The sequence below is a fragment of the Lolium perenne genome, chromosome 4 (assembly GCF_019359855.2).
Source record: "Lolium perenne isolate Kyuss_39 chromosome 4, Kyuss_2.0, whole genome shotgun sequence".
In the NCBI taxonomy this organism is placed as follows: Eukaryota; Viridiplantae; Streptophyta; class Magnoliopsida; order Poales; family Poaceae; genus Lolium; species Lolium perenne.
This window is the reverse complement of record NC_067247.2, coordinates 325,912,732-325,984,820: the sequence shown is the minus strand read 5'-3', so window position 1 is coordinate 325,984,820 and position 72,089 is coordinate 325,912,732. Positions and strand designations below refer to the sequence as shown.

Sequence of the window (72,089 nt, the reverse complement as noted above, 5' to 3'; positions counted from 1 at the left end):
TTCATGATCACGAAACCATGATCATCTATTAATCAGCAAGCTAGTTATACAAGAGGCTTACTAGGGACTCCTTGTTGTTTACATAACACACATGTATCAATGTTTCGGTTAATACAATTATAGCATGGTATGCTAACATTTATCATACACACAAAGATATATTATAATAACCATTTTATTATTGCCTCTTGGGCATATCTCTGACAGCAAGAGCATGGCTCAAGTTCTTTCTCAATTCAAGTCTAATCTCAGATCTGAGCCAACAATGCTATTTATAGTTGGTGGGGCGAAGGGATAAGTTACATGCTGAAACGTGCAGTTTTGGGCTGACAGCCGTGCAGGTGGAAGTTCCGGTCACTGGGGGGGGGGGAAGTTCCGGTCGGGCGGAAGTTCCGGTCTCAAGGGGCGGAAGTTCCGGTCGGGGTGGTACTTCCGGCCAACTTCCGGTATAGTTCCGAAAATGATCGTTTTCCTGGCAGAAACATCCCGGGGGCTCGGAGCTTGATTTTGGAAATAGTGCGGAACTTGGGCGGAAGTTCCGGTGGGCGGAAGTTCCGGCTGGATCCTCTTCACTGGGTGCTGGACGGCATCTGAAAGGTATCTGGGCGGAAGTTCCGGTCCTGGGGGGCGGAAGTTCCGGCTGGAGCGCTGGGTCTCCATCTTCTCCATCTTCAGCTCCCTCTTCCTTGGCTTGATCTCCATGACTTGCGTGTTGGTCGATGTACCTGATTGAACACATGGTATTTGCATGAAGTAGCATGTCATCCAGCGAGGTATCAAATGTATGCGTGGAACGGAGCGAATTCACCTCTTGGTGTATAGTTTTGGTCCGAGCTCGTGTCATTGGGCCACGAGAAGGGTTTGTTGGTCTTGAGCAGAAGGTGTCCAAAAGCCACCCCGTATCAAGACTTCTAGTTTACCTTGAGGGTTAAGATTCAGCTCATTCCTTCAAGCGAGTTGAACTGTTGACTGCAACTAATAAACACAGCCTCCATCACCCCATCACAGCAACTAATAAACACAGCCTCCATCACCCCATCACATATCCAGCTGCAGCATTGCTCTCAGAGGATGGATATCATACGGAAGTGGTTGTGCGTAGTGTGCTCTATGTCAGCATGCATGCGCATATCCTCTCAAGTCTACGCACGATACCGACTCGCTGAGAGCAACACGGCCTGTCGACCTGCCTGGCTGCCTCCACGGATGTTTGCAGTAAAACTGCATCGCACGCTCGCCTGGATAGGTACGTTGGACTCTTCTTCCTGCAGCACATCACGCCGCCACTGCGCCAACGCCCACACAATGTTCAGGAATTTGAGGCCTCGGCGCCTCGCTCGCCTGACGAATCAGGAATTCAGGTTCGACAACGAGAGCAAAGAAGAACACGAGGCCACCATTTCTCCCAAGGGATTTAGCCGGCAGATCCGTGACTTCAATTCGCCATTGTTCTTCACGTCGATCTGAAAGGGCAACTGGCACCCGGCCGGTGGTGCAGCAAGTATGGCTGATCAGCGTCTCGGCTTATGCCATGAATTAAATCGAATTGCTGTGCCGATGGAGACTATTTTGTTGCTCATGATGTTGGGGGTGTGATCGTCAATACTCAGTACTCACTACTCAGCATGTACGTAGGACTGTAGGAGTAGTTGTGGAAATTAGCTGTCGTCGTAGCCGTTGCTACCAGAGCTCGGAATAATTCAGGTCGCTACCAAGAGTTCAGAAAACATTCCAGAGCACACACGCCACGGAAGAACCGGTATTAGATGTGTGGTTGATTTGCTGAGCACGATGGATACGCTTCGAGGTTGTTTGAGAGATTAAGTTTTTTTTAAGAGAGTCTCCTCTCCGATTTCCATTAATAGAAACATTAAGTTTCCTATAAGGCCCAAAAAGGAAAAAGAAGAGAAAGAAACAAAAAAAAAAGGAGTAAACAGTTTTCTTAGAGCATGTCTAACAGACCCCCTAAAAGGCTCAACCCCGTAAAATAACCGCCGATATACGGGGTAGAGCTCTACCCGGCCGTCTAGCAGATCCCATAAATCAGCCCCCGTATCGAATTTTTTTATTTTTGGATACGGGGCGGCTCCTCCCCGTAGTACGGGGTGGGAGGCTGAATACAGGGCCAACCCCCCACTCGTGGCGCGCTGAACTTTCAGGAAATCGCAACTGCTTCCGCCTCGTTGACTCTCCTGCACGCACCCAATCGCGCCATGCCCTGCACTGGCCTTCGGCCGCGCCCTGCCTGCGGAGTCCCACGCCTGCGACACCGTCTGGGGCGCCCTCCGGTCCCGCATCCTGGTGCGCCACGCCGCTGTCGATCTGCAGTTCCGTGGGCGTGCTCCGCCAGGGAGCCCCGCTGGTGCTCCCATATGCGCGCGTGGTGGGTCTCCCCTGCCTTCGGCGACCGCGCCTGGGCGCAGCTGGTGTGCGCGTGCGGCCTGGGACCAAGCGACGCTGCTAGCGCTCGTATGTGCCTCGCGTCGGTCGCGGTAGGGGGGCGGAGCGGCGTCGCACGACGGGGGCTGGGGCGGGCGGGGGACGGCCGGCCCACGGCCGGTGGCGGTGGGCAGGGGCGGCGGCGGGCCGAGGGCGGGGCATGGCCTGGGGCCGGGGGAGGGGCAGTGGCTGGAGGAGGAGGAAGGAGAAGAGGAAGAAGAGGGAAAAAAAAGAAAAAATATTGATTTGGCATATTCTAGGAATATGTCCTTTTACAGTTTAGGGATACGGGGTCTGCTAGCTCGGACGAGTTTTCGGCCGATCGAAATCAAATACAGGGCCCTCTACTCGTGTTATACGGGGCAGCAATTTAGAAGGTCTGTTAGCCATGCTCTTACACATACTACGAGCGCCTCCTACCATGGCTACTCAGGTTAACATTCATCTTTTTTTATCGAGGCAGACATTCAAACTCTTATATTACAGATCAAGGAAACAACAGTAAGGACATCTTAAAGCTACAGGTCGAAACCAAAGGCATCAAACTTTTGCTGTAATTTCTCTCAGCTTCCTCATCATCAAATCTTCAACCATTCATCAGCCGTGGCACCCCAGGCATCCATCCTTCTGCACTCCTAAAGACTTCTTTCTACCCGCTCGAAGAGTTTTCCTCCCCACATCATTTCCAATCTGTTTTTCTGCTTTGTATGCAGAATCGACATGATGTTAACCAATGTCCAACAACATATATCAACACAATTGGATCCCTAACAATTTTGTTTTCAAAACATGGAAATTGTCCAAAACACAGCTGAAATTCCAACCATGACCAATTTCTTTTTTTTCACAGATTGGGTAGCCAGTATCCATCATATAAATCATTTATATTATCAGGAACCTCTCTAAGGTCAAAAGCACATCGAAGAATGCTCCACACTGGTCTGGCTACAAACCAATTCAACAACAAATGATTGACAGATTCTTTCATCCTACAGAAATGACAAGTATCATCCCCATGCCATCCTCTCTCCAGCAAATTATCCTTTGTGAGGATGCTGTTTCTCATTATCAACCACAGCAAAGAAACAGCAGCACAAGCATCGCCCTATCCAAACTTAGGCAGGACGGCTGAAGCGGAGTCTGGAATTTGCAGTCGTCGGAGGAGCCCGGAGCGGTGGGCAGGGGCGGCCATAAACATTGAAATGCTTGCAGGTCCCGCCGCTCCAATTGTGTCTTTTTCCCTTGTGAACAGGCGGCTGCTTTGCTTATAGCGCAACTGGACGAAGATGTGGACGTGGTGCAACAGTCGGCGTCCAAGCAAACGCCGACCCCGTTGGGTGAGGGAAACTTGGAATTCCATGGTAAACGCCAACATGGAAACGGTGACATGATTTTGTCAAATGAAGAAGCTGGGTGATCGATGAGGGTTAAGATTCAGATATCTCAAGTTAGATGAATTGTTGATTGCAACTAATCAACAGGACCTCCATATACATATCAGACTAGCAGCATTGCTTACACAGGATATTATAGGAACGGATGGAAAATTCTTCAAGGCTTGTTGGGATATCATCAAAGTTGATGTCATGGCGGTCGTCCAACGCTTCTCCGACCTTCGCACGAGAAACCTCCATTGGCTAAACACCGCGAACATTGTGCTAATCCCAAAGAAAGATGGGGCCGAAGAAATCACCGATTATAGGCCTATTAGCCTCATTCATGGATTTGCAAAGATTGTGGCCAAAGTCCTCTCCATGAGATTGGCCCCACGTATGAATGACATAGTCTCGCATGCGCAAAGTGCGTTCATCAAGTCCCGAAGCATCCATGAAAACTTTTTGTTTGTCCGCAACTACGCTAGATGGCTACATCGAAGAAAGAAGGCCTCCCTCCTCTTCAAGCTTGACATTAGGAAAGCCTTTGATCATGTAAGATGGGACTATATCCTCGAGCTTCTTCAACGCCTTGGTTTTCCGCCGCGGTTCCGGGATTGGATTGTGGCTCTCTTTGGCACCTCCTCCTCGAGAATTCTTCTCAATGGCGTTCTCGGGAACCCTATCATGCATGGCCGGGGGCTAAGACAAGGAGACCCTCTCTCGCCATTGCTCTTTGACATTGCCATCGACCCCCTCCAACGCATCCTCCATGTCGCCACCGACCTCGGCTTGCTTACCCGCCTTCCCGGAAGAGGGGCTATATTTCGGACTTCACTTTATGCCGATGACGCGGCCATCTTCATGGCCCCCGTCCGTTCGGAGATCTCCTCCCTCGCCCAAATCTTAAGCGACTTTGGCAAGGTCACCGGGCTTTCGACCAACTTCGATAAGAGCCTCATTGCACCTATTGGATGCAACAACATCAACCTTGTGCAAGTCCTCCAAGATCTACCGGCTACTATAACGTCATTCCCCATGCGTTACCTTGGCCTCCCCCTCGGGGTCACGAGACTTAAAAGATCACACTTTCAGTACATTGAAGACAAGGCAATGGCGCGCCTCGCTCCGTTGCATGGGCGATACTTCAACATGGCCGGTAGAAGGGCCATTGTTACATCGGTCCTCACCTCCCAAGCTATTTACCCTCTCACCTCCCTTGAGGTGCCCGCGGAACCTCTACAGGCCATCACCAAGATCATCCGTAGCTTCTTTTGGGCGGGCACCGAAAAGGCTACCGGTGGTAAATGCAAGGTCAACTGGACCGCAGTTTGTCGCCCCACATACCTTGGAGGGCTCGGCATCCTCAATATGGACAAATTTGGTAGGGCTTTGCGCCTACGTTGGCCTTGGCTTGCTTGGACTTCGCCGGATAAACCATGGGTCAGAATGGAAAACCCATGCAATGATGACGATATGGAGCTCTTCCACTCGTTGACAAAGGTCACCATTGGAGATGGCATGAAGGCGAGTTTTTGGTATGATCCTTGGGCTGATGGTCTAAGCCCTAAATGCATCGCCCCTTCCATCTTCGCTCTCTCGAGCAAGAAATCTTGGAATGTTCGGGATTCCATTACCGACGATGCTTGGGTCGATCACCTTGATACCTCGGAGGGGCTCTCGGTGCAAAATCTCATGGAGTTCACCAAGTTGTGGTCTCACACCTCGCAGCTTCACATTCGTGCAAACGCCCAGGACTCCATTGTTTGGAAGCTAACCACAAATGGGGCTTATTCGTGCTCTTCGGCGTACAAGGCGCAATTCGCTGGGACAATTCGATCATGTATGGATGCTATTGTTTGGAAGGCCTGGGCACCCCCTAAATGCAAGCTTTTCGCCTGGCTTATCATCCAAAACCGCGTGTGGACGGCGGACCGGCTAGCCAAACGGGGATGGCCCAATGGTCGGATCTGCCCCCTATGTCGATGCCATGATGAATCCGCCAACCACCTCCTCTTCAAGTGCCGCTTCACGATTCGTATTTGGAAGATGATCCAGGGTTGGCTACACATCCATGATTTCGACCCTTCCTCTTGGAGCGGTTTCGGTAGTGTCGAACTTTGGTGGACTTCTATTGCCTTCGCTCATGCTGGAAGAAGGAAAGCTATGGCTACTCTTCTCATGTTGGTCTCGTGGGAGATTTGGAAGGAGCGCAATGCAAGAACTTTCAAGAATGTGACCATGCCCACTATCATCTTTGAGAGAATCAAATCGGAGGCTAGGACTTGGGCTGTAGCCGATGCTAAACACTTGGGTCTTTTCATAGCGGGAGAGTAATCCTTTTTGCCCATGGCAGGGTTGTAACGCTAAAACCTTGACTGTCAAACTTTCTGCTCTTCTCTATTAATGAATTAAGGCAAACCTTTTGCCTTTCTTTCAAAAAAAAAATATTATAGGAACGGAAATGCTAAACCTACGGAAGCCATCTTACAGAAAAGCCCTACGGAATTATGTGGGTGCACCTGATTGGTTCAAATAATGCTAGTTATAGGAAAGTGGTTGCACGTAATGTGCATATCCTTGCAACTGCAAGTCTACGCACGATACTGTGCGTTACGGCCAACCTACAAGTCAGCAACGACTTGCTGAGACTGAGAGTAGCACAGCCTGTCTGTCGACCTGCCACCACGGATATTTGCAGTTACCATCCGCATCGCACGCTCCCCTGTTGCGGTACCTTGGACTCTTCCTCCTCCATCGCGTACCGCCACCGTGCCAACACCCACACAATGTAGTGCATCTCCTTTTCGTGGTAAGATTTTGGGGCCTCGCTCGCCTGACGAATCAGGAATTGATCAGGATCGAGAGCGAGAGCTAAGAAGAAGACGAGGCTGCCATTCCTCCGGCCGGAGGGATTATTTAGCCGGCAGATCAGCGACTTCTCCATTCTTCGATCGGCGTCCTCCCCCATGGTTTATGGCAGACATCAAATGAAATGAAGTCGCAGTGGTGTGCAGATGGAGACTATTTTGTATCTGTGCTGCTCTTGTTTTGCGGGCGTGATATCGTCACTACTCAGTACCACTACTACCAATTGGTTAGCGGTAGTTGTCGGAATTAGCTGCCGTCGCAGCCACATCCCACAGCAACTCCAGCTCAGAATAATCAAGGGGTCGCTAGCTAGAGTTGCTCAACACATTCTAGAGCACACGCCATGGAAGAACCGGTGTTCGGGTGTGTGTGGTTGGTTTGCTGAGCACGATAGATATGCTTCCAGATTGTTCGAGAGATTAACTATGTTTGGAAGCTTGGAACGGGCTGGAGGCTAATGATGGCCGCAAGGGTTGTTTACTCGGAGGAGGGGCTGGTTGCCTCGATTGATCTCGTCATTGCTGCAAAAGAATTACGCAAGTGGGGGAGCAGGAAATTTATGGAGCGCCGCCCGTTGAAGCTGTATCACTTGCATATGTTTTCTTCTTCGTGCGTGTGACATATGTTGCTGAATGCTGACTTATATATGCCCACTTGCAGAAACCTACATAATATCTAGTACTAGTAACTGACGAACAAGGCAACAAATTATACTGTATCATCTAAACTGTTGTCCTTCCTTATAGTACATTTCATTTTATCTAACTATTAGGTTGCTTCTTAGTTAGCTACTTCTAAATTTTACAAAGGCACGATTATGATGGAAAAATACTCTGCGCGAAATGTGATGGAATAAATAACTTAAATGGTTTGCTCATTAATTCCCAATCAGCATGAGAAATTTCTTATTGTACAGTCGAACGTCAAGAACCGGTTATCCATCATCGATATCCATGAAGATTCTGTGACTTTGTAAAATCTGAGGATGACGATGATGCGCTGAATATTTCTTGGCTATGTAGGGGCAATTTTAAGGAGCACCGCCCATTGAAGCCCGTAGGGACCTGCATATGTTTTCTTCTCTGTGTGAATGACATCCGCCGCTGAGTTACATATGCCCACTTGCATAAACCAAGAAAAGATATAACTGACCTTCTGTTTTTATAGGCCCCTGGTTTGCGCCATAAAAAACAACACGGCATACTCTCTGGCGGAAAATGTTCCTAGTCCTTACCGACCCTTCTCATTTAAATTTATCTGATTAAGTAACTGAGTGCTTCCTAATTAACTTCTTTTACAATATCACGAGCGCATAATTTAATCGCAAGAACACTATGAAATGTGAACGTAATATGTATTTAAGCACCTTTGTTAATTCTCAGTTGTCTTTTTTCGATAAAAGGAATATATTAGTATCAGAAGATATCAATTACACCCAGTTTCTGCAACAACGCACCGCACTAATAACAATACGGATGCACACAACCAAAAAAAAGGAAAAAGAAACTAAGAAATAAAAGTCCCGCCACATCATTCCAGCCCTAGCAACAACAATACAACCACCACCAGGACAACACCTGAACTTCAGGCTCTTCAAAAGCGACACCTCCAAGAAGAAAACGGTGCACCAACGCCGTCATCGCCCGATCAAAGATCTTAGGCTTCCACCCTAAAGATAGTTCGCGCTTTCAAAACAATGCCTTCAACAAGGTCATTGTCAGTCACAACCAATTAAGGCTAGACCTTTAATTTTCATCCTGAAAGGCAAGACTCTGAACTTCACTTGTGCTGTCGCCCCCACTTTCATACTACAGCTGCAAGCCCGGAAAACCAAGCAAGTTTCTCAACAACGCATAGACTTAGACCTCCATTGCTAGTACTCCAAGTCCGGCCATCATGATATTCTCCGTCTCTGACTTCACACTGGACCAAAATGTCGCTAGATGGCAAGAAAGAACAGAGCTTCGTGCCGCTCCCTCCGAAACCAAACGGTCGGAAAAAAACGCATGGGTGCGCACGACCGAATACCACCCTGTCCAGCAAACTCCAGGCAATGCATGCACTGTTATATTCGTCGGTGGTGCCTTCCGGAACTCAACACTCTGGTCAGATCGAGAAGGACAAGCCTTAGGCAGGTCTTCATCTTCGCACAAGAGCAACCCTAGGACCACCACCTTTATTCAGGTCGTGCCCCAGCGACATCGACCATCCCAGGCCAGCCGAAGCAACGCAGAGACACCAGGCATATATCACCCACTCCTAGGAAACGCACTGCAACCAGCCGGCCCTCCACCAGCGACAGATGGGATCACGGAGAGGGCAAAGGAGAAGCAACCTAGGGTTTTCACCCAATCGGCCCGTCCCTCCTGCACCTCTATCGCCGCCAGAGTCCGCCGCCAGAGGCAACCACCACTGCCACCATCAAGAAGTCTTCCACATCCAATGTAATAACCCAGAACATAGGATCATCGAAGGGTAGAATTAGAATTGGGATGTGCATTTCATCGCAAAACGGGGGAAATTTTCACGCCTTATTGCAAATAAACCTAAGAGGGATCGAGGTTCTCTCTCGTTGCAGTTAGGGTTAGGCAATATGAGCTTAAGAATTTCGACATGATCTCTTTTGTAACTTGTTTATTTGGGAGATGATTTTGAATTTCCAAGTCATATTGAATTTAAAACTAAAGGAGTAAAAGATAAACAATATAGAATATGAATTATGAATTCATAATTCAGTTACACTTCATAATTCAAATCATTTTGCATTTCAAATTGCAATATAGATATACAAATAATTTATAAGTAAATGATACAATCACAAATGAGCTCATAAGGAAATTTGAGCTTTATTGATATACACACACACATACAATATCTTTACATTATCCATTATACAAGAATTGGATGAATAAAAATCAAAATAAAAAGACAGGGGCTCAAACCTGAGCCACACACAGGGCTCAAGTTTCACAAAAGGGGATCACATAGCTCATGGAGCTGCTGTGCATCCAACAACACATGCTGGCGTGCGACAGGGATTGCAACGGCGCCAGAAAGTAGCTTCCTTGTGACGGTAAAGCACTCGTCCGTTGGGTACCCCAAGAGGAAGGTACGATGAGTACAGCAGCAAGTTTTCCCTCAGTAAGAAACCAAGGTTTATCGAACCAGTAGGAGATGAAGGCCACGTGAAGGTTGTTGGTGGCGGAGTGTAGTGCGGCGCAACACCATAGATTCCGGCGCCAACGTGGAACCTGCACAACACAATCAAGATACTTTGCCCCAACTTAACAGTGAGGTTGTCAATCTCACCGGCTTGCTGTAAACAAAGGATTAAACGTATGGTGTGGAGAAAGATGTTTGTTTGCAAAGAACAGTAGAGAACAATGATTGCAATAGATTGTATTTTGATGTAAAAGAATGGACCGGGATCCACAGTTCACTAGTGGTGTCTCTCCAATAAGATAAATAGCATGTTGGGTGAACAAATTACAGTTGGGCAATTAACAAATAGAGAGGGCATAACAATGCACATACATATCATGATGACTAATATGAGATTCACTTAGGGCATTACGACAAATTACATAGACCGCTATCCAGCATGCATCTATGCCTAAAAAGTCCACCTTCGGGTTAGCATCCGCACCCCTTCCAGTATTAAGTTGCAAACAATAGACAATTGCATTAAGTATGGTGCGTAATGTAATCAACACAAATATCCTTAGACAAAGCATTGATGTTTTATCCCTAGTGGCAACAGCACATCCACAACCTTAGAACTTTCTGTCACTGTCCCAGATTCAATGGAGGCATGAACCCACTATCGAGCATAAATACTCCCTCTTGGAGTTACAAGTATCAACTTGGCCAGAGCCTACACTAGCAACGGAGAGCATGCAAGATCATAAACAACACATATATGATAGATTGATAATCAACTTGACATAGTATTCCATATTCATTGGATCCCAACAAACACAACATGTAGCATTACAAATAGATGATCCTGATCATGATAGGCAGCTCACAAGATCTAACATGATAGCACAAGAGGAGAAGACAACCATCTAGCTACTGCTATGGACCCATAGTCCAAGGATGAACTACTCACACATCAGTCCGGAGGCGATCATGGTGATGTAGAATCCTCCGGGTGATGATTCCCCTCTCCGGCAGGGTGCCGGAGGCGATCTCCTGAATCCCCCGAGATGGGATTGGCGGTGGCGGCGTCTCTGGAACTTTTCTCGTATCGTAGCTCTCGGTGATAGGGTTTTCGCGACGGAGAGTATAAGTAGGCGGAAGGGCAGAGTCGGAGGAGGCACGGGGGCCCCACACCATAGGGCGGCGCGGGCCCCCCTTGGTCACGCGGCCTTGTGGTGTCGGCGCCCCGTGGCCCCACTTCGTATTCTCTTCGGTCTTCTAGAAGCTCCGTGGAAAAATAAGACCCTGGGCTTTCGTTTCGTCCAATTCTGAGAATATTTTCTGTGTAGGATTTCTGAAACCAAAAACAGTAGAAAACAGGAACTGGCGCTTCGGCATCTTGTTAATAGGTTAGTGCCGGAAAATGCGTATAAATGATGTAAAGTGTATATAAAACATGTGAGTATTGTCATAAAACTAGCATGCAACATAAGAAATTATAGATACGTTTGAGACGTATCAAGCATCCCCAAGCTTAGTTCCTACTCGCCCTCGAGTAGGTAAACGATAACAAGGATAATTTCTGAAGTGACATGCTACTATCATAATCTTGATCAATACTATTGTAAATCATATGAGATGAATGAAGTGATTCGAAGAAATGGTAAAGATAATGACTAAACAACTGAATCATATAGCAAAGACTTTTCATGAATAGTACTTTCAAGACAGGTATCAATAAGTCTTGCATAGAAGTTAACTCATAAAACAATAAATTCTTGGTAGAAAGTTTTGAAGCAACACAAAGGAAGATATAAGTTTCAGCAGTTGCTTTCAACTTCAACATGTATATCTCATGGATAATTGTCAACACAAAGTAATATGATGAATGCAAATAAGCAAGTATGTAGAAATCAATGCACACGGTTGACATAAGTGTTTGCTTCTAAGATAGAAATAAGTAGGTAAACTGACTCAACATAAAGTAAAAGAAAGGCCCTTCGCAGAGGGAAGCATGGATTGCTATTTTTGTGCTAGAGCTTTTATTTTGAAAACATAGAAACAATTTTGTCAACGGTAATAATAATTCATATGGGTTATGCATAAGACATCCTATAAGTTGCAAGCCTCATGCATAGAATACCAATAGTGTTCGCACCTTGTCCTAATTAGCTTGGATTTTCATGGATTCTCATTGCATTACATATGTTTCAACCAAGTGTCACAAAGGGGTACCTCTATATCGCCTGTACAAAGGTCCAAGGAGATAGATCACATTTGATTTCTTGTTTTTGATAGATCTCAACTTAGGACATCCATACCGGGACAACATAGAAAACAGATAATGGACTCCTCTTTAATGCATAAGCATTCAACAACAGATAATATTCTCATAAGAGATTGAGGATTAATGTCCAAACTGACAGCTTTGGTTAGCGGTCCAATGTTTTTCTCTAACAATATGCATACTCAAACCATTTAATCATGATAAATCACCCTTACTTCAGACAAGACAAACATGCATAGCAACTCACATGATATTCAACAAAGGTGTAATAGTTGATGGCATCCCCAGAAACATGGTTACCGCTCAACAAGCAACTTATAAGAAATAAGATACATAAGCTACATATTCTTTACCACAATAGTTTTTAAGGCTATTTTTCCATGAGCTATATATTGCAAAGACAAGGAATGAAGTTTTAAAGGTAGCACTCAAGCAATTTACTTTGGAATGGCAGAGAAATACCACATAGCATGTAGGTATGGTGGACACAAATGGCGTAGGTTTTGGCTCAAGGATTTGGATGCACAAGAAGTATTCCCTCTCAGTACAAGGCTTTGGCTAGCAAGGTTGTTTGAAGCAAACACAAGTATGAACCGGTACAGCAAAACTTACATAAGAACATATTGCAAGCATTATAAGACTCTACACTGTCTTCCTTGTTGTTCAAACACTTCACCAGAAAATATCTAGACTTTTAGAGAGACCAATCATGCAAACCAAATTTCAACAAGCTCTACAGTAGTTCTCCACAAATAGGTGCAATCTACATGATGCAAGAGCTTAAACATGATCTATTTGAGCAAAACAATTGCCAAGTATCAAATTATTCAAGACAATATACCAATTACCACATGAAGTATTTTCTGTTTCCAACCAAATAGAAATGAACGAAGCAGTTTTCAACCTTCGCCATGAACATTAAAAATAAAGCTAAGAACACCAGTGTTCATATGAACAAGCGGAGTGTGTCTCTCTCCCACACAAAGAATGCCAGGATCCGATTTTATTCAAGCATAAACAAAAATAAAAACATACAGACGCTCCAAGTAAAGCACATAAGATGTGACGGAATAAAAATATAGTTTCACTAGAGGTGACCTGATAAGTTGTCGATGAAGAAGGGGATGCCCAAGGCATCCCCAAGCTTAGATGCTTGAGTCTTCTTGAAATATGCAGGGATGAACCACGGTGGCATCCCCAAGCTTAGACTTTTCACTCTCCTTGATCATATTGTATCATCCTCCTCTCTTGATCCTTGAAAACTTCCTCCACACCAAACTCAAAACAACTCATTAGAGGGTTAGTGAATAATCAAAAATTCACATGTTCAGAGGTAACATAATCATTCTTAATACTTCTGGACATTGCCCAAAGCTACTGAAAGTTAATGTAACAAAAAAATCCATCCAACATAGCAAAAGAGGCAATGTGAAATAAAAGGCAGAATCTGTTAAAATAGAACAGTCCGTAAAGACGAATTTTTTAGAGGCACTTAACCTGCTCAGATGAAGAAGCTCAAATTGAATGAAAGTTGCGTAAATATCTGAGGATTACTCATGATTTTTCGCTGATTTTTCTGAGTTACCTACAGAGAGATATACTCAAATTCGTGACAGCAAGAAATCTGTTTCTGCGCAGAAATCCAAATCTAGTATCAACTCTACTATCAAAGACTTTAATTGGCACAACAATGCAATAAAATAAAGATAATGAGAGGTTGCTACAGTAGTAACAACTTACAAGACTCAAATATAAAACAAAAATTGCTGTAGTAAAATAATGGGTTGTCTCCCATAAGCGCTTTTCTTTAACGCCTTTCAGCTAGGCGCAGAAAGTGTAAATCAAGTATTATCAAGAGATGAAGCATCAACATCATAATTTGTTCTAATAATAGAATCAAAAGGTAACTTCATTCTCTTTCTAGGGAAGTGTTCCATACCTTTCTTAAGAGGAAATTGATACTTAATATTCCCTTCCTTCATATCAATAATAGCACCAATAGTTCGAAGAAAAGGTCTTCCCAAAATAATGGGACAAGATGCATTGCATTCAATATCCAAGTCAACAAAATCAACGGGGACAAGATTATTGTTAACCGTAATGCGAACATTATCAATCCTCCCCAAAGGTTTCTTTATAGAATTATCAGCAAGATTAACATCCAAATAACAATTTTTCAATGGTGGCAAGTCAAGCATATCATAGAGTTTCTTAGGCATAACAGAAATACTTGCACCAAGATCACATAAAGCATTACAATCAAAATCATTGACCTTCATCTTAATGATGGGCTCCCAACCATCTTCCAACTTCCTAGGAATAGAAGTTTCAAGTTTTAATTTCTCTTCTCTAGCTTTAATGAGAGCATTTGTAATATGTTTTATAAAGGCCAAATTTATAGCACTAGCATTAGGACTTCTAGCAAGTTTTTGCAAGAACTTTATAACTTCAGAGATGTGACAATCATCAAAATCTAAACCATTATGATCTAAAGCAATGGGATCATTGTTCCCAATATTCTGAAAAATTTCAGCAGTTTTATCACAAACAGTTTCAGCAGTTTTAGCAGTTTCAAGCAGTTTTGCACGCTTTGTATTAGGAGTAGAAACATTGCTAACACCAATTATTTTACCATTGATAGTAGGAGGTTTAGCATCATGTGAAGCATCAACATTACTAGTGGTGGTGATAGTCCAAACTTTAGCTACATTATTCTCGTTAGCTAGTTTTTCTTCTCTTTCCCACCTAGCATGCAATTCAGCCATCAATCTAATATTTTCATTAATTCGAACTTGGATTGCGTTTGCTGAATGACTTAATATCTTTAGTTTCATTAGGCATAACTTTCGATTTCAAAAGATCAACATCAGCAGCAAGACTATCAACCTTAGAAGCAAGAACATCAATTTTACCAAGCTTTTCTTCAACAGATTTGTTAAAAGCAGTTTGTGTACTAATAAATTCTTTAAGCATGACTTCAAGACCAGAGGGTACACTCCTGTTATTGTTGTAAGAATTACCATAAGAATTACCATAACCATTACTATTATTAGAAGGATATGGCCTATAGTTGTTACCAGAATTATTCCTATAAGCATTGTTGCTGAAATTATTATTTTTAATGAAGTTACATGTTCTTCTTGAGCAACCAATGAAGCTAAAGGAACATTATTAGGATCAATATTAGATCTACCATTAACAAGCATAGACATAATAACATCAATCTTATCACTCAAGGAGGAGGTTTCTCAACAGAATTTACCTTCTTACCTTGTGGAGTCCTTTCAGTGTGCCATTCAGAGTAATTGATCATCATATCATCAAGAAGCTTTGTTGCGGCGCCCAAGGTGATGGACATAAAAATACCTCCAGTAGCTGAATCCAATAGGTTCCGCGAAGAAAAATTCAATCCTGCATAAAAGGTTTGGATGATCATCCAAGTAGTCATTCCATGGGTAGGGCAATTCTTTACCAAAGATTTCATTCTTTCCCATGCTTGGGCAACATGTTCATTATCCAATTGCTTAAAATTCATTATGCTACTTCTCAAAGATATAATTTTAGCAGGAGGATAATATCTACCAATGAAAGCATCCTTACATTTAGTCCATGAATCAATACTATTTTTAGGCAAAGATAGCAACCAATCTTTAGCTCTTCCTCTTAGGGAGAAAGGAAACAATTTCAGTTTTATAATGTCACCATCTACATCCTTATACTTTTGCATTTCACAAAGTTCAACAAAATTATTAAGATGGGCAGCAGCAGCATCAGAACTAACACCAGGAAATTGCTCTCTCATAACAAGATTTAGTAAAGCAGGTTTAATTTCATAAAATTCTGCTGTAGTAGCAGGTGGAGCAATAGGTGTGCATATGAAATCATTATTATATGTGCTAGTAAAGTCACACAACTTGGTGTTCTCAGGAGTATTCATTTTAACAGTAGTAAATAAGTAAACTAAATAAAGTAAAGTAAAACAAGTAACTAATTTTTTTGTGTTTTTGATATAGAGAACGCAAACAAGACAGTAAATAAAGTAAAGTAAAGCAAGACAATAACAAAGTAAAGAGATTGGATGTGGGAGACTCCCCTTGCAGCGTGTCTTGATCTCCCCGGCAACGGCGCCAGAAAAAGAGCTGCTGGCGTGCGCCAGGGATTGCAACGGCGCCTGAAAGTAGCTTCCTTGTGACGGTAAAGCACTCGTCCGTTGGGAACCCCAAGAGGAAGGTATGATGAGTACATCAGCAAGTTTTCCCACAGTAAGAAACCAAGGTTTATCGAACCAGTAGGAGATGAAGGCCACGTGAAGGTTGTTGGTGGCGGAGTGTAGTGTGGCGCAACACCAGGGATTCCGGCGCCAACGTGGAACCTGCACAACACAATCAAGATACTTTGCCCCAACTTAACAGTGAGGTTGTCAATCTCACCGGCTTGTTGTAAACAAAGGATTAAACGTATGCTGTGGAGAATGATGTTTGTTTGCAAAGAACAGTAGAGAACAATGATTGCAATAGATTGTATTTCGATGTAAAAGAATGGACCGGGATCCACATTTCACTAGTGGTGTCTCTCCAATAAGATAAATAGCATGTTGGGTGAACAAATTACAGTTGGGCAATTGACAAATAGAGAGGGCATAACAATGCACATACATATCATGATGACTAATATGAGATTCACTTAGGGCATTACGACAAATTACATAGACCGCTATCCAGCATGCATCTATGCCTAAAAAGTCCACCTTCGGGTTAGCATCCGCACCCCTTCCAGTATTAAGTTGCAAACAACAGACAATTGCATTAAGTATGGTGCGTAATGTAATCAACACAAATATCCTTAGACAAAGCATTGATGTTTTATCCCTAGTGGCAACAGCACATCCACAACCTTAGAACTTTCTGTCACTGTCTCAGATTCAATGGAGGCATGAACCCACTATCGAGCATAAATACTCCCTCTTGGAGTTACAAGTATCAACTTGGCCAGAGCCTCTACTAGCAACGGAGAGCATGCAAGATCATAAACAACACATATATGATAGATTGATAATCAACTTGACATAGTATTCCATATTCATCGGATCCCAACAAACACAACATGTAGCATTACAAATAGATGATCCTGATCATGATAGGCAGCTCACAAGATCTAACATGATAGCACAAGAGGAGAAGACAACCATCTAGCTACTGCTATGGACCCATAGTCCAAGGATGAACTACTCACACATCAGTACGGAGGCGATCATGGTGATGTAGAGTCCTCCGGGTGATGATCTCCGGCAGGGTGCCGGAGGCGATCTCCTGAATCCCCCGAGATGGGATTGGCGGTGGCGGCGTCTCTGGAACTTTTCACGTATCGTGGCTCTCGGTGATAGGGTTTTCGCGACGGAGAGTATAAGTAGGCGGAAGGGCAGAGTCGGAGGAGGCACGGGGGCCCCACACCATAGGGCGGCGCGGGCCCCCCTTGGCCGCGCGGCCTTGTGGTGTCGGCGCCCCGTGGCCCCACTTCGTATCCTCTTCGGTCTTCTGGAAGCTCCGTGGAAAAATAAGACCCTGGGCTTTCGTTTCGTCCAATTCCGAGAATATTTCCTGTGTAGGATTTCTGAAACCAAAAACAGCAGAAAACAGGAACTGGCGCTTCGGCATCTTGTTAATAGGTTAGTGCCGGAAAATGCATATAAATGATGTAAAGTGTATATAAAACATGTGAGTATTGTCATAAAACTAGCATGGAACATATTGAGACGTATCAGCACACAAAGGCACATACTAGTCACCAAGCCATGCCAGGCTTGTGTGTCATAGCAAGAGGATAAACACAACATGTATAAAAGGGTATAAACCCTAGAAGCAATACACAGGTCGATAGATCACCATTCACCAAGCAACCAGCCATGAACAGTGAGAATTCATCTCTGTTCTTGATCAAGAACAACTCCAGCAGCCATTGAAACCATTTATCCATCCAAAAATCCAACCAACCAAAACCAGTAGAAAGATGGGAACTTAACCAAGATCATCAGGAACTAGGAGGAGAAGGACAAGTAACAAGATCATCAAGCAACTGCTCAACAGCAGTTGAGCTTAACCATCTAGGAGCTGGAACAAGGTATACTAAATACCTGGAGAGGATCCAGTGGATCCAATCCATAATTTCTGCATGACACAAGTCATGGAATGAGAAGATGCTCATGGGTGGTCATCACTTGGTGTTGACCAACGATCACTGGCAGAAAAGGGAGCAACTAGAGCCTAAAACCCTCTAGACACCATTTCTGTGCATATAAGCAAGAATAGATGCACAGATGTGCACACCAGCAAGCACACATGCACAGATAGCACCAGTAGAGGATTTACAAGTAATAGAAGCTACCAAGAACCACCTAGTGAAACCCTAGTCACTAACCATCAATAAACCCTAGATTTCTTCACAGGCAAGCATAATGGCTTTCATATGAAGTATGATTCCCTATTATGCAAGCAGAGATGGGTAGCCAACAAGATCTAGCCAACTGTGTGAGCAACCAAGCAGTAGCAATGCTACTGAGGTCACATCAAACACAAAACCATCCATTTAACAAAGATTATAATTCATCATCATCCAGAAATGGATTCAGATTTGGATTATTTCCAAATTGATCATGGAAATATCAAATCATGCACAGCAAGGCAATTAATCAACACTGCATAAGCAATTCATCAATAATTAATCCATCGAGACATGAATATATAACAAATCCATGCATGAAACATGCAATAGCATCGCTGAGAGGCAACAGCAGCATGCACCATTGCATCCTAGCCACCGGATCAAGTCCAATGGGCTATGGACAGCAACAGCAACACACACATAGATACATAAGCATCATGAGCATGCATGAGTGACACCAATAGCTAGTAATCCATCCATATAGCAAGGAATTAACCAGTAATTAGCCACTGGCATATAATTGATCAAATAAATCAAATAGATCAAGCACAAGGCATAACAGAGCATCACAGACAAGCAGTGATCCAAGAATTGGATCAACTGAAGTCTACACAGGGCATAGGTGAGCATCACTGACACCACAAGTGTCAGTAGTGCTAACCTAGGCCAATAACAAGTTCAGTAAGCATATGAATAAGCCAGTAAACATATGAACAAGTCCAGTAGGCATATGAACAAGGACCAGTAAGGAATTGCATAGCACATAGACATGAACACATCGGATAAGCACAACACAGTGAGCAGTAGGCATAGGAATAGCATCGGGAGGCTTAGGCGTAGAGCACAACAAGGATAGCATGCACAGCAGCATAGCAAGAACATCAAGAACAGCAGCATAGCAACAAGCATAGCAACACAGTAGCTTAGCAGCAGCATACGCAGGGGTGGAGTAGGCACATATCAAGAAGGAGTAGAGGAGGTAGCCGAAGAAGAAGGGGGTTACCTGGTGAAGAACGAGGCGGCAGCAATGGCAGCACGGTGGCACAGCCAACCACGGCGGCGCCACACCGCGGCCAAGCAGTGCAAGGCCACACACACCACTAGAGAGGGCGGCGAACACCGAGGGTTGGCGAGGAACCGCAGATCGACGGAGATCGCTACAAATCCGTCGGCGACTGCGGGCGTCACGCATGCGCACGCATAGTCGAGGACGAAATCGATGGATTTACACGGACGAACAGATGCGCCGTCGCGCTCTGAGTCGTTTGAGACCACGGCATGGCCTAGCTCGGCCGGAGTTGGCCGGAGCAAGGCGGCGGCCATGGTGGCGGCGAAGTCGCCACCGAATCCCCATGGTAGTTAGGGTTTCGCGAGAGAGAGGTGAGCGAGAGAGAGTGAGGTGGGCCAACGAGGTTCGGTTCCACTGAACCGTTTTGGGCAGGCCTTAGTGGGCTGTCCAAATGGGCCACGTTGGTGGGCTGGCCCAATTGGGCCAAGGGGTATTTTTGTCTTTTTCATTTTTTAAATAACTTGTGAAATCTACCAAATAACAAATAATGAAAAATACCTCTAAAAATCCAAGAAAAATAGGTTTAATGAATAAGAAATTATTCTTAACAAGAATAAAATAAGAAATGGAGCTTACTACAAAATTTCAAATTCTGAAATTTTTGAATTTAAATATGAACTTTAAATTTTAAATTGCAATTTTCATTGGATTTAAAAATCAATGAAAATTCTTAATGAATTCAAATAATTGTTATTCAAATATTTTCAAAAGGAATTCTATTATTCCAAGTAATTCTTTTAAAATTAAGATTTTCCAAAAGGGGAAATATCTTAATAATTCAAAATTCATTAATATTTCCAAAATGAGGACAACCCTATTTTCAAATTCTTTATCTAAAACCAATATTTTCCAAAGGAAAATATCAACTACTTTTCAATTCTTTTCTTGTTAGAAAAGAAAACAATGTTAAAGTACTTAAAGAATTTATAAATTACTGCCAAAGGCATAAATATTTAACTCAACCGTAAAATCTTAATAATCATGTCGGGGTAAGGGATTCAACATGAAATAATGCACCCATGCATGCATCATTTGGATCTTATAACATTTTCTTTACCGGACAATGATGCTTCTTTACAGAACCCGAGGTCTAGGTTCCATCCAACACATCGAACTGCATTATCTCGCAGTCACTAGGCAAGTTCACCCTTGCTCATGTCATCTTGATTATTTTATATCAATTTACCAGCAAAGTAATATATTTATCATTCTTCATTGAAAAAGCAAATGTTACTTCTCCAATTATAAATATGACTATGTGGTGGGCAATGGAACCATGGTATGTGTTGATATGGTGGAGGTTCCATTGCAAGGGTTCTATTAATCTAGGACTAATCACCAATGTCGTCTAGTGATTCTAGCGCCGTACAATTCGTGTTAGCCATGAGATTTATAGTGGCTCTTGGGAAGTCAGCTGTATCTTTTCCTTCTTGCAGATCAACAGATTGATAGGGCCTGGCTGGGTGTTGGGGATAACACTGCAGTAGGTTGGGAAATCCTTAAAAATCCCCATCCGTGTGGATGAGAGGCTCTATCGTCTATGAGGGATTGTCCATAGTGCACCGGGGTAAAGCCGTATGATCGAGAGATGTCTACCGAGGGTGTACGGATGGACAAAAGGGTGGGTATGCAAGGTCGCGGAGAAGGCAGTGATTGGCTTGGATCTTACACCTGACCCCACACCAAGGAAGTGTGAACGAGAAACGCGTCTCGGTTGGTATCGAGGATAAGTTCTCCTATGGGTAAAGTAACGCAGCTCTACAAAGTGTATCAAATTTGTGGTTGTCACTCCCTGTTCCGGGAAGGGAACTACGAACACGGTAGGAAATGAACTCCGTTAAGTTCTGTTCAACCTGTGAAGACTAGCGATAGTTTTCAGAATAAAATCAACCTTTTGAAGAAATGTTTTCGAAACATGCATTGACCTGAGATTTTCTGATCAATGGTGGTAGCTAGTGCATCAAACACATTTTCTCTTTTGAGCTTGCTGAGTACCTCTATACTCACTTTCTTTCGACACCCTTTGCTAGACTGTGACAATGAAATGGATGCCACCGACGGAGCACCGGAAGGAGATTACGAGCTGGTCTACGAGGAACCTGATCTGTCCGGAGGAGTGGAAGGCATGGACTATGGGATAGTCTACGGGCCCGACAACAATGAGACGGAGGAGTAGCGTCTTACCTTAGTTATCATAGAGCCGAGCAGCGTAGTAGCTTACCTAAATAAGTTGCTGGGCTCAGTTTACTATTTATGTTGGGTTGTAATAAACTTCAGTAGTATCTTAGGGTGTTCTCATCGGACCTGTGAGAATACCAACTTGTTAAGACTGTGATTGTAATATAATCTCGAGTGTTATGACCTGCAATGTTTCTGTTGTCCCACTCTGAGGGATGTGATATTTGTGAAGAAGTCCCTTCATGAAGATCATATCAACGACTTGTATAGTACAACATGCAGTGGTATGCTGGGTCACCGCAGCCAAGCCCGGGATCGCTCGAACCCATAGTCCTGGCTGAACCCATCTGAGACGGGGTGGCGAGAGTTAGAGTTGAGCCGCCGCCGGCGCTCACTACGGCTGTCACGGGAAGCCACGTCGGGCCAGACCTCTCGATGATGCCCCACCACCATGGAGTAAGAAGGGCCCCGACACCTCCTCTGTGACGTGGGTGAGGACGATTCGTCACCGCCGGCGTCGCCCGGGCTTCGCCCGACGACCCTGCCGACGGCGGCGATGGAGGGAAGGGTCGGAGGAGGGCTGAGGCGGCCGGCGGCTGGGGCGCCCCGTCGCCCTCGGGGGGGGTGGTGATCGGGGGGAGGGTTAGGGTGCATACTCAATTCTCAGTTGTGAGAGAATTATCCAATCGATATCCAGATCCATACAAGGTTCATAACTTATTACCTTAAGAAAAAAATACATATATTTGGCATCATATGAGCAAATTGTCATGACAAGGTTATCTTATTTAGAAAATGTATGAGGAAATTTGTAAAGATTCTCTCGGTCCACACACACAATATTGCTTTTTTGCACTCCGTGAGTACCACATGCAAGTACTTATTTTTTATTTTTGTATGAACAAATTCGTAAAATCGACCATGGACCCGTATTTAAAACATTTGGGTTTGTTGATTTATGTGCTGCGTGGATACATGGGTTGTGCCTAACGACAAGTCTACAATAGATAGCTACGGTAGATTTCTGAACACACCTTCATGAGTAGCCTACCATAATCATTACCGTGGTGAGATGAAGGCACGTTAATTGCTAACTAAGGGGCTTACTTTCTTTTCATAATGTGGTAGGCTTAGCCTATTTGGTCATACCTAATTATTATACTTTACCTTAAATTTCCAGTTGCACTTTCCAGATCGACCTAAACACATCTTTAAAGCTTTATATTAAGCTTTCCCTTACCTTTAACAGAAGTTCAAATGCGAAGAAATTGAACTAAAAAGTCAATTAAATGCTATGTTGGTGAGTCTCCGTTGGAAGAGGAACTCAAATGGTATCAACGATCTAAAGCTCAGTTCCTGTTAGAAGCAGATACGAATACGAGATATTTTCATAGTGTTGCGAATGGCAGACACAGGAAGAAGCCCATTCCTTCTCTTACATAGGATGAGGGAACGACTGAAAGACATGAGCGCCTTAAGTCATACATTATGAGTTATTACAAAGCATTGTTTGGGGTCCCCTGGAGAGTAATCTGTCGCTAGATGAATCTAGGATTGATGAGATTCCTCATGTTTCGCATGAATAGAACGCATTTCTTATTGCTCCCTACTCTGAGGATGAGGTTAAGAAGGCTTCCAAATGGAACATAATAAGGCATCGGGTTCTGATGGTTTCCTGGCGGAGTTTTACAAAACTTTTTGGAAGATCATCAAAGCGGATTTGATGGAACTTTTTCTGATTTACACACGGGTCAGTTGGAACTTTTTCGTATTAAATTTGGTGAAATAATCTTGTTGCTCAAGGTTAATGAAGCGGAAAGGATTCAGCAGTTTCGACCCATCTATCTTCTAAATGTTTGTTTTAAGATTTTTACAAAAGCTGCTACAATTAGGCTGAATTCGGTCGCTGATCACGTGGTTCGCCCAACTCAGACGGCTTTTATGGAAGGAAGATATATCTTAGATGGAGTTGTTACCTTGCATGAAACGGTTCATGAGTTACATCGTAAAAAGATGAATGGTGTTATACTTAAAATGGACTTTGAAAAAGCTTATGACAAAGTTAAATTGTCCTTCGTTCAGTAAACACTCCGGATGAAAAGTTTTTCAACTGAGTGGTGCATTCTAATCAATAACTTTATTTTCGGAGAAAGTTTTGCCATCAAAGTTAATGATGACATTGACAAATACTTTCAAACGTAAAAAGCTTTAAGGCAAGGCGACCCATTATCACCGATGTTATTTAACATCGTGGTTGATATGCTAGCTATCATGATAGAGCGCGCAAAATCTGATGGGCAAAATGAAGGGGTGGTCCCCCATCTGGTTGATGTTGGATTATCTATTCTACCATTGATGATATGATTATTTTTGTGGAACATGATCTGGAGAAAGCAAGAAATCTGAAAAATTAATCTTATCAGCTTTTGAGCAATTATCGGAATTGAAAATTAAGTTCCATAAAAGTGAACTGTTTCGTTTTGGCGAGACCCGGGAGGATGCCACCCTATATGCTGAGCTCTTCGGCTGTGGGATTGGTCATTTTCCAATAAGCTATCTAGGCATCCCAGTTCATTTTCGGAGACTTGCGATTGCTGAATGGAAACACATCGAGAAAATACTTCAGAAGAGACTTAGCAGATATAAGGGAAAAAATTATCTCTAGGTGGAAGATTGGTACTCATTAACTCAGTACTAACGAACATGGTGTTGTATATGATATCCTTCTTCTAGTTGCCTAAAGGAGTCTTGCATCGGTTGGACTACTTCCAATCCAGGTTCTTTTGGCAAGGAGATAGTGAGAAGCGGAAATATCGAATTACCAAATGTAGTGTTGTCTACCGTCCAAAGGACCAAGGAGGGCTTGGTGTTCATGACCTAGAGGTTAAAAACAAAGCCCTTCTAGGTAAATGTTTAGCTAAGTTGCTATCTGAAGACGGGGTTTGGCAGACAATACTTAGGAGGAAGTATGTAGGTTCGAAGGTTATATGGAAGTCTCTGGATTCTCACTTATGGGCTAGCATTATAGCGACTAAGAATCACTTCTTCCCTTTTGGCTCTTTTTCTATTAAGGATGGGTCCAAGATTAGATTCTGGGAGGAAAAATGGTTAGGTAATACCACCCTTCGGGAACGGTATCCAGCTCTCTATCGTATCGTGCATCATAAAGGGCCGGGACACCTTAGCTAAGGTGATGCAATCTTCTCTACCCACCGTGATGTTCAGAAGAGATCTTGTTGGACCTAGAGTGTTGGCTTGGAATGCAATGCTAAATCGCTTGGCTTCCATCCAACTGTCACAGGGGGCGGACGAGTTTCGTTGGAATCTAACAGCAAATAGAAAGTTCACTGTTGATTCTATGTATGGAGCGTTGATCCAACCTTTAACCAATAGCTAATATCAATAAAGTCTGAAAGATGAAGATACCATTGAAAACGAAGGTTTTCGCTTGGTATCTTTGTCGCGGGGTTATTCTAACCAAAGATAATCTTGACGTAATTGGCAGGGAAGTAAGAAGTGTGTTTTTTATCATCATGATGAGACAATTAAACATTTATTATTCTAATGCCATTTCGCTAGGTCTATATGGTCAATCATCCAAATAGGTTCTACCTTATATCCGCCACAAAGTGTTGCTAATATTTTCGACAATTGGCTTAATGGGGTGGATCATAGGTTCAAAGTACTTATTAGGTGGCAGCTCTTGCCATGATTTGGTCGCTATGGCTATGTCGGAATGATAAAGTGTTTGATGATAAAAAAAAAACTATTCTCTTATGCAGGTTATCTACCGGTGCAGTACTTTGCTCCATACATGGTCATCTCTTCAGCGCAGGGAGAACCACAACATCTTTATGGAGGTCTCTACACGGTTGGAGGACATGTGGAAGGACTTTATTATCCAACATGGGTGGCATCATAATCTCAAGATTGGTCCTTAGCGATCTTTGGGGTTCTTGCGCATACACACCATGTTTTTCGTTTTGATTGTTCTTTTTTTAGTCTTTTGATGGATGGTTGGTCTGCACCTGTGTGCATCATAGTTATGCAGAGGCCAGGTGTATTGCTTATCTTTTAAGTAATAAAGCGTCCATTATCACAAAAATAAAAGTTCAAAGTCCAACTGCCCAATTCACATAATTTTCCACATTTGTGCTCTAAATCTTTATTTCCTCATATATGCTAGACTCGCACTTCACATTAATTTAACAACATTTACATTATATAACAAGCATAAATATGGCTGCTTCTTTTTCGTCGTTGGAATTTATCCTTTTTTCACTTGAACCTGGTCGGTGCTTAACAATTATTCAAGGCCTCTATCCAAGAATAAGATTGAGAAGAGAGATTCAGAGTCCACGTGCTTCCCAGGATGCAAAGATAGATCTTCCCCAAAAGGGAACATCACATGACCATCTAGTCGTCACTTTTGCAAAAGGAACATACTTTTTTTCGAAATAAAGCTGGCGTGTGAGATGTTTGGACCTTAAACTTAGTGCATAAATTCCAATATCCCTTTCTTTTTGGTTAAATAACCTCATTCTTACTTGATAAGCATGCTTATCTTTTAAGTACTTAATAAGCATGCATTTGGCACTTGTAACACGGTTGAGCTATTCTATTCTCAATTCAAATTTCATTCTCCATAAATTTATAGTTATGTGGCATAGGCTTTTCAAATATACTATATAAGAGGATGGATCTCCTTGGAACAAAATATATGATATAAATTCTTGTCATTCCTTCTCGTACATTTCATTTTATCTGATTAAGTTGTTTCCTAGTTAAGTACTTCTAAATTTTATAAGGGCATGATTATGTTGGAAAAATACTCTATGGAATGTGATGGAATATATAATTTAAATGGCTTGCTAATTCCAACTCGCATAAAAAAATTCTTATTGTACAGTCCAACTCCAAGAACTGGCTATCCAACACCGATATACATCAAGATTCTATGACTTCATAAACTCTGAGAATGAATATTTTATTTTTGCAAACAAATTATGTCAAGAACCGGCTATCCAACAACGATATCCACCCTTCAAGCCATATGACCTACATATGTTTTCTTCTTATGTGGGTGGCATATGTTGCTGAGTTATATATATCCACTTGCGCAAAACAAGCAAAGATCGAACTTGTATTGCATTATAAATATGAGTCCATAGGACGAAGGAGCCCTTGAGGTAATATATTAAGGTAGGAGAAGCTCTATGCACAACCTTGCAGAGCCATGGCTAGAATGCAGGTCGCGGGAACGGACTTGGAAATGATCGTAGGCTGCAACCAACTGGTCGATGCCCACTTCCTTTACATTATGTTATTGCAGGAGCTGATTTGCTCCACAAAAATCAAGACAACATAATCTCTGATGTAATATGTTGTTCTACTCCTCACTGATTGGCGTGGGGTCTACACAGCAATGCCCATGATTGATGGACTTGAGTTTTGGAGAAGAAGGTATGCTAGCGAATTCGTCGGCTGACAAGCAAAGGGGAGGCACGATTTACCCATGTTCAGCCGTTCAGGCCCCTGGAGGGTAAAAAACCTAATTCTTGCTTGTTTGTTCTTGATTGATGATGATGATTACAAAGTCGCCGTGATGGCTATGATGTTCTATATTCTAGATTGATTTTCCTCCCTGCGATCCCTTCTAGCCTTTATATAGGAGGCTGGATCTCAGGTATCGTGTTTGGGTCGGTTACAAGTTGGAGATGAACTCTAGGGTTCCTTGCCTTGGGCATGTTCTTGTTCTGCATGCCAGGAACCTACGCCTTCAATCCCCTTCATAGATGCCCAAATCATCTTGGACTTATTGGTCCTTAGCAGGTCATTAGGTAAGCCTCCGGTTATGTCGCACCAGGTATGCCAATGATGGGCACCTGAAGGCACGTGTCCATGTCTCTGATCTTTTCATTTCACTTCATCTGATTAAATTGCTTGCGAATTAACTATTTCCAAAATATGACGAGTACCTGATTAAGTGGCAAGAAAACTATGAAATGTGAATAGAATATCTATTTAAACGGTTTTGTTAACTCTCGGTTGTCTGAGAATTTAAATTTGCCGGTAGACGTCAAGATCCATGCAAGATTCCCAATTCATAAACCCTAAGAACAAACAAAGAAATATAATTTTGCAATAGATGAGCAAATTATCACGACATAGTGAACTTCTTTTTAGATATATTCTCAACGGACCGACACAGTATTTTTTTTCCACACTACAGGAACGAAAGCAAGTGAGTATTTTTTTACATTTGTATGAGCACACTTTCGTAAAGTCGACGGAGGACCCATATTTAAAACATAATTACATGGCTACATGGGTTGTGCCTAACTACAATAGTTAGCTATATAGTGTGAGCCTGGTAAATCAACGATCTACGGTATGATTCAAAACAGAGCTCCACGAGTAGTCTAACAATAATCATTACCGTGGTGAGGGGAAGGCACGTCAACCATTAATCAGGAGCCTTACTTTCTTTTCATAATCAGGTATGCTTAGTCTAATTGGTCATACATAATTATGATACTTTACCTGAGTTTTCCACCTGCACTTTCCAGGTTAATGTAAAACCATCTTTTAAGCTTCGTATTGAGCTTTCCCTTTAACAAAAGTTCAAAGGCCAACTGCCCAACTCAAGTAATTTTTCAGCTTCATTATGCTCTAGATCTTTTATTGACTCGTGACATCTGTATTGCTCTAGTACAATATATAGCCAACAAATACGGCTGCTTCTTCCCCTAATTTTTATTTTCGTCATTGGAATATATCCTTTTCACTTAAACCTGGTCGGTGCTTAAGAATTATTCAACCCCTCTATCAAAGAATAAAATTGAGAAGAGAGATTCACCTCACTGTGAGCCCACGTGGTTCTCAGGATGCAAAGATAGATCTTCCCCAAAGGGGAACATCACATGACCATCTAGTCATCACTTTTGCAAAGGGAGATATCTTTTTTTCAAAATAAAGCTGGCGTGTGAGATGTTTGGCCCTTAACTTAGTGCATAAATTCCAATATCCTTTTTTTCCTTTAGGGTAAGTAACCGCATCCTTGCGTGCTAAGCATGCAGGTGACACTTATAACACGGTTTTGAGGCATCTTATATTGTTCTATTCTCAATACAAATTCCATTCTCCTGAAACGTTATAGTTATGCGGCACAGGCTTCTTTTCATATTTTGGAAATGCATTTGTACTCGCACATATTTATTACACTATAAAAGAGAAGAGATCTCCTCGGACATGCATCCATTGATGAATGATACACATCATTTAGATTAATTTTAAATGATGCTAGAGGTACACCAAAGATGAATAAATCATCTCACAAGAAAAAAAATGGTCTCTTGATAAAACGTGTGAACCAACTTATATAGGCCTTATCAGTAATTGGACAACATCGGCATATATGAGTCTTATTTTTGTTGATTGGCTCAAAGATTAGTTTCAGGCACAAAAACTCTAAGGCCATGTAATAAGACAAGTTTTTTTTAAGCACCACTACTTATTTGTACAGAAGAGGTGTCTAGTTAGACATCTGCATTATGTAAATAAGCACCAGTGCTTAAATAAAAACCGATTTATTTTTAAAGCATCTCTTAAAGCATTGTGAGGCACATTTGATTTTTTTGGTGTAACTAAATTTATTTATTTTTGACAAAAATAACACATATTTGATTGCACTTCAAAAATGGCACGCTTTGTGTCTCGCCCTGGACCTCGCATGCATTCGGCACAACGTTGGTGGTGGTGTTTTGGCTCGTATGTGCATACAAACCTATTATGAAAAATGCATTAGAAACAAATTTTAAAATATCAAAGAACTCCAGAAAGATATTTGCATGTACATCTAGACATTCTATGTTCACACATAAATTTGCGGCAAAAAAAAAAGAACTCGAACCTTTTTTGTCATTTTTACAAGGGACACCAAAAGTGTTTCCTTTTCCCGAAACTTGTGCGCGTGACATAGAATATCCGGATTAGGAGACGTATATTTTCTGAATTTTCTTAACGTTTTAAAATATGTTTTCAAACAGTGGGTTCATATGCAGCCGGGGCCGAACTGGGTTTCCGTACAATGTTTCCTTATTTTGACAAAGGCAAAAAGGAATGTAGTGCCGACAAAACAACAACACGTGGTGCTTTCATCTAAGCAAGGTGAAAGACCTCACGATCACGAGGTGACGCTTTACAACTGTCCATCAGGATCCAGGAACCACCACTGTGCAGATGATCGATCTACTCATCGGCCATTAGTTTCCGCACCCGGCGGTGCGGTAGCCGGTAGCGTGCCGATACGCGAACGCCGGTTAGGCGAAAAGTCGGCCGGCTGGCCATTGACGTGCACAAGTCTTTGAGGAAGAACCAGGCAAGCTACAGAGGAAAACTCCGTGGCGGCGAAGGCGCCGGACGGCCGGCCGGTGGACCCGATCAAAAGGTGGAAAGGAAAGCAGGCCGGCGTCGCTTTCCGCTCGTCGTCGTCGTGCCCGGATCAGGACGTACGGCCCGATGCGCCCCCATCGGACGGCCGGCGGCGGTTTTGCGGTTGCCGGCCTAGCCGCAGTTGGTCCCTGTCCATCCGGATTCGCGCTACAGCAAAGCCAGAAAGGCAGCAGATCTTTTCATGGGTGGCGTGGTGGTGGGTTCGCGCGTACTACTACCGTCCTGCGTCGCCGTCGTCGCTGCGCCGTGGGCCCAGGGTTTCGGAGGAGACTTTAGGGGCCCACGGTCATTGACGCCCCGTTGTTTTCGTAATCTAGCGCTGGATCCATCAGGTGGCGGTGGTTGCCAGCATGTCGGCATTTTTGTTTTGCAAGAAGCACACCCACTTGCGCTGCTTGTTTTATTCAACGACTCCTCTCTCGAAACAAATCAAGGGTAAGCAAACCTGTACTACTGTATCATTAGCTACCGGCGCTACAAGAGAATAGTTTTTTTTCATGTCATGACGTTGTCAAATAATTTGTGATCATCACCGCGACAAAATAAACAATTGTGACCAATTAGATGATGCAAAACTCTATCGGGCGAATCAATGGTGTGGTTTGGACATGTATTGCTAGTTCTTGGTCAACCGAGAATCAACTTAAAGTTGGACGGTTGGATTTGCATTGTGATTCTTGCACCCAAGAGTTGTATGTGGAGTTTGTAATTGCAATTTTTAGTTGCACGTAAATTGTACATGAGTTGCAACTGAAATTGGGTGACGTAACACAAAACAGGTTAGTTTTAGAAAATTAGTTGTGTCCTTATCATTCGTACTACTTCATTAAAAATACAGCCAACAAATAGTTCTTCAAAACTGCGCAAGATCAACACAAACTTAAAATTGCACGAAATTCGCAATGTGGATGTATAGAAAGCCGGAAGTATAAAGATGAGGCTCTTTTACGGAAAAAAAATCCAACTATTTTGAATGCTATTCTTGGAATAATGTTGAACAAGTGGAAGAACCATCATTTTTTTTCTAGCCAAGGAAAACAAGTAGTTACCATCCTTTGGAGGGGCATGAGCAAAAGTTTCTAACCCCATAGAACAGTAATTACAATATGTGCAGGCCTATCATTCGAAACCAAATTTTTTAAATAGCCAGCTATACCTTTTGCAAGATATGGCTACACTTAGACCATTTATAGGATAAATAAGAAAAGTTACTAATAGCCGGCTATGTCAACTACTTAGCTCCTAATTTAGCCGGCTAAACCTTTTTTTGAACTACTCTTCTCCTCTCCCCCATTATTTCCTATTTTATGGATTTTTGTTCAATCTGATTTGATAAAACTTATTAGTTGGATGGTTGAATGACTTGTAGCTTGATAGGACTGAAATTTCCCCCCTTTTTTGCAAGATATGACTGAAATTTTTCCTCTTTTTGGAAAAAACGCTAAATGGATTAGCCAGCGCTATAATGTTCCTTATCTGCTAAAAATGCTGCCACTAAATGCAATAGTTGGCTATGTTAAACTAAGTTAAATACACAAAATAACTAAATGAGTGCAATATTATAAATCCCAATTGTTCTAAAATGCTATTCTCGGAATAATTCTCCACAAGTGGCAAAGAAATAATTATCATCCTCTCGAGGGGGTATCAGCAAAAGCTTCTAACCCTTGAAGATAGTAATTAACACGTGCAAACCGGCCATTAGCAAGACACAAGAAAACGAGGGCGGTAGTTTATATGAGGCCGTCAAATACCCCCATAGTACTCAGCCAACGCATCTCATCAACCTTTCTCTATAAAAGGGAAGGCATGGCATTCCTTGGAGCTGCAGCCCGGAGGCGAGGGTGGGCTTTGTTCATGCATTGGCTAGCTGCTCCCTCATCTCTCCCGTAGATATATAGAGCGTCCGACTTTTCTTCAGTTCTTCACTGATATAGAGATAGCTTCAATCCTTTTTCGTTTGATTTCCTTCTTGTTCTTCATCCCTTCTCGATCTACAACCACCGATCGATCCTAGCATCCTTCTTGTTTTTTCCCCAACAAGGATCTAGCTAGTTCTTGCAGATTTCATGCAGAACTAATACAAGTTCTTCCATCTTCATTTCTGCTTTCGTTCTATCGTCCCAACAAGACTTGCTAGCTCTTGATTTCTTTGGAGAGAAAAAAGAGCTCACGTACGTAACCACATACCTACTCCGATATTCTTCCCCTCCTACCTAGCTAGCCAGAAGACATGGAACACGTTCTGCTGGATCGATCTTCCGGAAGCTTCGAGCACCGGAAGAGGAACGTCTATGGCGGCTCGAGGCCGGCGAGGCCTCACGGCGCCTACGGCTCCAGCCGTACTTGCCCGCAGTACCACCACTTCCAGCAAGGTGGCGCATGGAGCTCCGCCCCCGCTCCCCTGCTCCCATACGCGAGGCCTGTGATATACAAGTCCCCGTCTCTCCCACTCCCGCCGTCCAACCAGCCACCGCTCCTGCCGCTCCCACCCACCGCCACCAAGTACGCCCCTTTCCCCTACCCGCCACCGCCCGCACCACCGCGCACCGTGAGGCCGGCGGCACCGGTGACCGTCGTGCCAGCAGCAGCGGCTCGCGCTGCTTCGTCCCGCCAACAGATCAGCCAGAGTGACAAGAGAAGGAGGCCAGCAAAGCCACCGGCGACGGAGCCGGCGAGGGTTCAGAAGAAGAAGAAGCCGCTGGAGCGGGCGACGCCGCTGCCGTCCGCGACGGTGGTGACCGAGGCGCTGGACGACCTCGAGCAGGAGGTGGCTCGGAGCTTCGTCCAGGACCTGCTCCACGCGCTCGCGCCGCCGCCAAGCAGCCTGCCGCTGCCCAGGTTCTCCATCGTCGTGAAGGCGGCGGCGTCCTCCGTCAAGGTGGCGCCGGCCGCCCCCTCCTGCAACGCGGAGGCATCCAGCGCCGACGGCCTCCGCCGCCTCCTCCGGCTCTAGCATCATGAAAATCACCCTGCCGCGCCGTGCACGGCGTACATACGTGTAAGTTGTAACGTGTTAGCGGTGTGCTGATACCACAACTTCTCTGCTATAATTTCCCTCCAATACTATTATTTCTTGGCTGGGAAAATACGTACTACCAAAAGTAGAGAAGAAATGTATTACGTACTACTACTAGTAGAAGACAGAAAAGAAGAGTTGTGTGATGCTAGAGGAATGGTCGGTGGCGTGATCATGATGTGGGCGTTGGACGGACGCGGTGCACAAGGGGGAGCCGTACGTCGAGGTGGAGAAGAAGAAGATGGTTAATTAAGCTTTGTGTGGTAGAAATCTAGGGTTTACGTTAAGTCTGTGCCTGCGTGCCGTGCCTATGGCTATAGTAGTATTGTTCTCGTTCTTGACTGGGTATGAGTTTTTTGAATTACCTTGTATCAAGAAATTAATTAGTACTCGTACTATGTATGGCGATGTACAAGTGACTTTTAATTCACTTTTAATTATGTAAACCGTGTTCTTGCAAAAATATTGGATGCTTGCGTTGTTTGCTATTCCTTTGTGAAATCAGTTGTCACGTTCATTCGTTTAAGAATGGGCTATTCTACACCTTTCTTGAGGTTCAGCTTTCATCAGCAATCTTAAACTTTTGAAGACACAGATTCTAGTGCTTCAAGTAAAGAGGAACAGAGCCAGTAGTTCTTGGAAGATTCTTCTTGAGATAAATTTATAAACATGTGGAAGCTCAGTGATGGGTATTTAGGCATAACTATACTAGCTAAATACCGGGTGACACTGGGATTAAAGAATATTTCCTCCATTCCAAATTAATTGAAGTTTATCAGGTCAAAATTTCTTTAAGTCTGCGTAAGTCTATAGAAATGAATATAACGACCTACAACGCCCCAAACAAATAGAATTGTCATAAATATATGTTTGCATTATATTTGATGTTTAGATAATACAATATTTTTCAGTGAAATTGATCTGATTCAAGAGAAATTTAAGTTAGGACAAAACTAAAACTCCGGTTCATTTTAAAAGGAGAGAATAGATAATTCCAGCTTGAAGCCTGTTCTTGTCCGGTAACGCCAGGTTAGTTTTGCAGCTCCATGGCACCTAGTTTGCTATTGTGCTCGGCCTAATGGTACCCCCTCTCTATTCAGAATCCAGAAAAGAAGGCCTATTTTTATTTCAAAGTTAAAAGATTGTAAAGTTTGATCAATTTAATTAAAAAAATATTAAGGTCTTCAATACCAAACCAATATCACTATATACATCATGAAATATATTTTCACATGCTATATATCTATAGTAATATGATTTTTTCTATAGAGCTGGACAAAAATCATACGTCTTTTTTTCAGAAATGAAGGGAATACCATTGGCTATGTCTAGGCTCGCTTCATGCCACTCTTTCTTCCTTTCTTGCCCAATTATTACAATATATTTTGAGCAATTAACTTTTAGAGAAGATCCTTTGGTCAATTCTTATAGTATTGTATTTCATGTTAGAATCAACGAGATATGCATTTTCTGAGAAAACAAATTACAAGTGGACGCAAACGCAGAGTACCACACATACGCACTCACTAAAAATATGACATATTGTTACTATGTTTTTCCTATTTCTACCTTTTAAAATCATACATTCCGAAAGGCAGCAAGAAGTTTTGACCCCTCCAATTCCTAATTTACTGGTTACAGAAATTATACCATTAAAACACTTACGCTATAGCAATGTACAGTTCACTGTCCTTTGCTCTCTTACTATGTATTTTTCGATCCAGAATCAGCCATTGTCCATTACTTGCATAATGGAAATAACAATTGGTCACTATGTGTTGAATGAACATATACGGAAGAGAACGAATAAAAGAGTCGCCCACTAGTAATCAGCTAGAGATCAGGACAAACAGAGAAGACCAACTTGGCACCTTCCATATGCTGCAAAGCAAGGCATCAGATGGTTCACGATACCAGCTGGAATTCAACACCCAGGCAGCAGATGCTATATTGCTTCCAAGGTTAAAGGTAATGCCCTTTAACCCTTCTCATCCACTGTATTATACATTAAATTTTTCACGGCTTGTTCTATTGCTGCTTATCTCAGTAAGCGATGGCGAGGAGTATCTGTGATATCTGTAGTTATCTGAAGAAAACACTGGCGGTTGTGGGTCGGGAGTTGGCGGCGGTGGAAGGTTCCTCTGTGCTGGCAGTGGCAATACTCCATTGAACGTGTATTCCTCCCCGCTATAGCTGCAAAATTCAGTACATAAGTGTAACTATAAATGTTTTGGGTCAGAGTTATGCCTCAAGTGATGAACAAATTGCTCTCCTTTGTACTTTCCTGTCCATTTATATGTATTTGTTTGGATTTCTTTGAGTGGGGAGTCAATGTGTTTCATGTTAGACAAGCTCACCTTTTCCTTTGAAAGGTATCAGCATCATCTTTGAGAGTCGCTACAGGGAGGACGCTATCTTCCCGCGGAGTAAGAGACCACGGACTTGGGACAGCAGGCTCATTCGAAAAGTATCTTCTCCTGATCAACTGAAAGATGCATTTCAACAGCATTAGCAGATGGTATAGAACGTACGGGGATAACAAATCAATGAAACAGTTATAAACAAACCATGCGGAAAAACTTGATCACAGCTTCTTTGTCATATCTTGCTTCTTTGGCAGCCTGCAGTAATGCAAGACATAAGTACATAACTTTTTTTCTAAGGTAAACATAAGTATAACTGAAATGACAGAGAGACAAAATGACGCGTGCAAGAAAGAAATAACTGAAACGATACAGATAGAAAAGGATAATTGTTCCATCAGAGAACATGAATTGCATGTAGAGCAAGATATGAGCAGAAATTCATCAACAAGAAACCTAACCGAGTTTGGACCAGAGTTCCCAGGAAAGCTATCTGTGAGTGGAAGTTCTTCACTGCTAGGAAGAAGACCTCTCTTCTCAATCCATTGACGAGCAACATCAACAATACTTCCATTTCTGACTCTAGTGCCATCTCTTGGAACAAGATCCGCTTTATTAGCGATTACAAGGTAAGGCACTGGAAGTCCTCCTGGTCCACCAGATCCAAGTGGAGCTATAAAGGTGCCTGTTTCAGCAACTTCAACTGCCCATTTATTCAAATTTGTCTTGGTCTTCCTCTGGGAGAGATCATATACAAATATGACACCTGACAGATAACAATTTTTTTAGAGTTGACAGATAAACATTGGGAACGGTGGATGCCGTAAATGCACTGAGGAACACAACAAGTATTTGTTTACAGATCTAAACAAGCGCAGGAGTTTCTATGAAGTTTCACCAGCTAACATTACTAGTGGAGAACAAGCTGAAGCACTAACAACAAATACAAAAGAGCTGCCATGGATTACATCTCAGGATTTATGCATTAGCAGTTGCAAAATATAATAAGAAATCCTTGAACAGTTTTTTTGGTTAAAAATAAGTAAAATAGATCAGCTTGCTGATACTGTAAAAAACTGGTAAAGACATGCATTGATGGGTACAAAGATACAGAGCAGAAAAACGCAGGTAATTAAGAGAAAAATATGATTTACCATTTATTTGTGTATAGAAAAGTGAACGACAAGCTTTGTAACGTTCATGCCCTGAGACATCCCAAAGCTCAACAAAGAAGTTCCTTTCAGCATCGCTGATGTTATTAGAAGACCCCCCTGCACTTCCATAAGTAACATGCTGAAATAATAACAGTGACAGTGTAAGCGGATACAGAATGCAAATGGAACAAGCGGGAACAGCACAGAACGAGAGCGCCTACTTTAATGCCCACTTCACATCCTACTGTCTGAGACGGTCGAGCAATAGAAGAACCATTTAAGAGGAGATGCACCAGTGAAGATTTACCGACACCTGACAAAGAGAAAATAAGGACAATGTATGCAACTGAAGAAGCATATCCAGAACCGTACAACAGCCTGCATCCCATTATTCCCATACGATACTAACACAGTGGTGTAAGAGAGTAACTTGTATAAACAAAGATTAGAAAATCCAGCAGAAGGCTGCTTTGCAAAAACAATTCCTTATAAGCGATCGCAGTTATCTTCCCTGTCAATAACCAAATGTTAAGCGCACTTGAGTTTCTTTGTTTGTAGAAGGACACAGCATATGTGACACCGAGTGCATGTCACAGACGGTTGCACCTGGTGATTCTTCAGTCAGATTTTTTTTCCACACCTTGAAGGAATAGTGTAACCTTCATTGGCGTGCTTACTGGATTTAAGGGAAAATAAGCCAGAGTAGGGTAGAAAAACTGCAACATAAACACAGCGGCGCAGAAGGAATTTTGATTTGACATCTTAAAATGTGAATTTAGGGGCAAATATGTATTTGACGACTGGGCCTTGACGGAGGAGATAACTGTGATGGAGTATAAGAATGTTTCCTTGGCGATGGAGTATAACAAGTAATAAGCAGTTCTGCTGTGGCAAACAGGGAACTGAAGATTTATGAAGTGGCCTAGAAGAACTATCCCCTGGAAAGGACGACGTACCCAGTGCTGAGAGCTCCCGCACTGTGCGGGGTCTGGGGAAGGTGTTAGTGGCAAGCCTTACCCTCACAAAAAGCAATGTGAGGAGCCCCTGGAAAGCTACTTACAAATTTGCATAGATGGTCATTCGCCGATCCAAGTAAACCTCTCGACAAATCTATTCTCAGATGATGAAACTTACGACGATGCACTACCATCCAACTAGCCAAAGTGCCAAGCTGTTTCTATACTGTTAAGGCACTGAGGAACGTGCCTGATGAATAATTGGAGGCGCTGAAGTACTGACAAGAAAAATCGACTTTTGCGCGTGATTTCAGTTCACTAGCTCTGGATGATAATGGTTTCTAGGAAAACCAGAATCCCTAGAAGGCAAACAAATGGACAGGGCTAACGACGATTGTCTCCCACTCCACAACTGTTGTCATACCTAAATGCCAGCCTGATCACACCCACATCCAAGCAGAAAAGGTTAACAGAAAGATGAAGCCTAGTAGTATATGATTGTCCAATCCCCAATCCAAAGCAATCCATGATGTACTCGATTTCTTCACCATATCGTAATGCGAGCACTAGTGGAAGGTAGAACCTGACAGCGACCAGTTCATGATCCATCAGACTATCAGAGTCATCGGCAACACAGGCCTATTTTACGTCGTCATCAATCTCATGACATTGGCCAACTACCAGAGGTTCCACGAATTACCCGTATCACGGACGGAAGGCACGGGGACAAACCTGAATCGCCGACGACGAGGACGCGCACCTGGCCGAAGGGGCCGACGCCGCTCTGCTCCCGGCCGCTGCTGCTGCTGCTCCGGGCGCTGCTGTCCTTCCAGAACATCGCCACCGCCGCCGGCGCCCGCGGCGAGGGGCGCTGGAGGCTAGATCACGAGACCGGTAGGATCCGCCGAGGCGGCGAAGGATACTCGGGCGAGGAGGCGACGAAGCATTGAATGATGAGCGTGAGCGGGGAGAGGATCGCGGCGGGTGATAATGTATGTGATGATGACGAGACGGGGAGAGTTTCGTGTGTCGGTCGGTCGCTGCTCCTCTGTTTCTCTTTGCTACCGGTTGGCCGGTGGCGGTGGCAATGGCGATGTGATTCTCAGGATCTTTCGTTCGATCGAAGGTGATTAAACTTTACGGCAGGATTGACTAGCGATAAACTATTGTGTACTTGGATTCTCTTGGTCGTGAGAGCACATTGTGCCCTAAAAGTCAACAGCTCAGATCTTGTTCAGGTCAGATTGCATCTGCCACACGTGTTGCTCAACGGCCAAACTGTTAGGTTCACCATCAGAACACGCGCACAGGCGGCACAGAGCAAATGCCCATCACACTGTACACAGTGAGGAAAAGAAAGTGAGCCGAGCGCAGGCAATTGGAGCCATTGTGTTGCACATGAATAACAAAGACGGCCAAAAACGCATGACCCAGCCACCCAGGCATAATCCTGGTGCTTCACATGTTACAGGTCCCTACAGACTTCTACGGATCCATGTACAGCTAGATTAGATCTAATACGAACTAGACCAGCTTGGTCTTAGCAATCTTCTATGGCATCTTCCTCCTCGCTGTTGTTTCCTCCGCCATCAAGCTTACCAATCAAGTTCGGATGACCTTCGAAATGATGGTGCGAGGAGTTGCTCCTAGGGATATCACTGCAAGGGCGTATCCATCTCTCAAAAGGCCTGAAGTCGCTGACTACGTCGGAGAAGTTGCGAGAACCAGATGTACTTGAACAATCAAATCTCTCTCTAAAAATCTGATCCTGCATTTGTCCCCAACAAAACCAAAATACAGATGATCAGATACCAGCTGACGACGATGGATAGAATGAACACAGAAAATTAATCACCCCCACACTGATCTTTAAAAAACTACAGTGCTATGAACTTTCATCAACACAGTTCAACATTCGAGAATAACAAGATTTATATGTTCAAAAGATGGGCATCTGAATGTCGCAAGAGCCTATGGAGAACTGTTGTACAGATGACTTCAAAAGAAATAAAAGGTGATATCGGGGTGTAGTGATGCCCAGAATGTTTTTCTTAAAAACAGAAGACAACATGATATGGATGAGAACATACAGTAACTCATCTTTCCAAATTACAATCTAGTTAAATTCATGAAAGCTGACATGGTGTAATTATACCTTTGTGGATCGAAATGTTCTCTCGATTTGCCAAACCTTCGGGCTACGGATTGTATGCCATCTGCTTAGGCCAAATCGGAGCAAAAAAGTATTAGCTCGGAATCCTTCAAATAAAGAATCATACCGATAAGCAAGTACCTTGAGGGTGAGGCATGTGCATTGCCAAAAAGAACTCCTCGTGCTGCAACTGATGCAGCAATAAGTTGCGACATGCTGTCTGACTCGTTTGATTCATTCACAATCCAACGAGCAGATGTGATTGGACTACCAGCAAGAAGGCAGTCTGCATCGCTCAAATATGACATCACAACCCATGCGTCATCAATAGCATCATCGTCGATGAAATCAAGAGCTGCAAAACACCAATTACCAATTCCTTTATAAATAAACAAAAAGAGTGAGGGCAATAATTGAACAAACTATTTTCTGGACGAAAACTACAGTCATGGTGCATGTAAAACCCATACCATCCTCATTCACGCACCACAAAACTTGAATTTGGCCCTATTAGAATGTACAGATCAAATGGCTCGTTGATGCATATTCATATGTGAGGAACAGTAATGCATGAACTAAAACCTAAATGCACCATATATATTTATAGCAGCAATAGGCCCCTACAACTACATGTGTATATTAGAAGTTGTAGAATAATTATTTCGCTAATGAGCATGCAATCTTTTTAAGTATTTTTTGCAAAAGAAAGGACCGATTTAACAGAACTGTAGATTTAGAGGTCAATTATAATCTCAAAACCTGACGCTTTAGGGTGCACACATATGCCACAGTGAAAAAATTCATGAACATTTCGACGATGAAAATTGCTTGTTGGATCAAAGGACACACGATTTGGCTGCCAGGTGGAACCAGTCCAGGATTTGTGAGTGACGAGTAGGTCCAAATGGGAATTTAGGTGTACCTCAAAACCTAGTTTTGTGATAGAATTTGTTCGTAAATATGCAGATTTGTGAAATTAATTCTTAAACCAGCATGTTTATGATAGTTTGTACATCCAGCACCCTGTAGTTTTGCCAAAATTACTCCATAATATACAATGATTCCTACCATGTAACATCAAGTAAACTCAGTCAAATACAAGCATACGATAAAGAGAACATCTAAGGTAAGACCCAGAGCTTAGTATATAGTACTCCTTGATTAAAAATACATTGTTTACCATTTTCATATAGAAAGTCAGCAACAGTCCGTACTTTTCCATGTGCTTGAGAAAGAATCATCTCTGGAACATCCATTTTTAGTGGATTTCTTCTTAGCTTTTCTTTGAGCGAAAATGATTCAGGATCTACAGCTCAAATACCACAAGGTTTAGAGACCAAAAGCTTTGGTTGTACATAACTACTAAACAACTACACACTAACACACTCAAGCACGCTGACAAACACAACCTTCCACATGATAGTCAAATAATAAATTAATTGTTAATTCAGGCAAAGGGCACAAAGTAGATTTAGTGCTGGGTAGGCAGAAAGGGAATCAAAGTATTAGACAACATAAATTAGGAATGGAACTACTGAAAATGAAAAGCACACAGGAACCTGAAGAAGACTGGTGGTCTATGTACCAATAATATAGCCAAAGAGGGCAAGAAAATTTGGCATTGAACTTATATGCTATAACTAGATCTGATGAACTGAAAAGGACACGCAGTCACTGTTAAATGCACAAAATAAAACTAGTATATAAAATACACTAGCAGATCAGAAGGAATTCCATTTAGTTCAAACAAGCTAATCAAAAGAAATGTCAATGAATATGTTTACACAATAACAATCTATAGAAAACAAACCAGATATTGTGCATAGCTATTTTAATCGCAACATGCTGGTTTAGTAAACCATACAGCACAATGAATATCTGAAAGATAGCAAAGTCAATAAGAGGATTGAATAGAAGATCGTAATAATTATTACATACCGATATTGACATCACCATCGGTTTCCCTTTTATTGTGCAAAAACTTCCCTAATGCATGAAATAATGTAAGTGTCTCATCCCTTCCACATGGAGAAGATTTTGCAAAGCTGAGGCTGTAACAATCCTGCCCTGGGGCTAGAGTACCACAATCCTTTAAATCCAACAGAGTAGCATTTTTTGCCAATGCAGACTTTAGCTTTCTTGGATTAAGACAGTAGTACTGAAGAGACATTATCGCATGTCTGATATCACCTCCACTAGATGCAGCAATTTGATGCACTATTTCTTCAGTTGTGCCAGAGCTTTCTTGTTTGCATATTCTAGAAAGAATTTTCTTGATAGAGCTTACAGTTACCGGATTGAAAACAATCTGCATAGAAATTGATGTTTCAAAGCAGCCATTATGAAGATCAAAGCTGCCAAAAAAAAATCTGCAGTTGTACTTATTACTAGACAAGTGTACCTTATGAGCACCAGCACCATGAAGTAAGGACTCAAGTTCCTCAGAGTTCCACATTGATGTATCATTAGCCTCACTTTTGTGATAGTGAGTCAGTGAAATGACAGTTGGTATTTGTGTACTTTGAATTAGACCTGTTAAACATTTCCCCAATCTTGCCATAGAAGCCTTTCCACTTGATACAGGGATGTCATCAATCAGAATGATAATAAGCTTTCTTTGGTTTCCAGTGCTTGCCAGAGAAAGCAATGAGTATTTCCTTATCTTCTCCACAAAGTTTTCAAATTCTTCCAACTTGGATACATACTGAAGTCCTTCAAATGATTATTGAAAAGGAAAGACATAAATTATTGAAATTGAAAGACGCTTGCAAGCCATAAATGGAGATATATTTAGGTACTAGACTACCAGGTACTAAATCATGAATACCATAGAAGTCTGTGGACTTTGACCAAGCTTTTATCAGATGGTTAAAATGCAAACAGTTTGCAGAGTAAGGTAGATTACCTGAATTAGCATGTACATGCTCAGCCCACAGTGTTGGTACTGGGGTTGTCCACTCACATAAGTCAGCTCCTATCTCAGCAGCAATCGCTTTGACAGTTGCCTATAGTAAGCAACAAACAGTCAATTGTCACTTGTAAACTATTTTACTTCAGCAGAATGACATAACATCTAAAGTTCTCAACTCTGAAATACTGGTATTTATCATTGCCACTTGCTTAGTTTAAGCATTAACAAGGAACATCCTCCTGGGGAAATGAGGGGTCACCAAATAATTGCCACAAACCCGGAAGAAAATTGTTGGGGTAGAGACAGTTGAAGGAAGCATTTGTGTGAACTATCAAATGGAGACAGTTGAAGGAAAATTTGTATGAACAATCGAATAAGATGGTTGAAGGAAACTTCGTATGAACTATTAAACTGAGACAGTTGAAGGAAGCATTTGTGTCAATTATCAGCCCACCATCATACAGGATATTGTGTTTGGTTGAGGGTGAATTCTCTTTTTTTAACAACTTCTACCCTGTAATGTATCCGGTATTACCCAAGATGAGTTGCACATAATTCCCTCAAAAAAAAAAAAGATGAGTTGCATATTCAGGAGGTCAAGTCACACTGGGTTCATGCTGCGACATATCATGCCTACCAGACTAAGTATCAAACAGCTATATTCAAACTGATTCAATAAAATTTGTGACGCGGTGTTGACTGTTCATGGTCCACCTAAAATGAGTATAAATAAAGTGAGAATAGAAGAATACTAGCATCAAGAGACATACAGATTTTCCAACACCAGCCTGGCCAGTAAGGACAAGACTCAACCCTCCAAATGTTCCCTGCAAAATTTATGAAAAATAGTTCTGAGTGAGTCAAGTTGAAAGATTTTCATGACTAGATGTGGAAAATAGTTTTCCAGTAATCATTCTACCAACTAATTAAAGTAACCAATACAAATTTTGGAGGTAAATACATCAATCAGATCAGCCTTTTTGATACTCACTTGGAAGGTTTGTGGACATAGACTCAATTGAAATATTAATATGAAGTACATGACCTTAGTAGTGAATGTGCAGATTATCCAAACATATACCACTAAACAGACAAAAAAAATTGGCTACTCAGTTGCATGCATTGAAAGAAGAATCACCTTTGGTGCCTCCAACTTCTCTTCCAGCCATTTCTTTACATCTTCGACCTACAAGAAGACAGATGTATATTACACATAGAGTGTCTGTGTTCATACTTTACAGGGTAAACTTTCACACAACGCGTAATGTACAAACTATCACAATAGTTACTTAAGTATCAATTTCAAAAAACTACACATGTAGGGCCATTTGTATCAAATAGCTAGTCTATAGGATTAACCACAGTGCCAAATTTCTAATCCAGACTGACTACATGGGGCGCCATCATGCAGCCTCTCAGTAGCGATGCACCCATTCCACACAATGATCAATCCTCGCCCACCTCTATTGCCACCTCATGATGCCGACAGGGTAAAATACTGAGCAACATCTTCACTGAAACCAGTCGTACTATGCCCAAAGCAACATGTACGCCATCTTTAACACCAACACTAATCAATATCTTCACTGGATACATTGTCCCGAGGGTTTTCGTCGGATGGGAAATACGGTGCATGGTTAAACTTATATCAATTTGATACAATATAGCCTTAAATCTGCAGTTCTGTAGCATCGGTCCTTAAAGATAAAAGTGCAGGTTCCGTAATAGTTTATACATTAAACCTATTGTTTTGCGAAAACTAATCTATTTATGCAATGATTAAGAGTCACTTGACTAGTCTATGAATCGGTACATAGGTCTCCATAGGTTTAATCTTAACTAACTAATTTGACTGGCTGTGACTGGTCTAATGTAACTAGTCGCTTGACTCACTGTGCAGCCCATTAGCGAGCTTACGTCAGACTGAGCTCACTCTGAAGGAGCTAATGCCAGACCAAGATCAGGGCTCGGATCAGTGCATACACTCCTCTCCTTCCTCCATGCCTCTGAAGACTTGCTGTGTTCCATATGATCAAGTGTGTAGCAGACTAGCAATAGGTGGTTAAATGATTAGTATCTAGTATGCTCAGCATGAACTTGTGTCGGTTTGTGCAGCTTATCTGCTTTTGAAGTTGTGATTTACTTCTGATAATCTGATGGGAAGATAGCGTGCTTCTGATTCAGCATGCCATGAACTTTTAACTCTCTCCTTCCAAATTTTGCAGTGTAGTAGACTAGTAGTGTTGTATTTGTAGCAACTATAGTCAAAGACCAGTAATCGACTAGCCCAGTACTAGAATAGGTACCCAGCGACTCAACTCAACTCTTGGACTCATAAACCTTGATTATATGCATGGTGGAACTTAACTGTGAATAACTTCAAAAGTTCAAAGCATACATCAACACCCTGATACAGAGGAAATGTTTAAAGGCCAGGACGTCGAAATTATGGGTCAAAATGGGAAACTAAATTTCCAGAAGTGCTGTACCTTAGAACTTAGACCGAGCAGTCCTTTCACAATTGAATAAAAGCAACAATACAGACAATATGTAGAAATAAAAAGTAATCAACCTTCTTTTTGTGGACAGCAAGCTCTGCCAATGATTGTGGTTTGTACTTGTCAACCCAAAGCTCTTCCGTCTGACGCATAGACCCTGCCTAGAAGTAGTCTAATTAACATATTGAAACCCAACAAGACTCGCTATAGAAAAACGTATTTAGAACTGTAACAATTATGAAACATATTGGTGCTCATGTAGGCAAGCATCATAGCTCTATTACTGCAAATAACATCTAACTGAGCGTCTGTCTAATGTTCTATAATCTAAATGCTCCAAAATAGGGCAAATTTTAGTGAATTTACCAAGTACCAACAGATCCAAGATTTAACTGAGGTATACTGTACACAGCATAGTCAATGGAATATAATTAATGTGAAGTGATCTAAACTTTACAGCCAGGTACAGATGAAACAACCTACTAGTAATATTGAACAGCGCCTCACTCAAATAGCAGTGCATTTTGCAAGCTTCGTTCGTATCATTTTTATTTTGAAAAAAAGGAGTTGGTTAAGTAAATGTACCTGACATGCCCAAGTCAGTCAGGCATTCAGAAAAATCTTCAGAGAGCATATCAAATTCGGCCTTTGCAAACAAGGAGAGAACACGTCAGTAGACAGGAAATTAAGTTGCAATAAGACAGTCGGTTGTAGCTAGGCTCTAGTCATCTTATGAGTTTAAGATCACTAATCACACAGCAGCATACAACATCAATCTCAAGCAGCTCCTACGGATAACAAATACTACTCTAGTATTTGCGGTACCTAACTCATAACACATGTCAGAAAAATAAAGGAGCATTGCTTTCACTGCGACTGAAATGCAAATAAAATTGATAAATGAGGGTTAGGACAGGCACAATGGTTTGAGTTCTTAAGGTGATGTCCAGGTGAATGCAACCTAAACGCCTTGCTAATTTCATAGGTTGTATGTAGCAAATCTGGTGCCATCCTGAAAATGACCACATCAAGTATAGATCGTACGAACTGGCACCCAACTAATTAGGCTCCCTACTTTTCGTGGTATCGATTCAAATTCTAATTCGAGCAGTCAGAATGCATCACATTCCACCAGGAGCAAGCGGGTCACAGTACTAGGTACGCGCAAGGAACAGCATACGCAACCAGAAAACGGAAACTCTGAGTCGAGTTTTAGCACCTTGAGGGAGCCGGAGGGCGCAGAGTCCGAAGCCCCGCGGCGCCCCCTCCCGCCGCTGCCCCCGCGCCCGCGGCGCGGCTTCTTCCTGGAGCTGCTCGGCTCCTGCTTCGGCGGCGGCGCCGTGGCGGGAGTCCTCGTCCTGCGCGCCGGCGGGGCGCGGCGGCGGGCCCCGGCGCCATCGTCGTCGTCGGAAGAGGAGAGGATGACGAGCGGCGGCCGCTTCCCCATTGGAGGCGGCGCGCGTCCGTGCCGGTGGCTAGGGATTAGGGCTGGAGCTCGGGAGGCCGCCCGGGGAAATGGCGTGGTTCGTACTTTTTTGCTCCGCCGCGCCGGGGCCCGGGTGGGGTTTGGGGTTTGGCGGTCTAGGGCCAGGCGCAGGCGGGGAGGGAAACTGGCGAGAGAGGCGGCCGGCCTACGGGAGAAGGAAGCGACGCGGGGTTTCGGATCCTTTGCGCCCGTGTGATCAGAAATTTGTGTGGTGAGTTAGTTTTTGTTTTTGTTTTAGACAGGGTGGTGCGCTAGTGTGGGGGATGATGTACACCGACCTGGTCGGCGTGTACGGGGCACCGCACACCCCACCGACCAGGTCGGTTGGTTGGGCCGCGGCTCATTAAGAGGAGGTAAGTTTTTTTCTTTTTTGCTGTTTTTTTTGTTAATATTTTTCTTTTTCAATATCTCACTTTGAAAAAAATATTTTGGAGAATAAAATTTCAAAATCTATTCAGATTCGAAATTTCGAAATTTTAAAAATATTCGGATTTTCATTTAATTTTTTGCAAAATTTGAACATTTTCGGATATGAACATAATTTAAATTTGAACATTTTTAAAAATTTGTAAAATTTATTTTTTCCAAAAATTAACATTCTTAGTTATGAACATTTTTTGAATTTGAACATTTTTCCAATTTGAACGCTTTATATATTTGAACGGATTTCAAATTTGAACGCTTTTATAATTTGAACATTTTTTTATTTGAATATTTTTCAGATTTGAATGGATTTCAAATTTGAACATTTTTTGTATTTGAACGGTTTTTAAATTTGAACATTTTTAAAATTTTGAACTATTTTCAAATTTGAAAATTTTCTGAATTTAAACTATTTTCAAATTTGAACAAAAATAAAAATAAACAAAAATGGAACAAAACAAAAAAAAAAAGGAAACAAAAAAGAAAAAGAAACCGAAAATAAAAAAGGAAAAGGAAAGAAAAGAAAAAAGAAACAAAAAAGAGAAAATAGAAAAAAGAGGCGAACTGGGCCGACCAGGCCGGCCCATACCGCGCGCAGGAGGTGTGCGGCGCGTGGTAGGGGCCGACCTGGTCGGTGTATAGGATTTGCCCGCTAGTGTTGGCTATGGGGCGGCGGGCACCAAGGGCCCAGCACGCATCGAAACGGGCCTCATCCCATTTATAACCGGGCTGTGCCGCTCAGCCTGTTTAGACACATATTTTATTCCTGGCTTCTAGATTATGGATCCTCAAGCCCATTTGATCTTTGGGGTGGAATATTGATGTACTCCATTTAGAAAGATGATAATTAGTTGAACACAAAAAAAGAAGATGATTATTAGTAGACTCAAAAAGAACCTACACACAAATAGTTTATTCTCTGGGACACCCCTTTCAAAGCTTGCAAGAAAGACAACACGCATAAAACCATGTATTGTTAAGCACACAGTTGGTGTTGGTCGTCATTAGTTAACAGTAAAATGGGTCGTCCTACAAGCCATCACAGCGATTTGAGAACGCTAATCGTTGGATCCCGCAAATAGATGTCCCAGATTGATCGATAGTCCCGAACGTATCCCAGATCTTCGTGTCCTTTTTACCGTGTCACGCTTCCGTCTTGGCCGGCCCGTCATTACAGGGCCGCTTCTCCGGAAGTTGACCTGAACAATCTCTTGTTAACTGGGCCAACTGGGCCAAACGTGCGGGGTGTGACAAGAGGGTTCGTGTTGCCTTGCCTCTTCGTTGTCGGCTGATACGGGAAACGCCTCACCGAGCGATGCGATGGGACGGAGATGGGAGTCAGTCGGTTCGGCCTCTAACCCTAGACGCACTTGGGCGGTGGTGGCGGGGAGATCGAGCTGAAACCGAGAGGCCCAACGACGTCTCCAGTTTCCCCTTCAACTCTCTGCAAGTCTGCGACGGCGGCGTCGCGCGTTACGATTCGGCCAACTCCCTTGACGTTCGGTGGTGGCATCACCAGTAACAGATCGATCTAATATGTGGTAGCCGTGGCTCATCCCGCATACAGACAACCGTTGTCCGTCGTCCTCAATCTGCATCCTTCTGTTGTCTCTCGCTAGGATGGGAGCACGAGGGCAGCGACTACATTCGTGGGCGGCGAACTTGGTGAAGGCTACAAATAGCTCGTGCCATCATTTGCTCTACCATCAACTTCCAGACTTCCAGTCCGTCATGCTCGACTGTAAGTTCCTACTCGATTCCCATATATAGTACATGTCTTTTCACGGCTTCAGAAAATTAATGGTCTAGCAGCCAGGCTTTGACCAATATGAAGAACCAGAGCCTTTACGCCATAGAATTTGGGGATACATGAAAAAAGAGCTACATTACAGCTGTTCTAGGTAACTAAACTTGTCTCCCAAAATCAGTTCAGTCACCGTACTCGGACAATATCATTTTGTGGTCATTGAATACGTGTCGGAGTGTCACAAACGATCACCGCTCAAAATGGGATGTTGTATTTGCTGATGTGGCCATACGTTGGTCCCAGTGTTAGATAATTTAACGTTTAGTTAGAGAAACAATTGGAGGTGGTAGGGGGTTTTGTGTAAAAGCATCATGGACTACTTGACCGGGGCGTCCCGACCAGTTCATTGGCTAAAATTTCCCCTCCCTCCAATCCTCTGCTTTACCGCCGGAGCTGCCAAACGGAGCGGCGCCGATTCACCACCATCTCTAGCGCAAGCTCCTCCATTTCAGCGCTTTGCCGCCGGGGCTCTCTGTTACAACTTATTCGCTGGACCGATAGCAAAGGCCATCAGACTCATGTCCATGATTAGACTCATGTTCATGATTGACCAGGTCAGCCGCCTCCTCTGTTTGATCTCTCCGTATTCATCAGGTTTGCTCCATGAAGGGATTTTGATAGACGCATCCTCGTATGTTTTTTTTTGAACGAGCACGGCGAGGCCGATGACAAGATCAACGTTGTCTGCGCCGACGACCCCGAGCACAGGCACTTCAACAACATCAAGGAGCTCCCCCCTCACCAGCTCGCCGAGATCAGGCGCTTCTTTGAGGACTGTATCCTTCTTATTGTCAATGACTTTCTCTTATGCTCGCTAACATTCAGACATTCAATGAAAAATACAACCAGTACAATGCCAATATATCCGCTAAGATCTTCAATTATTTGGTTCGATGTGTTTCTTTAATCGGGGAATTCAGACAAGAAGAATGAGAACAAGGAGGTGGCGGTGAACGAAAGACGCTTATGAGGCCATCCAGCATTACAGAGATCCCACGGAGGTCTGCGGCGTCATGCAGCTCGCGTCGCTGCAGCACTACAGAGACAACATCCTTTCCCGGAGAAGGCTGTCTTGACCATTCGGCTGTACTGATGAAGCGGCATCAGCGAAATCGGTGACATGACAATGTCTGGCAGGGGCAACAAGTTTTAGGGGACATGAGCAGATGCTATTGGATGCAGTCACACAAGTGGTGCTTCTACTGAAGATTGTTGAAGTTATGCCAGTAGTGCTATGTGTTGTGTTGTGCATGAAGAAGAGAAGTGATACTGATGATGGCTATTTGATCAAAGGAATGTGTGGTCTTAGCTAATGTAGTAGTTGAATGGATGTAAGAACTGAGTTTGTTTTGCTATTTGATGAAAGCAGTGTTATTTGTGAAATGATGTGTGTATTTAATTTGAAAAAAAAAACTTTTTTGGCTAGCTGAATGGATATCAGGGAGTATAGTACTATAGGCAGAAACCCAATCTACAGGTGCCCAACGCCTGGTTTTCCATAGGTTCCAACTAGTCCTTAGCACCAATAATAACCACTACTCTGTCTCTTCCTGTGAACCTAGGCAACCAATTCTGGCACAAATCGTAGAATTCTTAGGCTTATTACTAATTCCAAAAACACTATTAACCACACTGCAGTTATATCTAGCACAAATCGTAAAATTCTCAGGAACACAACATATGTGCTATGACATACTATCTAAACTGAAATTCTGTGAAATAACAATAGCTGTATTGTGCTATGACATACTATCTGTCAAATTAAACTAAAATTCTGATGAGCTGTAGAAATCTAATGGACCTCAGAAGCAACATTGCTCACATGATAAATAGAAAATAAGCAAGTTTAACATCAACTTGATCTTCATATTTAACAAAAGGACATATCCAGCAACATAGTCTGTGAAATATCAAAAGCAGTACTGTGCAACAGTGTAGACTGTGAAATAACATATATTTAAAACATGGAACTAGTTGTTTTTCTTGGGAGCTCTGAACTCATCGAGCATATGAAATTTTTTCGCTTTCTGGACAAGAGCTGCATGAGCATCTGGGACATCAAGGTCAGGTATCTGAGTAGTTTTCTGGGCTTCAATTTGAGCATCTCTCTGTGTTTGTCGTTGCTCCTCTTTTCTCAGAGCTGTAAGCTTCTTCTCTTGCAGTTTCTTCTCTGCAATTTCCTTTCTTTTCTTCTCGGCACAAGACTTCTTTACCTCTGCTATGAATTTTCTAGTCTCTTCCTTAGCTTTCCTTTTTAGCTCAGCCTCATACCTTCTCTTTTACTTTTTTCCCGCAGCACCTCTAGATCTGGCTTGTGCTTGTTCAGCCTTTTTTTGTTGCTCCAGCCTTCTTTACCTCAGCTTCATACTTAGCTTCTAGAATAGCAATCTTCCTATCTTCGCTGGCCTTGTTCTTCTCTTGTTGCATCTGCAGTAATCTTTGAGCAAGTTCACCCTGTCTGATGGTGCTAGTACTAGGTTGACTTGTGGTATTGAGCAACTCTTGAGCAGCCGTAAGGAAAGAAGAATCTGGAACAGGCCTTGCTTCCATGTTCCTTGGCAATGGCCTCTGCAACAATTAATATACAGTTCAATAAATAAATTAAATCAAGAAAACCAGAGATAAAAAAAAAGTGATTGTACCTGTTGAATCAAATTGTTCAGAAGTAGTGACTCCACAATTTGCCTACTAGCACTGTTAATTTGTTCCTAAAATGAGAGACTAGCATAGTGAGAATATTTGAATGATGTATCCTGAAATTCAAGTAATTGTGCTCTAATTGACATAGGCATCCCCAATGGACCTGCCGAAGATAGTACCCAGGATTTACTGAAGGCCCGCGACTCGAAGAATAAGAAGATTCGGAAGCCCAAGTTGATATTAAGGAAAGTTAGAATTGTATTAGAGATGATGTTTGTAATCTTGCGGGATGAGTTGTAAATCGTCTCGGACTATGTAACTTGTACAACACGAATCCCTCGGCTCCACCTCCTATATAAGGGGGAGTCGAGGGACAAAGAAAGCATCGAATCATTGTCTCACAAACCCTAGTTTTCATAATCGTCAAGTACTTTTTGGCTGAAACCTTCGAGATCTACTTGCCCTCTACTTCCAACTAAACCCTAGTCTACCATCCGTAGGCATTGACAAGTTAATCCTTTGTCAATTGGCGCCGTCTGTGGGGATTAGAGGCGTCAAGGATCTGGTCTCGATGGCACGTTCAAGATCGTCGACTTCATCAATAGCAAGCAACGCGATGGATCGAGGTAAACAGATTGCAAATGGTCCTGTCGATTTTGTTCCTCACCCGCCCTCCCGTTTGGATGCATATGCGTATCTGGAGGAGCCTATGGAGATGACGTTCGGAAGATTCCACTTTCGCGTCGAGAAAGAGGGAACGTATCGTCTTGAAGTTCCGATCTCGTCAGGATTGTCGGCGGTCGATTCCGATTTTTCAAGCTCAACATCGTCGATCGAGTCAGGCGAAAAGGAGACTTCATCGCCACGCTTCATCGGCACCAGGGCAAGCGAAAAGCTCGCCAGGATCTTTAGCGACATGTCCTTCGAGTCATCTGCGGACTCCTATATAAGCGATGACTCGAGCAGTGTCGACAGCTTCAACTTCATCGACAAATCCACTACAGTGGGCAAGGTCTTCACCAATCTTTATGATGGTGTCACCAAACCCAGCACAGATCTGAATACAAAATACCATCAGATTTATGCCATCGGAGAGCCAAGCCGCGATCAGGAGGAAACATCTGAGGCTTTCGACGATTTGGGAAATCCATATGTCGATCCCTCTGATTTACGACGAGGTCTAGGCAACAAATATATCGGGTCTGAGCCTCGTGATAGAGTTCAACTCCCGCAAGCAGCATGGGACAGAGCCGCAAGAGCTATGGATGGCTCAGAACCAATGGCCACAACAGCCACGCCAGAAGAGTTGCAAGCATATCAATATAGGCTCGCACGGGCTGCGAGGGAATTGGAAAAACAGACAGCTGCCCTGAACAGAAGAAAGGAGGCAGCCTCTGCGTCAAACAGGCGAAGGGCAGAGTTGAGTCGACAATCTGGAACTTCGGGAGATAGCCACAGGGAAGCTCGGAACAGAGCAAGGTCAAGGTTGCAACATATACCCGAAGGAGAAAGAAAGCACTTGGTTCAAAACCTCGACATGTCTTTTATGTCGATAGACACAAGAGGGAATATTATCCCCAAGACACCAGAAGCTGGGTATATGGCGACACAAGCCTTTATCCTTGCGTCCAGGCCACCTCCAGGAGATCCAAGGGAGGCACTGTACAACATGGCAATGGCAGGAGTTGGAGCCATGGGAACGGCGTTTGCATCAACACCTCCCGAAGGAACAGCAAGGCAAAATAGTCCACGACCTACGGCAGCAGCATCAGCGACTCCCGAAGGAACAAGTGGAGCGAGAGACACGGCAGCGCAGGCAAGGGTGGACAGAGCACGGCAAAGTAGAAGGGAACATCGGCACTCCCTAGAACTAAACGACGAGGATATGTGCGGTTTGCCATGCTTCACGGGGAGAGTACGAAAAACTCGAGTCCCTTCGGGATTTAAGTTGCCTGATAAGTTCAAGAAATTCGACAACCTGCAAGATCCAGAGGATTGGCTAGTTGATTACCTCGAGACGGTGAAGCTCACTGGAGGGACCAGAGCAACAGCTATGCAAAGCATCCAGGTGCATTTAAGTGGAGCTGCGCGATCTTGGATCAAGAAGCTTCCTCCAGGATCTATCGACTGCTGGGATAGCTTCGAGGACATATTCGTCAAGAATTTCCGGTCCACCTGCAAAAAACCCGCATCGCTAGAGGAGTTGCGGGCATGTCGACAGAAGCCAGACGAATCAATGAGAAAATATATCCAGAGGTGGAATATCATCAAAAACTCGGCAGAGAATATATCTGACGAGACAGCGATAGATGCGTTTGTCGCAGGATTCAGGCGAGGAGATTTTGTCGAGGATTTGGGGAGAACCAATCCAAAGACAGTATCAGCATTGATGGAGATAACAAACAGATGGGCAGATGGAGAAGATGCTGTTCACAACAAACGGCATAGGTCACCAGAGGAGGACCGCGGCCGAAATTATCAAAATAGGCGACGATTTCCTCGGCAGTACTCGGGTTATGATGCACCTGGGCAAATTTCGGCTGGCTTCCGAGCGAGCGCCGGAGGAAACAATAGAGATGATTACCAGAGGAGCAACGAGCAGCGAGGCGACAATAGAGATGACTCTCGAAACAACAGGCAAAACACCGGGTCGAGGTTTCAGAGGCCTTTCGTGTCTCCCGAGGAGATGATGAACGGGCCGTGTCAAATGCATTTTTATCTTGACAACAACGGGAAAAGACAATCGGAACATTTGCAGAAAGATTGCCGAAATTTTCAGGCAATGTTACGATGGACCGGGCATGCCAATGCTCAGGCAGCACCCAGAAATCCTCAGGGGCACAGGAGTGAAATTCACTTACCACCCCCTCCCGCAATTACGGACGATAATCGACACCAGCTCCGAATTGCGGCAGCACCTGCACCACCGCCTTATGTTGATCCCAATTCCAATGGAGCGGTCTCAATGATTCAGAAAGGCAGGCCATCCAATAGAGCTCAGAAAGTAATCTCGCGACAGGTGTTCATGGCAGAGAAGATGCCTCCACCAACAGTCGAGTATCTTAATTGGTCAGGGCAAGATATTGGCTTCACAATAGCGGATCATCCACAGCAAGTTCCTCGACCAGGGCAATCAGCACTCATCTTACCAGCAGTAATTGCAGGATTCGACGTATCTCGAGTGCTCATAAACGGCGGCAGCAGTTTAAACCTTATGTATGCAGATACATTAAGGAAGATGAATATATCCCTAGCAAATCTAAAACCAACCGACACACGATTCCACGGTATTACACCAGAGAAGCCAAGTTATCCGCTCGGGAAAATTAACCTCGATGTTCAGTTTGGCACCCGAGAAAACTACAGAATAGAGAGGCTGGAATTCGAAGTCGTGGATTTCCCATCACAATACCACGCCTTGTTGCGACGACCAGCATATGCTAGGTTTATGGCGGTACCACATTACACGTACTTGTTGTGGAGGATGCCTGGGCCTAAGGGACCAATCACAGTCAAAGGAAGCTTTGCGCTAGCCGATAAGTGCGATAAGGATTTTCATCGATTGTCAGAAACTTTCGGGATGCAAGCAGAATATATGGCGTCAAGACTCACGACTGACTATGATGTGCTGCCAGATGTACGAAGGCCAAACAAAGAATCAACTTTCAACACTGAGAAAAATTCTAAGGAGGTGCAGATTCACCCGACAGACCCGAAGAAGACGACGTCCATCGCAAAAGACATGGACCTCGCATAGGAAAGCGCGCTCGTCGAGTTCCTCCGTGAGAACTGGAAAATCTTCGCATGGTGTCCAGCTGACATGCCAGGAGTACCCAGGGAACTTGCCGAGCACCACCTAAACTTGGATCCACTAGCGAGACCAATCAAACAACCTTTGCGGCATTTTTCGGAGCCAAACCGCAAAGCTATGCTGTCAGAAATAGATCGACTAAGAGAAGCTGGTTTTATCAAAGAGCTACATACAGAGGCTACATGGGTAGCAAATCCAGTGTTGGTGCCGAAGAAAAACACTAAAGTCCTTCGCATTTGCGTCGATTTTACGTGTCTCAATAAACATTGTCCAAAGGATCACTTTCCCCTCCTGAGGATCGATCAAATCATCGACTTCACGGCAGGATGTGAATGTCTTTCCTTCTTGGATGCATACTCTGGTTATAACCAGATCAGATTGAAAGAAGACGATGAGGTCAAAACAGCGTTCATCACACCTTATGGCGTGTTTTGCTACAGAACAATGCCTTTTGGTCTGAAAAACGCGGGAGCAACATACCAGAGGATGATGCAAAAGTGATTGGCGACACATGTCGTTGCCTAATCGACGGTACCTCGGAGGAGGGATCCTCACGAGGGGGAGAAGAAGTAGGGGCCATAGGGCGGAGTGCTCTCGGGACGGTGGTGTGGTGACCCTGCATACCACTGCATGTTGTAGTATGTCAGTCGTTGATATAACATTCGCGAAGTACCATTCCGCAAATATTACATCCCTCAGAGTAGTACAACAGAACATAGCAAGGTCCATAACTCATTCACATATTATTACAATCATCATACACAAGTCGTCTTGGAGTTCCTCTTGGGTCCTAAGAGGATAACTCCTGGGTTCGAGGCGAACCCAACTTAACTTACAATACCATTGTCTCATTAAACTAAACATTTATTTAATCGAGCAGCTTTGTAGTAAGATTTTGTGCTGCTCGGCTACTACTACTCCTCCTGATATCCTTAGACTTGTTCTCCTCCGGCAGCCTCTTCGGATCCGTAGACTATGATGTAGTCTACACCTTCAACACCTCCTGAGAGGTCTGGTTCCTCGTAGCCGATGATCTCGGCTCCATCATTGCTGTCGTAGTCCTCCTCCTCCGGACATTTGCCCGCAATCTAAGCATGGGGTTTAAGAGTGGTATGAGTACGAGCGTACTCAACAAGTTCATTATAGATAAGAGGTGTTTAATGCACTAGCTACGATATTAGACCAGAAAGTCTAATACCAATGCAAGTTTTAATAAACATTTCTTCAAGAGATTGCTTTTATTTCAAAGAGCTATGTCCGTCAGCCTTCACCGGTTTACTAGGGCTTCATGGAGCTCCTTTCCGGCCGCGTTCGCAGTTCCTCAATCCCGGAACAGGGAGTGACAGGTCACAGTTCTTTACACTCTGCAGAGGTGTGTTGCTTTACCCATAAGAGATCTTAACCTTGGTGCCAACCGGGCAGCTTTCCCGTCCACACTTCCTTAGGTGTGAGGCCCGGTATAAGGTCTAGCCAATCATGTTCCTCCGCTACCTCGATCACCCACCCTTTGTTGCATACCCCGACCCTGGGTCCTCGTCGGTCCTCTTATACCACTTAAGGATGGACCCCGACCACGACAACAGTTTGGGACTCGTTAACCAAACTCCTTCGCCGGTAGCTGCAACCCATCATAGACCGCAATACCGTGGGGACTTTAGGCTTCCCCAGCCCACCGCTTGCACTTCGAGCGACAAGTGTCTACGGACTATGCCGTGGGGACTTTAGGCTTCCCCAGCCCACCGCTTGCCCTGACAGATACAAGTGTCTACGGTAAAGCGCATCCGTTGATGAACGAGAGGTGGAAACACTTTTGACTACTCCGTCCCACTCCGGATCTTATGGTTAACACGGATATTACGGCACAAGAATCACTGGCGACATTTGTTGTTTAATCCTAGATGGATATAAGCCCGCGCAATGGAACCTCCACCATATCAACACAATCCATGGTTCCATTGCCCACCACATAGTCATATTCATAATTATGAAAGTAGTGGTTTTGATTTTTATGCAATAGTGATAACCATAATACTTTGCAAGTAATTTGATAGAAATACACAAATGACATGCGCAAGTGATGAACTTGCCTGAACACTGCAAAGTTCTGCAGTTGGTAGGTATGGACTGACCCTTGTCCTCTTGTTCTGAAAAATAGCATCATTGTCCGATAAGGGCAATGGTTAAAGAAGCAATTATGCATGATTCCATTTTTAGGGTTTGTTCCCCCCTTCCGATATCGTTATTATTCCATGTAAGAGGTTAATACTAAGAATAATTTGGGAATACCTGATTTAAAGTAAAATACAACCTTGAAATGTTGTCAAGGTGTTTTTGGAGTCCAAATGCATTAATGGACTTATTTTCATTATTGAAAATAATATATGTGATTTAAATAATTATTTAAATCATCAAATTTTAACTTATTCTTGTTTACTCCAAAAATTCTATTTCATATTTTATTATGATAGAGATTTTTATACTGAGTGATTTTCATATTTTTAATTATTTTTGTGGAGCTTTTAAACATTTAGTATGAATTTTCAAAGTTTCAGTATTTATAGAATTTGTGAAATACCAAATTTGCCCCTAGGCCCACATGTCAGTGGAGCCCAGTGGGTTGGGTTAGACCAGCTCGGGTCCAACCGACCCGAGCGGTCGGTCGCTCACTTCCTCTCCTCGCGCCGCTCGACCTAACCCTAATCCCCTTCGCCTCTCTGGCGATTTCCTCGTCGCCGCCCTTCTCGGAATTTCTCCGGCCAACTCAGCCGCCGCCACCGGCGAGATCAGATGGATCTGATCCGCCTTTCGACGGCGGACACGGTGGTCCGCGTCGATCTGGATTTCATCCACGCTACCATGCGGCCCCAACTCGCCTGCAACCCTGGCCGCATGGATTCATGGTGATGCGCCGCCTGCCGGCGCCCCGATGCCGCGGTGTTGCTGTGCCAGGCCGTGGTGCTATGGTGCTGCCATGGCCTGGCTTGGCCTGGCGCCGCCGCGCTCCGGCGTGTGCCGCCGTGGCCGCCATGGCTGCGCTGTTCTCCTCGACTCCGGGTAAGTGCGCCTCCGTTCCTGCTCCCCTCCTGTGCCTGACCTTCTTCCATCTCTAGCTCTGGCCACGGCTGCTCCATTCCGTGGAGATGCCTGCCGTGTCCATGCTCTGCCGCCGTCTAGCTAGCTGTGCAAGCTTGCGTGCTTCCGCTGTTTGCGCTGTTGTCGCTACTCTACTTGCCCTAGTCTAAACGCGTGTGCTCACCCTACTGTGGCGTATGCTTCCTTTGTCTACTGACTCTGCTCACCCTAGTGGTTATGCATGGTATGATCTATCTAGATGCTCAATTGAGCATCCCTAACCACTGCTGTGGCTTGCCTGTTGGTGCTATGCTTATGCTCTGGCTCCCCTGGTTCACTACTGTGAGTGATTCTTGCTGTTTAGCAAGAACCAGTGTTGTTTGTGTGATGATTAAATATTGATGGCTCATGGTAGGCTCTGCCTTGCTTCATTGTTATCCATATACATTAACTTCTTGTTGATATGCTTCTGGATACAATCATAAAATGATTTATGTAATTATCTGTAATTCAATTGTTGCTTAACTGTGACTGTTTGGTTTATATAATTCATGAATGGATGCAAGGCTTGTCTCTGACAATCACTTGCATAGCATGCCAAGCTCTGATGATCCTATGATCATCAGCTGCTTGATTGTTGCTGGCTAATCTACTGTATGTGCCTCTCTGGTGTTTGTTTTTGAGTTGTGTGACACCATATCTTGTGCTGGTGCCAGGTGATGCTTGCTCAAGCATCAAGCGATGCTTGGATTACTTGACTGTTTCATTTATCTGTGTTTCTGGCTTTATTAGATGGATAAATGATGTGAACTGTTTAGCAGTAATGTTCTCATGGATGGAATAATGAGGCTAAAGGGATGCCAACCACTGGTTGGGTACCCTAGCTCATCCTGAACCCTACTGGGTGATGATGTGATGCTTTGGTGATCTGTTTAAGTGGCTAGGTAGCTGATGTGACCCTAGCAGGCTTGATCTGCTAGAATGGTTGCTCCTGCCTCTCTGTGACTTGCTATGGTTGGGGTTTGCTTGCCGGAATGGAACAACCGCTCACCGGCTTGATCCAAGTATTGGACTTCCAGTGGCCTTTTGATGTTGACAAAGGATATAGACAAGGAATTGTCTATAGTCCGATGGCATAGGTAGTCGTAGGTGTTAAGTGTGTGGGCTAAGCTAGCCGTGACATCATCCCTTGCTGGATTCCTTTAATTATGCAATCGATTTGCATAACTACCGTTCCCATAGGATGACTCGCCTAGTGGTCTTTACCCATATTTGCTTGCACCAAATGGCTTTACAGCCGTATGATGACACAAACATAGGGTATCTACCCTTTTTGGTGTCTTTGGAAATCATGCTTGTGCAATTTTATGAACAGAACCATCTGATCTGTTCATGTTCATATTTGTACCTTACTCCAGCTCCTAGAAATAGTGTGTTGGAGTAGAGGATTGCTTCAGTGTTGATCTGCTGGTTGAGTTACTTGCCCTGCTCCTCCTGGCTAGCTTGTGAAGCTTGGTTTATTTTCTGGTGATTGGGAATAGATGAAACAGCTCTAGCTGTTCATCTGTTCTTGGTGTTCTTGGCTGTTCTTGGTGTTCTTACCACTGCTGCTGTCGATGGATGAGCAAATGGCTAGGGTTTGAGCACTGAAAATGTTATATATGGTGCTTCTTGTACTCTCCCCGGTCGACGGCTTGTGCCTGGTCACTTTGGTGACTCTCCCTGGTCTGTGTGTGCTGTGAGGCATGCAGCTATCCCTATGAGCTGCCTGTGTGCTTCACAGGTTGGGACTTGGTCCTTTGGCTTGACACCCCGGCAGTGTTTGAGTTATCCTCTCAATTTGATCATATTTGCTAACCTGCCAAGTGGTTTTACCACTTGGCATAATCCCTATTTTCTTGTCTTTGTTGTCTTACTATGCAGGTTTAAGGAAATGATCAAGAAGTTCAATCAAGTGATGTCCAAGAAAATCATGAAGATTTTCTTATCTAGTTTAGCCATTTACAATATCTTTGTAATTTTTATTTTCTATTTTCAATTCTTGTAATGTGTTGTATTGTTCTTTTATTTCACTTATGAATATTGTAATGACATTGTAATGTGTGTGATGATCAATAAAGCTCAAAGTTTCCTTAATGAGCTTTACTAAATAAATGTAATGTTTATATTCTTGATTATTAATATTTGTTTAATGAATTTCCTCAATTTTGAATTATGAGATATTCATATGCTGTTTAAATTTGAAATTCAAATTCAACCTTGGTTTGAATTCAACCATGTCATATCATTTGGAATTCAATCAAGTAAACCCTCCTCTCTCATCTTAAAACCCTAAACTAGTGAAGTAAGAAACAAGTTTGTCGCACTCTCGAAACCCTAACCCTGTAAGGTGTCGAGAGAGAAACTTGTCCCCCTTCGATGCAGTTTTTGTTTAAAAGCGCGAAATTTCCCCAGAATTTACTATGCAATGCACATCCCTTTCTAAAATCTACCCCTCGATCGTCTCTAAACCTGGGACATTACAGGTGGTACGCGAGTTACCCAGCTTCGGAACACCTGCACAATGACAGGGCCTACTGCTGCTTGTCTGGAATTATCTGGGCGCTTTCGCGTTGTTACAATGAGTTGTGGTTGTGAACGTGAACGTGAACGTGAACGTGAACGTGCCTCTAGGGCTCCCAGGATCCGGCTTATAAAGGCGCACGGATCTAGGGTTTACATGGAGAGTCCTAGCCGGATTACAGGTTGCCTAACTACGGTGCCGTGTACGTCAAGGATCTGCCTTCCTCCCTACGTCGTACTGGATCCGGATTCCACATGGGCCTCCATGGATCCGGGTTACTCCTGGGCCTCCATGGATCCAGGTTACTCCTGGGCCTCCATAGATCCGAGTTGCGCATGGACCTTCACGGATCCGACTTCCTCCGATGGTCGGTTGGGATCCGGCTTCCCTATCCTGGGCTGGACTTCATCCTTTAGGATCAACAACAACTGGGCTGCCCGGTGGGCCATAAGCCATCACCACCATCTGTGGGCCACCCGGGCTTGCCGGAATCGGACCATATCGATGGTATACCTATGAAGTATATCCACAACAGTAGCCCCCGGAGTTCTCCAAGATTCACCGTTCTTCCATCCAGCTCAGCTTGCGCATGTATCTTCATCCTTTGGCTGGAACGAATAATAGAGAATCTTGAAGGACTCCAAACTTCGTATCTCCAACCAAGTATTGGTCGGAAACTTCATGATCCAATGGTCAGATTCTTCGGAGACACCATCCAACGTAATCTTCGGTATGGATCCGACTAGCCAAATGTAGGTTCGGATCTGACTAGCCAAAATATAGGTGTGGATCCGACTACCCAAAAAATAGGTGCGGATCCGACTAACAAAAAATTAGTTGCGGATCCGGCTACCGAAAATTGAGGCGCGGATCCGACTACCAAAAATTAGGTGCGGATCCGGCTACCAAAAAATTAGGTCCGGATCCGACTAGTTAGCCAGATTTTCGCCATCTTTGAAATTTTTCTTGACATAACCATATGTATGTAGCCCCCGAGCGTTAAGGTGGAAAATTTCCGACTTATTGCTCCAAAGAGAACTTCATCGATGTAGCCCCCGAGCGCCAAGGTGAATTTACTTGAAAATCCGGCTTGGAGCTCTTAGAGTAGCTTTATCTTTTTATGTGACTTAGGAATAGCGCAAATCCCAAGCATCTAGGCGGAAATTTCCAGCACTGATACCCGAAAGGAAACACACTTTTCACCTAAGATCAAACCGCAGCCCCCGAGGGTTGGTTCCGGCTAAGCATAGCGGAATCAAGACTCAAGTTGCTTTTCCAGCTGTGCACGCCATGGATCCGCCTAACCTCGGGGGACTGTTGTACGTCCAAGCGTCATGTACCTGATACATAAACATAAAAACATATTTGTATTAAATTGTTTCTTTGATCATGTTCAACGAACAAATGTAATTAAGGCGGAACAAAAACGGCCTTTGAACAAATGTTTTAAAGCTGAAACTATGCAGCAGTTGAACAACATAAAACTGTCAAGGCGGAAAAAACTCGACTATCTTGAACAGTTAATGTAATTTATATGTTTTAAGCAAGTGCTGGTTTATCCGTTCTTCTGGTTCATATGCTTGACTTTTCGCGAGACGGCGAACTTTAAACACAGAACATCTGCTGAGGCGATAGCGCTTAATAGCGAAACAATCAAGAACCTCAGAAACAGAGGCCGGTTTTAAGTACCGAAATGTCACTACTAAGGAATCCACATATAAACAACGTAAAACGTGTAGGCCGAGAAAACTCAAGCTAACGCCCGAAAGCGGAATTTTGCAGCGTCGAGCCTTAAGCGGCAAAAACAGTACAAAGTTTTTCACGAGCGCAAGACAAATCGTGGGAAAGATATGACCAACAGCGAAAGCGGTAAAAGACTCAGGATATGAGTGAACCAATCTTAATCTCATGATCATAAAATTTTAAAATATTAAATATAAATATGGACTTAGCTGTTTGGAGCGGAGTCAACGTCGGTCGTGGCGGTTTTTCTTCAGCGTTCCGTCAAGCCGGTGCGAGATTGATTGTCGCAGTGGTCCTGTAGGTGCGGATCCACCTACCAAAATTTAGGTGTGGATCCGACTTCCCAAAAATTTAGGTGCGGATCCACCTACCAAAATTTTGGTATAGATCCGGCTACAAAATATAGGTGCGGATCCGACTACCCAAAATTAGGTGCGGATCCGGCTGCCAAAAACATAGGTGCGGATCCGACTACCAAAAAGGTAGGCACGGATCCGGCAACCAAAAACATAGGTGCGGATCCGACTACCCAAAACGTAGGCGCGGATCCGGCAACCAAAAACATAGGTGCGGATCCGGCTACCAAAACCAGAATTTGAAATTTTCAGATCTAAGGCGGAATCTTCCCTAGGAAGCTCCTGCGACTCAGATCGGATCTTCGCGACTGCGTCCTGCTCAGCGGCGGTCGCGTCAGCGTTACTTACCAGTGCGTTTCCGTCGGAATCGACGGTTTCCCCAATGAAGATGTGTATGCCGCCAACTGGGATGATGGAGAGCTTGACGGGGTCAGTCTTAGCCGGAATCCAGCACTCATCCGGAGGGACGATCGACAGATTTCCGGCGTAAAGGACGCGCCCCACAGCGATGGTGTCGTCGTAGCTTCCCATGGCGGAACCCTCCCGGTTCCGGCCTCCAGACGCCGCAGCCCCACGGTGGGCGCCAACTGTCGTTGCCTAATCGACGGTACCTCGGAGGAGGGATCCTCACGAGGGGGAGAAGAAGTAGGGGCCATAGGGCGGAGTGCTCTCGGGACGGTGGTACGCGAGTTACCCAGCTTCGGAACACCTGCACAATGACAGGGCCTACTGCTGCTTGTCTGGAATTATCTGGGCGCTTTCGCGTTGTTACAATGAGTTGTGGTTGTGAACGTGAACGTGAACGTGAACGTGAACGTGCCTCTAGGGCTCCCAGGATCCGGCTTATAAAGGCGCACGGATCTAGGGTTTACATGGAGAGTCCTAGCCGGATTACAGGTTGCCTAACTACGGTGCCGTGTACGTCAAGGATCTGCCTTCCTCCCTACGTCGTACTGGATCCGGATTCCACATGGGCCTCCATGGATCCGGGTTACTCCTGGGCCTCCATGGATCCGGGTTACTCCTGGGCCTCCATAGATCCGAGTTGCACATGGACCTTCACGGATCCGACTTCCTCCGATGGTCGGTTGGGATCCGGCTTCCCTATCCTGGGCTGGACTTCATCCTTTAGGATCAACAGCAACTGGGCTGCCCGGTGGGCCATAAGCCATCACCACCATCTATGGGCCACCCGGGCTTGCCGGAATCGGACCATGTCGATGGTATACCTATGAAGTATATCCACAACAACACAAATTGGGAAAAACATACAAGTGTACATCGACGATGTCGTCATAACATCAAAGAAGGGAACGACGCTAATTGAGAATCTGAAGGAAACTTTCGACAACCTTGACAAATTCTGCCTCGAGTTGAACCCGACGAAGTGTTCCTTTGGCGTCCCTACAGGAGAACTTCTTGGTTTTCTAGTTTCAGCGAGAGGGATTGAGGCAAATCCCGAAAAAATCCAAGCGATCGTAACCATGAGGAAGCCAACAAAGTTAAAGGAAATACAACAGTTAACTGGGCGAGTCGCAGCTTTAAGCAGATTTGTCGCCAGGCTGGGAGAGAAAGCGTTACTGTTCTATGCTTTAATCAAGCAAGGGGAGAAATTCCAGTGGAACGAAGAGGCCGATAGAGCTTTCGAGGATTTGAAGCGCACAATTTCGACACCACCAATCCTGGTGGCGCCGAAAGAGAAGGAACCTCTCCTGCTATACATCGCAGCCACACCCCAGGTGGTTAGCACGGTGCTAGTCGTTGAAAGAGAAGAAGAAGGAAAACTCCATGGAGTGCAAAGGCCGGTATATTTTATCAGTGAAGTTTTATCTCCGTCAAAACAGCGGTACCCGCAGTACCAGAAGTTAGCATATGGAGTATTCACGGCAGCAAGAAAATTCCGCCACTATTTTTCGGCACACCCGATCATAGTGGTCAATGAAGCACCTCTATCACATATACTGAACAATCCAGAAGCTACAGGACGTGTCTCCCTTTGGGGAATAGAACTCCCCCCTCGGGACATCACTTATGAAAAAAGAAAAGCAATCAAGTCGCAAATTCTGCCAGATTTCGTTGCAGAGTGGATGGAGCTACAAAATACAGGACCCCCAGATTTGTCGAGAACCTGGACCATGAACTTCGATGGATCCAAGAGAGTAGAAGGAGCTGGTGCAGGGGTGATACTCATATCACCTGAAGGCGACAAATTAAAGTACGTCCTACGGATGACGTTCCCGAACGCATCTAAAAATGAAGCAGAATATGAAGCCCTTATACATGGGATGAAGATGGCGAAAGCTTGCGGCGCAACTCGACTAAAAATCTTCGGCGACTCACAATTGGTAGCTCAGCAGGTTATGAACCAATGTGATGCAGTCAACGACAGTATGGTAGCATACAAGGAGGTATACAACGAACTCGAGAAGCTGTTTGATGGATGCGAAGTAAATCACATCGATGAGGGTCGAGCAATGATGAAGCCGATGTTCTTGCAAACATCGGGTCGCAATGCCTTGCAATACCGCCAGGAGTGTTTTGGGAAGAAATAGCTGAGAGATCCACAAAGCCAAAGAAGGCGCAGAAGAAAATGAAGGAGGAGAAAACTTCGGCGCCTCTCAAAGAAGCTCCAGACGAAGAAGAGGACCAGGAGCTGGTGATGATGGTAGAAGTTCCTTGGATGCAAGCGTACATATCGTATATCCTAAGGAAAGAAATACACGAAGATCCAGTTGAAGCAAGGCGAGTTATTCGACGATCGAAAGCCTTCACAGTGGTCAAAGGGGAGTTATATAAGCGAAGTATTTCAGGCGTGCTGCAAAGGTGCGTTACACCCGAAGAAGGAAGTAAAATCCTAAAAGACGTACACGAGGGAATATGTGGTCACCACGCGAGCAGTCGAGCTATTGCAGCCAAGGTCTTTCGGGCTGGATTTTACTGGTTGTCAACGATCGAGGATGCAAAAGAAATAGTACGAACCTGCGACGCGTGCCAAAGATTTGCCGCCAGACCCCACTCTCCGGCGGCAGAGCTGATGCCAATACCATTGTCTTGGCCGTTTGCCCAATGGGGACTCGATATGGTGGGAAAACTGCACAAGGCTTCGCCAGGAGGATACGAGTACATGTTGGTTGCTGTCGATAAATTCACCAAGTGGATAGAGCAAAGCCGATAAATTCACCAGATGGAGAATCAGCAGTCAAATTCGTGAAGGGCATCGTTTTTCGATTCGGAGTTCCTCACAGCATCGTCACAGACAATGGCAGTAACTTTACGTCCAAGGAATTCAAGGAATACTGCGCGGAAGTATGCATCAAATTGCACTTCGCGTCAGTTGGGCACCCGCAAACCAATGGTCAAGTCGAGAAAGCCAATGGTATCATCTGCAACGGTATCAAAAAGCGCCTGCTAGGACCACTTGAAAAGGCTCGACATACCTGGCCAGAAGAATTGCCAAGTGTTTTGTGGAGTATCCGAACAACAGCAAATACGGCGACACAAGAAACTCCGTTCTTCCTCGTCCACGGAGCTGAGGCAGTACTACCAATTGAGATAGAGCATGATTCCCCAAGAGTGCCAGAGTATGACGAGGAAACCTCAAGAAAAGCTTTGGAGGACGACGCAGATGCACTCGATGAAGCCCGAGATGAAGTACTCTCATGAGTCACCAAGTACCAGCAGGACCTCAAAAACTACCACAGTCGACGATTAAGGCCAAGATCTTTCCAGGTCGGAGATTTGGTCCTACGGCTAAATCAAAAAAGTACTGAAAAGCTCGAGTCGCCTTGGCTAGGCCCTTATGTCATCACAGAAGTAATCGAAGGAGGAGCATACAGGATCAAGGACAAGACACTACAAGAAAAGTTCTGATAGACAACGTCTCAAAATCGTCCGCTAAGGGGTATTTTTCGTCGCCTATGGGCCTAACCCGACGATATGGGTTCTGTTGTGGAAACTGCGTCAGGCAAAGTCCTACGACGATTTTTTCGGTCCGTCGCGCTTGGGCGCCCTTCCGCCACGGAAAATCGGACTGTTGCCCAAGTGTTTCTGGGAGCCCGTTGACTGCTGACGTCATGCAAACTGACACGTGGCAGACGCCGTTAACTGGCAGTTAACGGCGTTAACGGCTGAAACCCCGTGGTAGATGGTAGGCCCACACGAGGCCTGCCACGTCTTAAGCGGGCCGGCCCATTAAGTTTACGGGCCGGGCCAGCTGACTTAGTTTGACCGGTCAACTATATAGCTGGGCTGGTCCATTAGTTACGTGGGCCGGGCCTAACCTCTAAAGTTGACTGGTCAAAACTTTAATGGGCCGGCCCACTAAGCATGTGGGCCGGGCCGAATGCACTCGTTTGACCGGTCAACAGGCAAAAGGGCCGGCCCACAAGACATGAGGGACCCACTTTCCTGTTATCGGGCCGGCCAATTTAACAAGTGGGGTCCGCCTTAAAGCAAGTGGGCCGGCCCAAAAAATTATTGGGCCGGCCCAATTAGCATGTGGGTCCCACTTTCCTGCTATCGGGCCGGCCCATTTAGTACGTGGGGTCCACCATATATCAACTGGGCAGGCCCAACAAGCAAGTGGGCCGGGCCAAAAACACGGTTGGGTCCCACTTTACTCTTAAAGGGCCGACCCATTTAGTATGTGGGGTCCACCATATAGCAAGTGGGCCGGCCCAACAAGATAGTGGGCCGGGCCAAAACACAGGTGGGTCCCACTTTCCAGTTAAAGGGCTGGCCCATTTAGTATGTGGGGTCCACCATATAGCAATTGGGCCGGCCCAACAAGATAGTGGGCCGGGCCAAAAACACAGGTGGGTCCCACTTTCCTGCTAAAGGGCCGGCCCATTTAGTATGTGGGGTCCACCATATAGCAAGTGGGCCGGCCCAACACGCTAGTGGGCCGGGCCAAAAACACAGGTGGGTCCCACTTTCCTCTTAAAGGGCCGGCCCGTTTAGTATGTGGGGTCCACCATATAGCAAGTGGGCCGGCCCAACAAGATAGTGGGCCGGGCCAAAAACACTGGTGGGTCCCACTTTCGTCTTAAAGGGCCGGCCCATTTAGTATGTGGGGTCCACCACAAAAGCAATTGGGCTGGCCCAACTAGTTAGTGGGCCAGCCAGTTGGGCCAGCCCAGTAGTGGGTGGGGTCCACCTTCAAGCAAGTGGGCCGGCCCAATTAGAGTGTGGGGTCCACCGTAAATCAAGTGGGCTGGCCCAATAAGTAAGTGGGCCAGCCCGTTTAGTTGCTGTTTATATGCCGGCGTAATAGGCGTTTTAGGATTTTGCGGGCCGGCACATATGTGATTTCGCTTAATTGGGCCGTTTAAGGGATGGGAATTCGTGATTTAGATACTGAGAATATTTACGCAAAGATTGATTTCTGTCGGATAGCCTCACTTACCACAAGCACCAAAGAAAAAATGCGCGAAAGAACTATAAAAACTAACTAAATATTACATCAGCTGCAAGGCTTTGAAAAAATATTACAGAACCCAGAGAAATTGAATGGTAATTAAACCTAGCAATACAATGAAGCGATCCGGCAATCTTTTAAGTTGTCCATGCAGCACCTATATCTGAAACAAAGACATTACAAGTTAAGACAGCAACTATGGAAACGCAAAGACACTGCAATATTGTTTGCCAAAGAATTTGGAACTCATCATTTCGTCGTTATAACAAGATCATTGTAATGCGCACAATAAGCAAACAAAGAGTGCATGCCGCATACCAACAGCCAATATAACAGAGCATGTTAGAATGAAACAGCAGACTTACTACTGTCGAGTCTCATGCAAACCAACATGTTCAGGGAGTACAAAATTGGCATGAACAACATAGTAGCAGGCTATAAATTTTGTAACAACGACTGAGCAAGATGAAGTTATGATGGCTACATCTACAGAGCAAGGAATGTAAACCAAAAATAGAAGTTACGATGGCAAAAGCTAAAGAGGAGGGAATGTGAACCAACATGTGCCAAGTGCAATTACTTCATTTTGGTCGTGAACTAAATAATACTCCTGAACTTATAGTGAAGGGGATGCAAATCAAGATGTTTCGGGATATAAACTTGTAATGAGCAACACATAGAGGATAGTTAATGTTGGAGCTTAGGATGAACCAGATACAGAATATAGTGGGATCACCTGTGAACTTGTATAAGAGGGAATGCAAACCAATATGTTCAGCTTTCCATATGTGAGCGTCATGCCAAGTCAGAGAAACAAGTCAATAATGCAGCTTTTGAAGAACAAGATGGCACGCAAAATTATTATCTAGTAGTATGACAAGTTTATTTGTACTACAGGCTAGATAGCAGAGTGATAGCATGCCAAACTAAGTCCTTACTTTGTTAGCTTACAATGAACTAGATACAAAACAATGGCATCACCTGTAGTACAGGGAATGCAAGCCAACATGTTCATGGAGTAAAAAATTGGCACAAACAACATAGTAGCAGGCCATAATTTTTGTAACAACGACTGAGCAAGATAAAGTTATGATGGCTAGATCTACAGAGCAGGGAATGTAAACCAAATATAGAAGTTACGATGCCAAAAGCTATAGAGCAGGAAATGCGAACCAACATGTGCAATTACTTAAAATTGGCCATGAACTAAATAATAGCAGGATGTTACTATAATACCTATAATCTATTATATACTAAAAGCAAAATAAGGATGTTTAATAGAGCCACCATATTAAACCACATCATCTTAATTATTTTAGCAGTTAGATTTAAAACTTAGGGTCCTGATTTAACTAGAAATTAATAGTTGCGTAACAGTTTAATCTTATTTGACACGGTCCAATAGATCCTTATAATATCTTATCTTATGTAGACGTACGGCCGGGAAGCTGGCTCATAACTGATTAGCAACAAAAAAAAAAATCCAGAGCGGATCGGTATGTAGCTTTAAAACTGAATCCGTCAATGAAAAGGGTATACGACCACCAGGAAACGTGACAGGCCACCCATATTGGACGCACGGCCGGGAAGCTAGCTCAAAATTGATTGGCAACAAAAAAATCCAGAGCACATTAATATGTACGTACTAGCTTTAAAGCTGATCGGTAAAAGAAAAGCTGCCCGTGTTGGACGTGCCACCACAAAGCTAGCTCAAAACTAATTGGCAACAGAAAATATTTAAAGCAGGTCAATATGTACAAGCATCAAAACTGGTCGCCAAAAAAAAAGTTCTCGTGCCAAATTAACACGTACTATATTGATGTATTCTATATGATCGCAGAAGGAAAAGTTCCTGTGCAAAGTTAAGGCATACTATATAGATGTGTTCTATACGGACACATAAATAATCCTTAAAAATGCGTGCCAAACTTGGACTGTTTTACGCACATAGAGAAATTGTCAGTTTGTGTATCCGATCAATGCACAACGATACTAGCCGAGTCTGTTCGATAAACAAAAGCTTAGATCAGACCATCAAAATAATAGCTATGATCTGCTTGAATTTTGTAAAAAAAAAAGCGTTTGTTGACTATTTGTTTCCATACGACAAAGGTTCAGCCTTCAAGTTCGTACACTCAACATAATAAGGGAAAATAAGAAACAACTAATTTCTTTTTTTCACAATGAGTCATGTTCTACGGAAGGAAAGAAATTAAGATTTTACGAAAGAATGTAGATTGTACCGTAGGGACGAGTCCGCTCAACAAAAAGAAAATTATGCAATGTTAGCTATACGATCGTTACACGACCGACGTGATAAAATAAGCTGAAAACAAACTGATTCATATAGATATGTACTGTATCCAAGTTTTTTTATCGGCTGGTATTTCCAAAACTTCGCTGGAAATCGGTTTTACCGGCTACAACCGTATTTTTCTACCGGACTAAATTGCATGTATTAATATAATTTCCTAAAATTTAAATAGTTCTGAGAAAGTTTGAAAGAAATTATAGATTTGTTTTGAATATATCAGGCGGAATACTTGTAGTATTTCTGATATTGCGAAGACAAAAAATAACGGTACCTAGCGATATTTTTACCCTTCTGATTTTCTTTTACTACCATAGAGTTTTTTTTCAGACGGAGAAAAGGTACCACAAATTCAAAATACAATATTCAGAAGACATGGTACGATCCATGTCGATCTACATATACATCTATCCGATTGGATCAGTGGACGGAATTTACCGGTATTAACATAATTTGCTCATATATAAATAATTTAAGATAATATTGAAGAATTTATGATTTTTTTGAATATCTCTGGAAAAATACCTGCCGGTAATTTAGGTGCCTACCGATAATTTTACACAACCAAGAAGAAAAGCCTTGGCAGTTCGTAGAATTTTTTTCGCCGGGCAGAAGCTATCGCCAATTCCGAATATATTATTGAGTAGACGGGGTTCAAATACATGCCAATCTACATGTACATCTACCAGATTGGATCTCCTATCAAACGGATGGAAATTCGGTAGAATACAAACTACTACCGTTCCCCCTACAATAAAAAAAACTTTGTTCGCAAAGCTAGCTACATCGTGGTGGAAAGGCAAAGGTCAATAAGCGTATCATAAGTTGAATATATTGATCAATAAATATGCATGTTAGAGAAAACTGGTCAAAACAATTGGGTTTCTAATTTCAGTTATAACACATATAAGGCGATAGAAATGTTTATAAAACTCTAATTCTAAGCTAGGATGCAAATTAACCATACTCGGGGATAGGGATACTCAGACATATTCACATTGAAATGAGAATAAAAAATCCAATCTATTATAGAAAATATCAATGAATTACAACACAAACTACAATCCTAAATTTCTCACATCTATCTCTCTATTTTTGCGGATTATAAAACTATATTATTTTCTTGAATGGAAAGTGCCACTTTCGAAAATATAAAGG

General features: G+C 43.6%; 3 protein-coding genes across 4 annotated transcripts; 1 reads left to right on the top strand and 2 right to left on the bottom strand.

Moving 5' to 3' along the window:
• Nucleotides 1–32,041: 32,041 nt before the first annotated feature.
• On the top strand, nucleotides 32,042–33,697 carry LOC127296367 (uncharacterized). The gene has a single exon (XM_051326427.2). The coding sequence runs from the start codon at nucleotides 32,484–32,486 to the stop codon at nucleotides 33,204–33,206; it is 723 nt and encodes a 240-aa protein (XP_051182387.1). The 5' UTR covers nucleotides 32,042–32,483; the 3' UTR covers nucleotides 33,207–33,697.
• A 1,264-nt stretch (nucleotides 33,698–34,961) lies between these two features.
• LOC127296366 (small GTPase LIP1) lies at nucleotides 34,962–38,812 on the bottom strand. The gene is made up of 7 exons (XM_051326426.2): nucleotides 38,475–38,812; nucleotides 37,008–37,099; nucleotides 36,787–36,925; nucleotides 36,094–36,398; nucleotides 35,837–35,890; nucleotides 35,627–35,754; nucleotides 34,962–35,462 (listed from the first exon to the last, which is right to left on the bottom strand). Exons 1-7 carry the CDS (start codon nucleotides 38,578–38,580, stop codon nucleotides 35,270–35,272), a joined length of 1,017 nt encoding a protein of 338 aa, XP_051182386.1. The 5' UTR covers nucleotides 38,581–38,812; the 3' UTR covers nucleotides 34,962–35,269.
• Nucleotides 38,813–38,967: 155 nt separating this feature from the next.
• LOC127296365 (cell cycle checkpoint protein RAD17) lies at nucleotides 38,968–46,864 on the bottom strand. 2 transcript variants are annotated; one of them, XM_051326423.2, is made up of 12 exons: nucleotides 46,523–46,864; nucleotides 45,889–45,949; nucleotides 45,378–45,460; nucleotides 43,944–43,991; nucleotides 43,576–43,632; nucleotides 42,800–42,899; nucleotides 42,296–42,606; nucleotides 41,833–42,202; nucleotides 41,075–41,200; nucleotides 40,036–40,249; nucleotides 39,898–39,958; nucleotides 38,968–39,510 (listed from the first exon to the last, which is right to left on the bottom strand). In XM_051326423.2, the coding sequence occupies exons 1-12, from the start codon at nucleotides 46,748–46,750 to the stop codon at nucleotides 39,283–39,285; spliced, it is 1,887 nt and encodes a 628-aa protein (XP_051182383.1). In that variant the 5' UTR covers nucleotides 46,751–46,864; the 3' UTR covers nucleotides 38,968–39,282. The 2 variants fall into 2 exon arrangements, with proteins under 2 accessions (XP_051182383.1, XP_051182384.1); XM_051326424.2 differs by having other exon boundaries at nucleotides 45,378–45,464; nucleotides 46,523–46,590.
• Between the last annotated feature and the right edge of the window lie 25,225 nt (nucleotides 46,865–72,089).

Excerpts from the sequence above, each read along its gene's own strand:
- LOC127296365 (XM_051326423.2), bottom strand. The coding sequence starts at position 46,750 with ATGGGGAAGCGGCCGCCGCTCGTCATCCTCTCCTCTTCCGACGACGAC. Across the intron at positions 45,950-46,522 it reads CGCCCTCCGGCTCCCTCAAG|GCCGAATTTGATATGCTCTC; the intron begins GTGCTAAAACTC and ends TTGTTTGCAAAG. Across the intron at positions 39,511-39,897 it reads GAACATTTCGATCCACAAAG|GATCAGATTTTTAGAGAGAG; the intron begins GTATAATTACAC and ends GGACAAATGCAG.
- LOC127296366 (XM_051326426.2), bottom strand. The coding sequence starts at position 38,580 with ATGTTCTGGAAGGACAGCAGCGCCCGGAGCAGCAGCAGCAGCGGCCGG. Across the intron at positions 37,100-38,474 it reads CCTCGTCGTCGGCGATTCAG|GTGTCGGTAAATCTTCACTG; the intron begins GTTTGTCCCCGT and ends TCTCTTTGTCAG. Across the intron at positions 36,926-37,007 it reads GATGTGAAGTGGGCATTAAA|CATGTTACTTATGGAAGTGC; the intron begins GTAGGCGCTCTC and ends TTATTATTTCAG.
- LOC127296367 (XM_051326427.2), top strand. The coding sequence starts at position 32,484 with ATGGAACACGTTCTGCTGGATCGATCTTCCGGAAGCTTCGAGCACCGG.